The sequence below is a fragment of the Primulina eburnea genome, chromosome 11 (genome assembly GCF_022965805.1).
Source record: "Primulina eburnea isolate SZY01 chromosome 11, ASM2296580v1, whole genome shotgun sequence".
Taxonomy (NCBI): domain Eukaryota; kingdom Viridiplantae; phylum Streptophyta; class Magnoliopsida; order Lamiales; family Gesneriaceae; genus Primulina; species Primulina eburnea.
This window is the reverse complement of record NC_133111.1, coordinates 11,775,126-11,847,214: the sequence shown is the minus strand read 5'-3', so window position 1 is coordinate 11,847,214 and position 72,089 is coordinate 11,775,126. Positions and strand designations below refer to the sequence as shown.

General features: G+C 37.8%; 2 protein-coding genes and 1 non-coding gene across 9 annotated transcripts; 2 read left to right on the top strand and 1 right to left on the bottom strand.

The window, feature by feature from the left end:
* The first annotated feature begins 18,332 nt into the window (after nt 1-18,332).
* LOC140806401 (aspartic proteinase 39-like) lies at nt 18,333-37,807 on the top strand. Of its 7 annotated transcripts, none has more exons than XR_012112483.1 (11): nt 18,333-18,845; nt 20,366-20,495; nt 20,685-20,932; nt 22,575-22,799; nt 23,571-23,733; nt 23,892-23,965; nt 33,926-34,016; nt 35,774-35,849; nt 36,587-36,658; nt 36,742-36,949; nt 37,634-37,807. XR_012112483.1 is itself a non-coding variant. In XM_073163052.1 (10 exons), exons 1-10 carry the CDS (start codon nt 18,616-18,618, stop codon nt 36,888-36,890), a joined length of 1,458 nt encoding a protein of 485 aa, XP_073019153.1. In that variant the 5' UTR covers nt 18,333-18,615; the 3' UTR covers nt 36,891-37,370. The 7 variants fall into 7 exon arrangements, 4 of the variants coding, with proteins under 4 accessions (XP_073019153.1, XP_073019154.1, XP_073019156.1 ...); XR_012112482.1 differs by having other exon boundaries at nt 36,742-37,086; nt 37,634-37,772; XR_012112484.1 differs by lacking the exons at nt 36,742-36,949; nt 37,634-37,807 and adding an exon at nt 34,578-34,705 and having other exon boundaries at nt 36,587-36,624.
* A 2,835-nt stretch (nt 37,808-40,642) lies between these two features.
* LOC140806403 (uncharacterized) lies at nt 40,643-63,521 on the top strand. The gene is made up of 2 exons (XM_073163056.1): nt 40,643-42,088; nt 62,646-63,521. Exons 1-2 carry the CDS (start codon nt 41,725-41,727, stop codon nt 63,287-63,289), a joined length of 1,008 nt encoding a protein of 335 aa, XP_073019157.1. The 5' UTR covers nt 40,643-41,724; the 3' UTR covers nt 63,290-63,521.
* Nucleotides 63,522-67,789: 4,268 nt separating this feature from the next.
* On the bottom strand, nt 67,790-67,895 carry LOC140806423 (small nucleolar RNA R71). Its single transcript, XR_012112499.1, has one exon. It is a non-coding gene; the product is annotated as a small nucleolar RNA R71 (small nucleolar RNA).
* Nucleotides 67,896-72,089: the final 4,194 nt, after the last annotated feature.

Genomic DNA, 72,089 nt, shown 5'->3' with positions numbered 1-72,089 from the left:
ATACCATGCTCCTAGATGTCTAGATTGTGCCATGGTCAATCAAAGGGGCCAATGGAACGATCCGTGACAGCAAAACAAGAACCATACCCCGACGTGCAGAATTGCTCTCGGGTGAACTCCTTTCGATTGTTTCTGGAATATTTCGAATTGTGGCTGGCCTAGGGCCCTTAGCCATGGTTCAAATCATTCCTTGGGATGTTGGTAAGAGCCTATGGTCAGTGGTTCAAGCCCCAATGGCCGGTAGTCTCGAAACCAACACAAGACATGCGATTGCGCAGCTGCTGGAATTTGACAGCAACTTGCTGCGGCGGTTCAGTGGCTTGTTCGAGTTCTCGGTTGGCTTTTAGCCCATGGCCTTGGACTGGACAGTTCCTAATCAAGTTAGTAAGGTCATGTTTTTGGCCGTTTGTCATTCGGATCATTTTTGAAGTCGTACGAGAATTTACGGTGCGATGTGCCAAATTGACTCTCGAAAGAGCGTTTCTTGTTTTGGCCTCCATTTCACCTAGATTTCGACCCTCATCATTTTAGGAGCATTAGTTCATAATTTTAAGCGTATTTTAATCATGACAATACGTCGGTTCAGTGTTGGTTCGGGTTGGTTTGAAGTCATGATTAAATACGAAGTCGTTATACGTAATCGTCGCATTTTCAAACTTAATTGCATAGTTTGGTCAAGTAAAATCTATTGCATATTTTTCATGACGTATTTAGGTTGCCGCGAGCCTGGGAGCGATCCAATCCAGTTGGTAAAATAATACATGATTTTTCATTATGCCATTTAATTATATTACGTGCGTGAAAATAGAAAATACTTATTTTTGAGATTTATGTGATATTGCTTGTGGTCAATTCACTATCATGGGAGCATTATTTTAACCGGTCGCCAGTGACCGGTCAGCTCAGTTCAGTTTGATACTCCCCGGTAGCCAGTTACCGATCAGTTCAGTTCAGTGCAGGGGCCACATGCGTAGACCATAATCTCAACAGAAAATTATTACCAGTTATTTCAGTACAGGGCTCCGAGGAGCAAACTTTTTACTATGATTTTGAATTCAGTCATGCACGTATTATAATTGCTCAGTACAAGTTATTTTCAGTATGCCTCATGACATGATATTTTATCCCATGCAAATTTTACTATAGTATCAACTCGTTACCTACGATATATGCATGTTGAGTATTTAGACTCACTAGACTTGATTGTTGTAGGTACTGATGAGGCTGGGGCCGAGGGCGGGGACCAGTGAGCCAGCTTGGGTCGGCAGTAGTGGCACCCGAGGACCTCATTTTCAGCATGTGCCATTTTATGCAAACGTTTTCATCAGTTGTTGGATATTCTTAAATTCTTATTTTTCAAACAAATATTTATTTCCGCTGCCATTTTTAATATTAAACTTTGTTTATCAGTTTAAATTATGAATTAGACATTTTAATTATTTGAAAGGAAAATTTTAAATTTTTCCGCAAATTTTCAAGCAAGGATATCATAGGCCTTCACAGTTGGTATCAGAGCCTATGTTCTTGTAAAGGGTTACACTACTACTGACCCCAAGAAACTCACGAAGCCACGTCTTCGGTCTGTAAGTTTTACATTACAGCATTTTATTTAAAGCATGGATTATTTAACAGCATGTCTTCATGAAATATATATTACGTCCAGATTTTTATCGTTCAGTATTTAAATTTGAATAAATTATGGAATTATGCATGTTAGTTACGTATGGGTTATGTTTGGAACAGTATTCCCCCTAGACGCCAGGTTGGACGCCCGAGAAGTAGCGAGGAGCGCTGTCATGAGGACGGTGAGGATCGTAGACGGGAGGAAGACTTACCTCCACCCCCTCCGCCTGATATGAATGCCCAGATGCTAGCTGGGATGACGCAGTTCTTCGCACAGTTTGCGGGGAACAATGCCGTTGTCGCTGCCGCAGCCAGGCCGACAAGGCCCGAGGCTGTCTATGAGAGGTTTATGAAGATGCGTCCGAAGGAGTTTTCTGGGACGTCTGACCCCATGATTGCCGAGGGATGGGTCAAATCCCTCGAGGTTATCTTCGAGTTCATGGAGCTTGGAGATGCAGACAGAGTCCGATGTGCCACCTATCTGTTCAGTGGAGATGCCCGCTTATGGTGGGAAGGAGCGTCAGTAGCCCTGAACTTGGCTACGCTGACATGGACACGCTTCACGGAAGTTTTCTACTCCAAATACTTTGCCGAAGAAGTGCGCACCAGGTTGACCACTGAGTTTATGAGCTTGAGGCAAGGAGATATGACGGTTACAGAGTTCATCCGTAAGTTCGAGAGGGGCTGTCATTTTGTGCCCCTGATCGCAAATGATTCTAGAGCCAATATGATGCATTTCCTGGTGGGTCTACGGCCGATCTTGCGACGTGATGTTAGGGTGTCTGACCCTACTACTTATGAGATTGTTGTCTCCAAAGCTCTAGCTGCAGAGCAGGATCTGCGGGATATTGAGAGGGATCGCCAGGGCAAGCGCCCAGTCCAGGTACCACACCGCCCTCCTCCTCATCAGCATCAGCAACAGAACAAGAGGCCTTTTCATGGACCGCCTAGAAACAGAGGCCAGCAGCAGCAGCAGCAGCAGCGGGGACGCCCAGCCCCGAGGACTTTTGAGCACCCAGTCTGTCCCAGGTGCTCACGCCGCCATCCTGGAGCATGTATGTCTGGCTCAGGAAAGTGTTTTAAATGTGGCAGTCCAGACCACATGTTGCTGCAGTGCCCTCAGAGGAATCTGCCTACTCAAGGCAGAGTTTTTGCTCTCCATGCCACGGAAACAAACCCGGAGACTATGTTGTTGACAGGTACTTTTAAGCTTAAAGTTATTATTTGAATTTCCGTGTTTTAGGAATCGGGATTTAGATTTGAACTTAGAACTGCGATAGGATTGCATGCTCTACTAAGTATTAGTTTGGGGATTTAAGTTAGAAGAACTTTGACCTTTGCATGCCTATAAGTTTAACTCTTGTAGCTATTGGGTTCAACTTAGAGTTCCGAACTTTCAGGGAGAATTTTTATATCTGGTTCCGCTACCAAGGCCTTGATAGATTCAGGGGCCACTCACTCGTTTATTTCGGAGGTCTTTGCAAACTTTCTCAAGATCAAGACCATTGGGCTAGACACAGCCTTTTCAATAGTGTTGCCGTCAGGCGAGGAGATGGCAGCTACCAATGTTATCCGAGATATAGATCTTGAGCTGCACGGTAATCTTGTTTATGCGGATCTGATCGTGCTACCGATGCCAGAATTTGACATCATCCTAGGGATGGACTGGCTATTGAGGAACAGAGTGTTGATAGATTTCCAGCGGAGATCTGTTCTTGTCCGCCCGCTAGGAATGGAGCAGTTCTTATTTGAGACGGACAGGTACTTTCCCTTACCGCGCATTATTACTTATGTTCAGGCTAGGAAGCTCATGCATAGAGGGTGTCGGGCGTTTCTAGCAACTTTTTTATCTGTCCCGGAGGAACCCAGCCAGTCAGCCTCAGATGTTCCGATTGTCAGAGATTTCTTAGATGTTTTTCTCGAAGACGTCTCTGGTATGCCACACGAGAGAGAGGTGGAGTTTTCCATTGAGCTTATGCTAGGTACGACTCCGATATCCAAAGCGCTGTACCGTCTAGCACCAACAGAGATGGCAGAGCTTAAGAAGCAAATTCAGGAACTACTCGACAAGGAGTTCATTCACCCGAGTTTTTCACCTTGGGGCGCGCCAGTCTTGTTTGTTAAGAAGAAGGATGGCTCTATGAGACTTTGCATTGACTACCGGGAATTGAACAGGGTTACAGTGAAAAACAAATACCCACTTCCGAGGATCGAGGATTTGTTTGACCAGTTGCAGGGAGCTTCGATTTTCTCCAAGATTGATCTGCGTTCCGGTTATCACCAGTTGAGGGTGAAGGATGCTGATGTTTCCAAGACTGCTTTCAGGACTCGTTATGGTCACTATGAGTTCCTTGTGATGCCGTTCGGTCTGACGAATGCGCCAGCGATCTTCATGGATCTCATGAATCGCGTATTTCAGCCGTATCTTGACCAGTTTGTGATAGTGTTCATAGACGACATTCTCGTCTACTCCAAGAGTCAAGAGGATCACAGCAGACATTTGACCACAGTGTTGCAGACCTTGCAGAAGCACAAGTTATTCGCAAAGATCAGTAAGTGCGAATTCTGGTTAGAGAAGGTGGCGTTCTTAGGCCACATCATTTCTAGCAGTGGTATTGAGGTAGACCCAGCAAAGGTTGCAGCAGTCAGAGATTGGGTTGTGCCTCAGAATGCATCTGAAATCCGAAGTTTTCTCGGCCTATCAGGATATTACCGGAAATTCATTAAGGGATTTTCCTCTATTGCCGTTCCACTCACATCATTGACCAAGAAGAATGTGAAATTTGTATGGAGCGAGGAGTGTCAGAAGAGCTTTGATACTTTGAAGCAAGCTTTTATCTCAGCACCAGTTTTGGCCATGCCGTCAGGGCCCGGCGAGTTTGTTCTGTATACCGATGCTTTGAAGCTCGGTCTTGGCGCAGTATTGATGCAGCGTGGGAAAGTGATAGCATATGCTTCTCGACAGCTGAAAATCCACGAGAAGAACTACCCTACCCATGATTTAGAGTTGGCCGCAGTAGTTTTTGCCTTGAAGATTTGGAGGCACTATCTGTATGGAGAGAAGTGCCAGATCTTTACCGACCACAAGAGCCTCAAGTATTTCTTTACGCAGAAGGAGTTGAACATGCGTCAGAGGCGTTGGTTGGAGCTTGTGAAAGACTATGATTGTGACATTAGCTACCACCCGTGTAAAGCTAATGTAGTTGCGGATGCTTTGAGCAAAAAAGTCGCAGTGATGGCTCATTTGAAGATTCAGAGACCTCTTCAGCTTGAGATGCAGATGTTTGATCTAGAGTCATATCCTCAAGGTAGAGTTCCCCGTCTATCTACCTTGACGATTCAGTCTTCTCTTATTGACCGTATTCGCAGTGGTCAGGCAGCAGATGAGCAGTTGGCCAAGTGGAAGCAGAGAGATGAGGCCAAGGGCAGTGTCTTATATTCAGTCAGCGACGGTATAGTGCGATACCGAGACAGGATGTGGGTTCCTAACAGTGATACTATCCGAGCAGATATTCTTTCAGAGGCCCATATGTCGCCGTACTCCATTCACCCTGGGAGTACGAAGATGTACAAAGATCTGCAGTTGTTGTATTGGTGGCCTGGGATGAAGAAGGACATCAGACGTTTTGTATCTGAGTGTCTGACTTGTCAGTTAGTGAAGGCAGAGCATCAGAGACCAGCCGGTTTGCTCAAGCCTCTTCCCATTCCCGAGTGGAAGTGGAGAATGTTACCATGGACTTTGTGACCGGTTTGCCGAAGTCAGTCAGAGGATCAAATGCCATTTGGGTGATTGTAGATCGTCTTACTAAATCAGCGCACTTCTTGCCTATTAAGACGACTTTCACCATGGTTCAGTATGCAGAGTTGTATATCCGGGAGATAGTCTGACTTCATGGTATTCCAGTTTCTATCGTATCTGACAGAGACCCCAGATTTACTTCCTCTTTTTGGAAGAGCTTGCATTCGACTATGGGTACGAAGTTGCTGTTTAGCACCGCTTTCCATCCGCAGACAGATGGGCAGTCAGAGCGAGTTATTCAGGTCTTAGAGGATCTTCTCCGTGCTTGTGTGATTGACTTCTCAGGGAGTTGAGAGTCGAAATTTCCATTGGTAGAGTTCACCTATAACAACAGTTTCCAGTCGTCTATTGGTATGGCTCCGTATGAAGCACTGTATGGCCGTAAGTGTAGATCTCCTGTTCATTGGGATGAAGTAGGAGAGAGAGCAGAATTGGGTCCAGAGATTATTCAGCAGGCTGCCGATGTAGTAGTCAAGATCTGTGATAGGATGAGGACTGCTCAGAGTCGACAGAAGAGCTATGCAGATCAGAGAAGGAGAGACCTAGAGTTTGCCGTTGGCGACCATGTCTTTGTGAAAGTGGCACCTATGAAGGGTTTCATGAGATTTGGGAAGAAAGGGAAGCTCAGTCCGAGATTCATTGGACCATTTGAGATCCTTGACAGAGTAGGGACGCTAGCTTATCGTGTTGCTCTTCCGCCGAATTTGGCCGGAGTACACAATGTCTTCCACGTCTCTATGCTGAGGAAGTATATGGCAAATCCTTCGCATGTCTTGAACTTTGAGCCGTTGCAGCTTACTCCGAACCTGTCTTATGAGGAGAGACCAGTGCAGATCCTAGACCGGCAGGAGAAGGAACTTCGGAACAAGTTGGTTAAGCTAGTCAAAGTCAAATGGCTCAACCATTCAGAGGAGGAAGCTACGTGGGAATCTGAGCCGGAGATGAGGAGTCGGTACCCCGAGTTATTCGGTGAGTTTTAATTTCGAGGACGAAATTTCTTTTAAGGGGGGAGGATTGTAGAACCCGTAAATTAGACTACTTATAAGCCATGTATAATTCTAGTATTTTAAATTAAATTGACTTCAGTGCATGAGTATTTAAATGATTTCTTTGAAGTTAATTATTTTATTTCAGTAGTTTAAATTTTATTCATTTCAGTTAATTCGGGGTGGCCGGGCTGGAGTTGGAGTTTAGAGATAAAATTTAAGATTCATAAAATATTTCCAGAATTTATTTTAGCTAGCAAATAAGTTAATTTAAGTTAAAAGGAGGTTTAAGGAATTTATCTTAGCAACTTGAGATGAGTAGGAAATAAATTCATTTAAGTTCCATAATAAGAGGTTAGTTCACTAAATTATTTAAAAGATAGGTGAGGCTGTTAAGGGTTGTAAATTTACTTCATAATCAATATTTCCCCTCCATTTAAAAGATAAATTTCGGCCACCCCCTTATTATCTAGACAATTATTTTGCCAACTCACCTTTGACCATTTCCTTGCCATCCCTTAACTTGATAATCTTTTCATTTATTAAGCACCCTTAATTAATTAATATTAGACCATAATCAACCTACATCTACCATGTAAGAATCGGCCACATGCACCCCCAAGAAGACTTGTCAAACATATTCAAATAATAACTTTAATGAGAGGTGGACTTGATCTTGAGTTTGAATCCTTTATTTGTGGATCTTGCCCCTCACCTTTCCAACCATCATTCTCCTCCCCCATGACTGAAATTCAGATAGTTTTAGAGTAGAAATTTCGTGATCCTCATAGCTAGAGCAAGAGAGAAAAATCGTGCAAGGTAGCAAGAAAAGAAAGTGCTCCACCTCCTCCGCGCCGTATCGTTTCATTCTTTCGTTTTTCATTCAAACGAAATCAAGGCATGCATATGTTCTTCCTTGACTCTTCAATCAAGTCCTATTATCATTTATTTTCATTGTATGATCATTATTTCTATGGCAAAAAATCGAAACATGGAAATAATTTTCAGAAAAACCAACATGCAGATTTTCGGATTCTTCCCTTGACCTCTCACGTTTGCTGCTGTTTCAGTTGCTACAGGTTATGGTTCGACTCCAGGATCCCAAGGCGACTCCTAGACATGTAATAAGATGCATTAGGACCATGTTGGTCCATTAAAACAAGCCCCATGCTTGCTGGAAAACCGAAATGACAGCAACCTCCTCATAGGTGCAGAAATGTGTTTCGAAATTCTGTTTGTTGTCATGTGGGGAACGAATCTGATCTTGGCTGCCCCAAGGCCCATAGCCATGGTTAGATCACTTCCCTAGCATGTCTAAGACGTGACTAAGTTTCCCTTTTGGTGGCTTGGTCCATGGTGCATTGGTTTTTAAATCAAACCCAAGAACAGCCCCGGCACCCTTTCGCCCCTCTTCATTTTACAACATGTGTGTGTTCGATTTTTGGAATGGTGTGGATCTTGGCTGGCCTATGGCCCTTAGCCACGGTTCATACCATGCTCCTAGATGTCTAGATTGTGCCATGGTCAATCAAAGGGGCCAATGGAACGATCCGTGACAGCAAAACAAGAACCATACCCCGACGTGCAGAATTGCTCTCGGGTGAACTCCTTTCTATTGTTTCTGGAATATTTCGAATTGTGGCTGGCCTAGGGCCCTTAGCCATGGTTCAAATCATTCCTTGGGATGTTTGTAAGAGCCTATGGTCGGTGGTTCAAGCCCCAATGGCTGGTAGTCTCGAAACCAACACAAGACATGCGATTGCGCAGCTGCTGGAATTTGACAGCAACTTGCTGCGGCGGTTCAGTGGCTTGTTCGAGTTCTCGGTTGGCTTTTAGCCCATGGCCTTGGACTGGACAGTGCCTAATAAAGTTAGGAAGGTCATGTTTTTGGTCGTTTGTCATTCGGATCATTTTTGAAGTCGTACGAGAATTTACGGTGCGATGTGCCAAATTGACTCTCGAAAGAGCGTTTCTTGTTTTGGCCTCCATTTCACCTAGATTTCGACCCTCATCATTTTAGGAGCATTAGTTCATAATTTTAAGCGTATTTTAATCATGACTATACGTCGGTTCAGTGTTGGTTCGGGTTGGTTTGAAGTCATGATTAAATACGAAGTCGTTAGACGTAATCGTCGCATTTTCAAACTTAATTGCATAGTTTGGTCAAGTAAAATCTATTGCATGTTTTTCATGACGTATTTAGGTTGCAGCGAGCCTGGGAGCGATCCAATCCAGTTGGTAAAATAATACAGGATTTTTCATTATGCCATTTAATTATATTACGTGCATGAAAATATAAAATACTTATTTTTGAGATTTATGTGATATTGCTTGTGGTCAATTCACTATCATGGGAGCATTATTTTAACCGGTCGTCAGTGACCGGTCAGCTCAGTTCAGTTTGATACTCCCCGGTAGCCAGTTTCCGATCAGTTCAGTTCAGTGCAGGGGCCACATGCGTAGACCATAATCTCAACAGAAAATTATTACCAGTTATTTCAGTACAGGGCTCCGAGGAGCAAACTTTTTACTATGATTTTTAATTCAGTCATTCACGTATTATAATTGCTCAGTACAAGTTATTTTCAGTATGCCTCATGACATGATATTTTATCCCATGCAAATTTTACTATAGTATCCACTCGTTACCTACGATATATGCATGTTGAGTATTTAGACTCACTAGACTTGATTGTTGTAGGTACTGATGAGGCTGGGGCCGAGGGCGGGGACCAGTGAGCCAGCTTGGGTCGGCAGTAGTGGCACCCGAGGACCTCATTTTCAGCACGTGTCATTTTATGCAAACGTTTTCATTAGTTGTTGGATATTCTTAAATTGTTATTTTTCAAACAAATATTTATTTTCGCTGCCATTTTTAATATTAAACTTTGTTTATCAATTTAAATTATGAATTAGACATTTTAATTGTTTGAAAGGAAAATTTTAAATTTTTCCGCAAATTTTCAAGCAAGGGGCCGAGGGCGGGGACCAGTGAGCCAGCTTGGGTCGGCAGTAGTGGCACCCGAGGACCTCATTTTCAGCACGTGCCATTTTATGCAAACGGTTTCATCAGTTGTTGGATATTCTTAAATTGTTATTTTTCAAACAAATATTTATTTCCGCTGCCATTTTTAATATTAAACTTTTTTTATCAGTTTAAATTATAAATTAGACATTTTAATTATTTGAAAGGAAAATTTTAAATTTTTCCGCAAATTTTCAAGCAAGGATATCAGAGGCCTTCACATCATCAACACTATTTGCTGAGGGGTACCAGGTGCAGTGAGTTGTTATAAAATACCATGCTCTAGCAAATAATCTTTGAACTCAATATCAAGATACTCGTCGCCTCGATCTGATCGAAAACATTTTAAAGATTTACCTAGTTGCCTTTCGGTTTCTGCATGAAATTCTTTGAACTTTCCAAAAGTCTCGGATTTTCTATGCATGAGATAGTTATATCCATACCTTGTGTAATCATCAATAAAAGTGACGAAGTACTCATAACCACCTCTAGATTGTGTAGTCATAGGACCACTTACATCAATATGTATAAGCTCTAGTGGTTCCTCGGCCCTATTGCCTTTTGCGGATAAAGGTCTCTTAGTCATTTTTCCTTCTAAACAAGATTCACAAACAGGAAGAATGCCAAAAATTAGCTCTCTTAAAGGACCATCATTTACAGGTCTGTTTAATCTTTCTAAGGAAATATGCCCTAACCTTAGGTGCCATAGATATGTTTATCTTCATGAGAAACCTTTTGCTTTTTAGGTTTGAGATGTTCTACTTTAAACAATTCAGCATTAAGCAGTACTTGTTCATTTGGTCTTAGAATATATAGTCCATTTTCGATTAAAGCAGTACAAATCATACGCCCATTTCTCATACACCATTCTTTTTTCCATTGGAGCCATTCCAATTCTTTTGCTTTTTAGGAGCTCCCTTTCCTTTCCCCTTATTTTTCCTTTTCAAACTAGCTTTGGAGGAAGGTGACTTATCCTTGACAACATTTGCCTCACCTTCTTGGAATTTTCCAATGGAAATGGCCTCAAAGGTTTGCAACTCATTGAGCAGTTGTGTCACGTTATAATCAAGCTTGTTAATGACGTAGTTGCTTTTGAATTGCAGGAAAGTCGGTGGCAATGATTCCAAAATCATGATCACTTGTGTGCCATCATCTATGGTCGCGTCATGAGTCTCAGCCTCTGTGAAGTTGTTAATCATGATGGCATTATTAATGGCCTCGTGCTTAAATTGACTAGATTGATGACTAAATATAGCTTGTAGAGAATCCATTATCTCATAAGTATTCTCTACATGCTCGTGCTTAAGTCTAAGAAGATCGTTCATTTCATCTAACATGTAGCCCTTGGCTTTATTGTTTGCCACGATCCATCGATCATATATTTCTTGTACACTACGAGAAGCATTCAAAGGGGGCTTGGGAGGACACACCTTTGTCAAGACAAATTTGAGGTTCTCACATACGAGAGCAATGTTAATGTTACTTTTCCATTTCAAAAAGTTTTCACCGGTCAACTTTTCATTAAGTAAAGAAAGAATAGGACCAGTAAATATGATTGCTGAAATTAATGTATATGACATTTAAATAAATTGTACAAATATCATAGATAATTAATCAATTTAGGAATCATAAATATGATGCATGATACATTATTATTTATTCTACCAATGCCAATGAAATTTAATCTCACATTTAATAAATTGTCTTAGGGTCGGATGAATTAAATAATGATTAAATCGAGAGTATCTCTATTAATAAATAAAACACTAAGATATCTCATATCTTCACTTTTATTATTAATTACCTTTTAATTTAACTTAGATGCATTTAAGCTATTTAATTGCATCCTTATGAGTGTGATCCATCATTTTGGATTTTAAAATACGATCCATAATTGCCTCCTTAAGATAGGTAAATTATAAATCATACTAAAAAATCTTATCTTTTCGGGAACTAAGCCTTGAATTTTGATTTAAATTAAAACCTCCATAGAGGATTATTTCCTATGCGTCACTAGGCGCCATTTAAACCTCAAATTGCTTTTGTCAAAAATTGAGGTCGTAGGATTTATTGTCATATATCCTTCTCTCACTCATTATTATATATATTCTATTTTATTAAAGTTGAGAATGTGATAGTAACTATCTAAGAATAATACAAACTTTTTCTTCCAACTTTACCCTTATATGATATTAATATTACACTTTTGTTTTTTTTTTTTAAAATTTCAACACACTTTTATTTTTATTTCAACAATTCAAATATCAATTCAGTCCTTCCATAATTTGTCAAATTTCACTTTAGTCCATCGATGATGATAAAAAAGACTGTACACATACGCATCGCGTGTGCATAGTAACTAATAATAATTAAAGTTTCTCAAACTTTTAATTATTTAATTAAATCATCTTATGATTTAATTACCATTTCTAATTTTATAAATTAAATAATTGTAAAATTAATATTCTACACTCAATAAACTAAAAAATCAATTTTTTTTATGAACTAAAGTAAATTGGGTTGAGCATAACAAAATATAATTGGGATTATCAAAAGAAACCCATAAAAACAAATTTTTTATATGTTCGGCCCGACCCAAAAATTTGTTGGGCCAAGTAATAACATAGCCCAATTGAAGTAGAACGTCCTGTCATTCTTCTCTTTCTTCCATATTGAGCAAGACACGATCAACTTCTAAAATAAATTTTGGTTTTGATTTTTTTTAAATATATATAAATAATTACGATAATTCAAATTAAACAATCAAACCAAATGTACAAAATAAGTATAAGAATTTCAATAATCAATCTCACTCTCATTAAGTTTAAATTCATATGAAAAACAATGATTGGCTCTGATATCATTTATTGGATTTTTTATATAGCCTCTAGAAAAATTCTGGCTATAAAAATTTATTTTCGATCAAATCAAAATACAGAGAAAGCGATTACATAATTTTATAAATTATAATCAAGCAGATGAATATAAATTAATGATGAATTTAAACAAAATCATTTGATAGAAAACTAACCTCTTGTAGTTTTTATATCTTTCTTTTTCGTGAATCTGAAACGCGTAAAAACCACAGCCTTCCAATACGATTCTTTCTATCGACGACAGTGTGTGGGGCATTCAAAAATGAAAATACTAGAAATCAAAGTTTTTATTTTTATTCACTACTATATTTTCAACTCATGAAAAAGTAGATAAAAATTTATTTTTCAAAGACCATATAGGATTCTATTTATAATTATTCAAACCAATAGTCCAAATCATAATCTTTTATCTAGGATAACGCCAAAAGAATTGATTAGGTTAGAATTGTATTAACTTAAATCTTATAAAAATCTTTTTAAAAATCATAAGATTTTTTAGGATCTTATCAAAATAAATTGATAGAACCCGTAAATTAGACTACGTATAAGCCATGCATAATTCTAGTGTTAAATATGATTTTATTGCATGAGAATTTAAATTTTTTTTCTTTAAAGTTAATTATTTTATGCAGTAGTTTAACTGTTATCTTATTAGTTAATTAAGTGAGGCCGGACTGGAGTTGGAGTTTTGAGATAAAATTTAATATTAAGAAAAGATTTCCAGAATTTATTTTAGCTAACTAGTAAGTTAATTTAAGGTAAAAGAATGTTTAAGGAATTATTTAAGTAACTTGAGGTAAGTAGGAAATAAGTTCATTTAGGTTCCATAATTAATGTGTTAATTCACTAAATTATTTAAAGGATAGATGAGGCTCTAAAGATTTAAAATACACTAACTAAGCAATATTTCCCCTCCACTTAATAGCATGATGATTCGGCCACCCCATAGGTGATTAAGCATTCTTTGACAACTCACCACCTTTGACCCTTTCTTTGTTATTTCTTAGTATGATGACCCTTTCATTTTTAATCACCATTAATTAATAATAAATCATTATCCTTGCCTTGTTTTAGCATGGTAGAATCGGTCATGCCTCTGTTATCCCTCCAAATATCTTTTGAATATCAAACCACTTCCTCATCCAACAATTCAAAGGGAGCAAGACTTGGTCATGCCATTTGAATCCCTTTTATATTGCAACTCCCCTTCATCTCTTCTAACCATTATTCCCCCTCCTCACCACCGAAAATCAGAGGAAATTTTAGTGCAAAAATCGTGAGAAAACCATAGAGAAACTAGAGTGAAAAATCGAGTAGAAACAAGAAAAGAAGATTACTCCGTCTCCTCCGCGCCGCGTCGTCATATTCGTTTGTTTTCTTTTCAAAACGAAACCAAGGCATGTCTATATTTCTTTCACTCCTCAATCAAGCCATATTAATATTTTAAAACATCATACTCATGATTTTTTTGAAGCAAAAACCGAAATACATAAGAAGCATTTTTTGAAAATTCATGTGCAGATTTTCTGATTTCTTTCATACTTCACGGGTTCTGTGTTTGGGTGGTTTCAGCGGTTGGCTCATGTCCAGGCTCCCAAGGCTGCATCTAGAGATGTACTAGGACATGTTAGGATCATATTGGTCCAATAGTTCAAGCCCATGCATGCTGGAAATCGGATATGACAGCAACTCCCTCCTAGTGTCACTTGTGGTTCGATTTTTTTGTCACCTTGCTGTCAAGGGGAAAGTTTCTGATCTTGGCTGCCCTAAGGGCCTATAGCCATGGTTAGAACACCTCCCTATCATGTCTAAGACGTGACCAAGTCGCCCTTTCGAAGCTTGGTCCATGGTGGAATCGGTTTTCATATAAAAGAAACAAGAACAGCCCCCTCCCCTTCGGGCCCTTTTGAATTCTGCTTGTGTCCCTCGGTTTTTGGCGTTTGGAGTGGACCTTTGTTGGCCTCTGGCCCTTATCCCTGGTTCACACCATACCCCATGATGTCTTAATCAAGCCATGGTCAACCATATGGCCACTGGTACGATGCATGACAGCAACAAAATAAAATTTCAGAAACATCACAGTACAGATTTTGAGTTCTCGGTTGAAGCTTGGTGTTGTCCTAGGTGTTGGATTGGATTGTGATTGGCCTAGGGCCCTTAGCCATGGTTCAAGCCACACCTTAGGATGTTGGGAAGAGGCTCTGGTTGGTGGTTCAAGCCCCAATGACCAATAGTCTGGCAAACAAAGCGATGTAAGTACAGGTGCGGTTGCTGGAATTTCTGGACAGCAGCTTGTTGCTTCGGTTCAGAGGCTCGTTCGAGTTCTTGGTTGGCTTTTAGCCTATGGCCTTGGACTAGACAGTGCCTCATCAAGTTAGGAAGGTCATGTTTTTGGCCGTTTGTGATTCGGTTACGTTTAGAGGTCGTATGAGAAGTTACGGTGCGATGTGTCAAATTGACTCTCGAAAGAGCATTTCATGTTTTGGCCTCCATTCACCAAAATTTCGGCTCTTACCATTTTAGGAGCATTATTTCATCATTTTAATGTATTTTAATCATGACTAAATGATTGTTCGGTGTTGGTTCGGGTTGGCACGGGGTCATGATTAAATACGAAGTCGTTGTAATTGTCTCGTTTATGGATTTAATTACAAATTTTGGTCACGAAAATCATTTGCATATTGTTCATGTTAAATTTAGGTCGCAGCGAGCCTGGGAACGATCCAACACATGTGGTAAAATAATACATGATATTTAATTATGCCATTTAATTATATTACGTCCATAAAAATATAAAATATTAATTTTTTGAGATTTATGCGATATTGCTTGTGGCCATTTCACTATCATGGGATTATTGTATCACCTGGTAGTCCTTACCGGTTCAGTTCAGTTACACCCAGTATACAGTGGCATTAGTCTGATCAGACGATTATTACTTCACCCGGTGGTCACTTACCGGTCAGTTCAGTTCAGTTCAGTTCAGTGCAGGGGCCACTTGCGTAGAACATAATCTCAACAGAAAATTATTACATGCTACTCATTACAGGGCTCTATTGAGCAAACATTTCACTTATGATTCTCAGTTCAGTCATGGCCGTATTATAATTGCTCATGATAAGTTATTTTCACGTTATGCCTCATGACATGATATTTTCACTCCCATGCAATTTTATTATATTATTTACTCGTTATTTATGATATATGCATACTGAGTCTTTAGACTCACTAGACTTGATTGTTGTAGGTACTGATGAGGTCGGGACTGAGGGCGGGGACTAGTGAGCCAGCTCGGGTCGGCAGTAGTGGAACCCGAGGACCTCATTTTCAGCATTTACCATTTTTATGCTCAAACATTTTTATCAGTTGTTGGATTACTTTAACTTGTTATTTTACAAACAGTAATTTCTTCCGTTGCTATTTTGAACATTAAACTTGATTTATCAGTTTATTTTATGAATGAGGCATTTTGATTATTTTAAAAAGAAAAATTTTAAATTTTTCCGCAAATTTTCAAACACAAATTTTGCGGGTCATTACAAAATTAGAATCTCATTCTAACTTATTTTTATATATTAAATAATATTTAAATTTTATTCACAATAAATTAAAGAATTATCAACAACTTTTAAATATTACCATACTAATCCAAATATATAATTATCTCATAATTATAATGTAATATAATTAATGCCTCATATTTGATTATATTTATCTCCAAACATTTTTAGTTGCTTTGAATTGTATTATTTTAAGTCTTTTAAAACTCCTTTTAAAAGTCATAAGATTTATAAGATATTAATAATATAAATTAGAATATCATTCTAACTTATTTTTAGATATTAAATTTTCTGGAACATTTCATATTCGCAATCCTGATTTTAATGTTAACAAAACTTGTTATTTTGTTTATAACATATTTACTCAAGTGTGAAGTTATTAACTCAAGAAGAAAAGTGAAACTGAGTTTAGCCAAACTAAATTTCTGACGAGCTTTGGTGTGTTGATAATATCTCTCGATTGGATAATTTAAATGACAATCCGCCAACTTGAGCGATCAAAAAACGCAATTTGGAACAAGTCGTACTTTACATCAGTTGGGTAAAATCGAATAATATCTAGGTCAAACGGGTTGCTCAATTGAAAAACTGATTGCACGAAAACAACAATCATTTGGGTATGAGCAGTTGCGATATATTTGAAAGCACAAGCTCTTGTGTGGGGATATATTTGAGATGTACGCTTTAAATGATAAATTCCTCGCACACAATCACTCACACATATACAAAAGAGTTGAACTTCAAAGTTTAATTTAGTGAGTCTTTACACAAAGATATTAAAGATTGTATTTGTAGTCTTGGCATAAGAGACATTAAACATTATGCGGATTGTGAGGTTGCGGCCTACAATCTAGAGTGTTCTAGGAGTTTCAATTAAGCAAGAGATAAATCCTAAGTTGAAATGGGTTTGTACAAGGTGTTGTATAAATCAAATTCTTCTAGTGGTTCCTTCCAAGAGGAAGAAGGTGTGACGTATGAGTTGTTAATCTCCGAACATCTATAAACAAATTCGTATCTATTTATTGCATTTACTTATCATTTTCATTGCTTTTAAAAATGCAGCGTTGAAGCATTTTATGTGTTCTTCAAATATCAAGATATTGCATACCAAGTGTTTGATAAAATACTTCAACCAAAATGGTTTTACTCATTCAATTTGCATATATCTTAAATGCTTTACAAAAATGTTTAATCGGTTTCTACGAAAGATTATTTTGAGTGTCTTCCACTTGGATTTAAAATCAAACTCGATTTAATTTATCGGTGTTCAATATTTCAAGAACCGAGCTATCGTAGCTCAAAGATGATCCCCTAATCGATCCTAACAAAATAATATCTAAATTTTATTCACAATAAATTAAAAATATTATCAACAATTTTTGAGTATTACCATACTAATCCAAATATCTAATTATCTCATAATTATGATTTAATATAATTATATATTATAATTAATTATATTTATCTCCAAGATATTATATATGATTTCTAAATTGAATTTATAGCTCGTCATTAATTTGGAAAGAATTATTGGGAACTATGAACTCATAATTAGAAGCTCCAATAAATTGGATAAATGATTAAACTCTTTAATTAATTTATCTAATTTATTAATTCCATAATTATTCCACTAAAAATATAGAATTGCACTCTTCTTCATTATGAATTATCTTACTCTACAAAATTGAGTAGTCTATTGATATAATCATTACATATGGATTAATTTTTCATAGACAATTCGTAATTGAGCTAGGAATTTTCCATTTACCTCTTCGATTAATTTTTATCCTCATTTACCATTCAGTAGTGTGTGGTTCAATTTATAACTTAATTATAAATTAGTTGGTACCAATATTCAGTTCCAGAATTAATAAGTGAGGGAATCTTCTTTCTATTTCTCGCAAGAAGGAATGTATTTCTTGTCTGTGAATTCATATTCCCAGCCATTCATTTCAAATATAAATCTAAAATGCAAGTATTAAGAATGCACAGTTGCAAACTTTAAACAAGCAAATTAAGAAGTATATTGAAATGAACATGGTGTTTACAATCGCTTCAAGATTGAGATTTGTCCATATATGATCATCTTTATGATTTAATTTGAACTCATAGTAACAACAAAATTTATTATGAAATGACTAATTAAATCGATCTCACATATAATCACATTATATATAAATGCCTACATCTTGATGTTCTAACATCGATGATCCAGATAAGATAGTCACATTCATAATGTTCATGGGCCGCATTAGTGATACTTTAGTTAAATATCCCTACTTTAACCAATTCATCGCGGACTTAATTTAAGTGTGTTATTCATAATTTTAATCCTCTTGTTATATATACTAAAATCATAATTACATTCAATAAACAAAAATTTTTACTAAGATAATATTTTCATGCAAACATATCCAATAATAAATATATATTTTTATTAAAAAAAAAGTTTATTGCAATGTTTGAAGACCACTGTCCCCAACAACTGTTTCTTCCCTATTTCTGTTCTTCTCTCGTACCTTCCGTTTCCTTCTTTTGTCTCCCACCCTTTTGGTCGACTTGTGTCCTTTCCTCATTCACCTTCTCCTCGCCACCCCTCCAAAAATTCACGAAAAGCCGAAAAATTTCTCATTTATTCGTCCCGACGCATTTATCTTCTTTTAAGATTTTTTCCATTCTTTCAAGTAATTGGGTTGTTTCTTTTGCTTTGGTTACGATTTTATTTTTAAAATTCTTGGAGGTGGCGATGGATTCCGGAAGGAGGCGTATGAGGTGGGCTTTTCTTATGTTGTTCTTGGTTGATTTGGTGTGTGTGGTGAAGGGTAATGTGGTCTTTGAAGTTCATCACAAATACGGTGTCCGCCGGAAGAAGGCGGGTTTGAGCTCCCTGAGGGCACATGATTCGCGGCGCCATGGCAGAATGCTAGCTTCCATCGATTTTCAATTGGGGGGTGATGGATCACCCACTAATGCAGCGTACGCGTTCCCTACATATGTTTGTCTTCATGTGGATGATCGATTCTGGTTTATGATCATTGGTATTTTATACTCTTGAGAATTTCTCGGCATGTATTACGGAATCATGGTCGAATTCGGGATTTTTATTTTTTATTTTTTTTGCTCTGTTGATAGAATTGTTTCTAATTCGAAATCTGAGGCTTCGAATGCTGTGTATTTATGAGATTTTCTCAGCTGTTCCTATCTTGATTTAGTTTTAAGAGGTTAATTGCTCTTGTTGGTTAGACTGTCTTTTGTTATCCTGTGAAGTAAATTCCACACTTTCCTCATAAGTTTTTATCTGAAGAGGCAAGTACAGTTACATTGGACGAAACATTTATATAGGAATATAATATAATTAATGAAGTAAGTACTACTTTTATGAAGTAATGGTTGATTTGATTGAAGATATAGATGTGCTGGATTTAAGAGATTTATGTAAGATATAGTTTCCTTGCCAGGGAATCCAAAAATTTCCAGTCACTTGTGTTTTCTTGTTTTATACAAAATCTGAACACAGTATGTGTACCCTTGCCTTGTTCAGTTAGATTCTTGTCAAGAAGAAAACAGAATTTTCTCCCAAAAAAGAGAGAAATTTCCTTTGGATTGTCCAAAGGGCAGATGTATGAAAATGGCTTTTTTGTGATTATCGCCTATTATTTCTTAGCCTTGTCAACGTCTATTTATTACAGTTGCTGCAATTAGAAAATGTTTTATTCTTGTTCCTGGAATCAGAGTAAAATGTGGGGATGTATTTCATTCATTATCTCTACTTCCAAAATTTGCAAAAGTCTAGTTTGGTTAGTCATCAATCAGTTATTCGAGTCCAATTGGTTTCTTGAGTGGTGATTATGCACATTGTGATTAGTTGCTGAACAGTTAATCAAATAGAAAGAAGATATGAGAAACTGTCCATCCATAAAGTTACTGTACCTTGTTATTAGGGTGGAAGAATGTTCAAATATCATAACAAAAACATATGAATGGCACCTGATAAATTGGGCTCAAATATTGAGATCCAACAATTAGTTTCTTCACAGATGATGGTTTTGCATACCTTTTCTGATTAACATGACTAAACATGCAACCAAGGAGCTTTATATCTTAGACAAAAAAATGATTCTGAATTCTTGATGCTTTAAAACTAAACATGTATTGATAAATTTGGTGACTGAAAAGATATCATATACATAATTGCTGAACAATGATATTTGTTTCTTTCTTTTCTTTTTATTTCTTTTTTATTTTGCATTCAGATGATATTTGTTTCCAAATGGCTGCAATTATGCAATTCTTTTAGCACGGATTCATTTGATGGTCAAGAACCCTAATTTTACTTTTGCACTAGTTGTCCATTTATGTTAGAAGCCAGTCTTATGAATTTATGTGTATCTTCCCAATGGGTATCAGTTGTCCAACTGTTAGATTGCTAATGACTGTTTTTCCCCAGCTAGTTAGCTTGTTGTTTTTGAAAGTTTTCATTTGATAAATTTGTGCAGGCTCTATTACACAAAAATAACAATTGGGACTCCTCCAGTTGACTATCATGTTCAAGTTGATACAGGAAGTGATATTTTGTGGGTGAATTGTCGTAACTGTCTTAGGTGCCCCACTAAAAGTGAGCTTAATGTACGGCTACTTTCCTGTCCTGTCCTCTTTTCTATTTAATTTTTCTCAAAAATCAAAATTTTAGCAGTTAAATATGGAATTTTAACTCTTATGACTGTCCACTTGCACAATCTGATGTACACCTCATAATCAACTATGTTTCACCTTGGAGCTGGAATGTGTAGCTTATGATTTGTGGTCATCTGCCAGATACCCTTGCAGCAGTATGACTTGACGGCATCCTCCACAGGAAAGAAAATCTCTTGTGACTACGATTTTTGTGCTTCTGTATCCAGCGGTCCTAGTTCAGATTGCAAGGTTGGATTGAACTGTGAATATGCTATTACCTATGGAGATGGGAGCAGAACTGAGGGTTACTTTGTCAGAGATTATTTTAGATTTGATCAAGTGACTGGAAACCTTCAAACTTCAGCAATGAATGGTTCCATAGCATTTGGGTCGGTTTTATATTTCTTTCTCAGAGTTTGGTGTTAGGTTTTTGGGATTGTTTCCAGTTCTCATCATCTTACATCAGCTATTAACTAGGTATCCTATACTAAGCTATTTGCAATACGAACCTTTCACATTGAAACACTAAACCACCTTTAGCACATGTTTGGAACAGCTTCAACTTTGGTGGAAATTGTGGAATCAGTCTCAATTGTTTTTGAACATGTATGCATATATTTTTGGAGGCACATTTAGTAGCTATGACCAACTTTCTAATTAAGAAAATGATGTAACAATATACATTTTTACCTGCTTTTATTGAACACTAGAGCATGAGAAAGTAGATTCGGGAAATATGAAAAAGGGAGAGTACTTGATTTTTTGATTTAATGAAGTTTTTTTTCCATTCTTCTTCATCCATTTTATTGTCCGTACTATGATAGAGGAAAAAGTTTAGTGCCTAATTGATCTCAAGAGACCAGGTAGAAAGGTTGGATTTTTTTCAGGCAGTCTTATGTTAAAGCTGGTAATTTTATTGGTGTATATTATTAATTATCGATGTATGTGAATGAGTTATTATATAATGAAACTATAACAGTTTTACATTTATTATATGCAATGCATGAACATCAATTACTTATGTATAACTATAGCTTTATAAAGAAACCTAAGAACTGTGTGTGTGACTGACTGTATCTTCGACTTCCTATAGAATCGTATTTTTTGCCTGGAAATTGATTTTGTAGTTATGTTTTTTTATATGTACGCTATCAGTATTCAGGGTCCATTATATCACAAATAGGTGGTAATTATATATTATATACACATAAAATAAAGTTATTCTAAGAAATTAAATTTGTGATGTATGAAAGAGAACACGACAGAAAATTTAATCCTTCTCTGAACATATGGTATAAATCAAGTTATAGTGATATATCTTCGTGAGTATCCCCTCCCCTGATATGTCCTCTATACAAGTTGTCTATAATGTATCTTCATGATAATACTTATCATGTGCAGTGTGTCACTTTCCCACATTTGAAAGAAGGTTGCGGTATGCATATAGTTTCCTTCGACAAACGCCTGTAATAAAAATGACACATGCCTGTTGCTATGCATAAGCTCCAGTTCTTGTTAGATATCTAAACCCATATTTTCAATAGTGGCAGGATAAAAATCAGTTGTATTTCTCTTTTGGATAAGGATTTTATTTCTATATTTACCATAGGAAAGATGCAGTCATGCTCTGGGAATTAACTCAGTACATTTTTAAGGGACGGCAAAAGTTTCTCTGCTCTGAGTTTGAGGTATAGGATCAAGAGTAGATTGATGACCATCAGTGTTTTCAGCAATGCCAGTTATATTACATGAATTAACTCAACATATTCTGGATTTTGTGAAACTTTTTTATTTTCTGTTTTTGATTTTCCTTTATTTTTAACTTTTTTGCACCAAGGAGAAGGGAATTTCTTAATTTTCTTCTTTGGATATACCTGAAATAATTTCAGAGGTTGAAATCGTGTTTGTACTCTGTGCTTGCTTCTAAAGTGAGTCTTCCCGGATTCTTTCTTACAACATTTTCCTTGTCAGATTCTTGCAACTTAAATGACATGCCTTTTCTGTCTCTGACACGTGTATTATCTGAGATAGGTGCTCAGCTAAACAATCGGGAGAGCTTGGTTCATCTTCTGAGGCAGTTGATGGAATAATTGGTTTTGGACAAGCAAATACCTCTGTTCTTTCTCAACTTGCTTCTTCTGGAAAGGTGAAAAAGATGTTTTCACATTGCCTGGACAGCTACAAGGGAGGTGGCATATTTGCTATTGGAGATGTAGTTCAGCCAAAAGTAAATAGAACAAAACTCCTCCAAAATGAGTATGTGGCTTTATGACTTGTTTGTTTTTTTCTCTTTTCTGCATTGGAGTTGTATGGGAGATGTTTGTAGTTTATGTTTTATTATGTTGTTTTTATCTGTGTCTGGAGCTATTAGTGGAATCTATCTCCTATGCAGCTGGTCACCTTATGTCAAGAATTTATTTAAAAACCTCGATGCTAATCTGAATTTATACATATGATTGAGAATCTCATTATCACTATGCTTTGAAGCCTTTTATCTTATATCTGGCCCCAAAAATTATGCATTAGCTCTATTATATTACACAGTCCAGCTTCTCATACAGCTTATGAACTTATATGAAAGGGTGCCTGATGATATTATATTCTCTAAAAGTCAAAAAGGTTTTCTTTGGAAAGATGCTAACCTTCACCATTGGTATTATTACATGTGAATAAAGTTGAACCATTTGGTCCTGTCCTGTCTCATTATTCTCCCTGAGGTGGGAGAAGTCAGATTTTTCACCATCTACAGCAAGATCAAATCATCCTAGCAATCACCATGTTTTATACTTTTATTCTAAATTTTTGGCACACTGCACACCATTCATTGTGTTGGTTATTGTCCCATTTTTGCCACAGATCCACTGCAATCACCGTGGCTATTATTTAGCCTGTGAAAAATGATAAAGTTGTTCAGTATTGATTTTTTCAGTAACACTGTTTGTTCTATTCACGTTATAGCTTCTTAAGTAATTACTTCTATTTATTTTATTGATTAACTCTACAATTTTGATTAAACCTTTTTAACAGGCAACATTATAATGTTGCTCTGAAGGAAATTGACGTGGGTGGTCAGTTGCTTGATCTTCCTACTGATATATTTGACACGGGATCTAGTACGGGAACTATAATTGACAGTGGCACGACCTTGGCCTATCTTCCAAATAATGCTTATCAACAGGTTGTAGACAAGGTAAATCTAATATTTTCAGACTTCTCGGAGTTATCAATACATTCTTGGTACTAATGTATGTTCATATTATTTACTCATTGATCTATAACATATCCTCTCTCTCTCTCTCTCTCTCTCTCTCTCTCTCTCTCTTCCAATTTGTATATCTTTGTCATTAGATGATGGCTCAGCAACCAAATTTGAAAACTCATATAGTTGATCAGCAGTTCAAATGTTTTTACTACAGTGAGAAGTAAGTTTCATTTCTTAGCTGCAACACCCTCTTTCGTTTTCTTTATCTATTTTTGTGTGGGTGCTATAAATGCCAGTATAATACAACAAATACAAGCCAATGCCCTGTTCTAGTTAACATGTTCTCTTCACTAAAATCTGCACATTTGTAACTTTAAATTAAATTGTGATTCAAGCTCGAGTTCGATTTGAAACTCGAAAATTCAAATATTTTTTGCTTGAATTCGGTTCTAATCAAGGCTCAAGTTCGAGCACGGCTAGAAATATTGGACACAGTTTGCGAGCTACTACAAAATAAATATCCGAAAAGTTCGAAATATATTTATTTAATATATAATTATATTATATTACTAAACTATTAAAGCTCACGATTGACTTGCGAACCATCGAACAAACAAATTTTATCTCGAAAAAAGTTTAAACATATTTGAGTGGGGCTCGAATTGATAATTTCAAACACAAATCAAATATTTTTCGAATCGGCTCGATTCATTTGCACTTCCGGTAATATTCATTGAATTGGGTACGGGTATAGTGAAGAATTTTCAAATTGACCTTTCTCAAGCTTAAAGTGGTTGAGTTTGTTATGGACAAAGTTATTGGAGAATATTTGTAAGTTTGAAGGGATGATTGCCCAATAATGAAACTACATTCTTGATATTGAATGTCAGATCTAATTTTGAAAGGAAAGTAGTCAAAATGTTTTAAGAGATTCATTTATTGATGGTCTAGTTGTATCTTATTAAAGATTTTAATGGATCCAAAATTGTAAAATCTTTTAATATAGTAGTTTTTATTATAATTTCGTTCAGACCTTTGTGTCTTTTGTTCTATCTCAGTAAACAACTTCAACCTTTGTTGTCTGGGTGAGTGAAACAATATTGTAAGATGTCAGGACGTTATTGTGGTTAATAGAGAAATATGGCAAATAAAGGAGAATGAAACATAAATCTTATTCCTTATCAAATGAAGAGTATGCGATGCAAATATATAGAAACTTATCCTACCAAACTTCCCTAAATAAACTGGTCTAATGTAATCCAATAAAACTTTAAAAGACTAGAGATAAATATTTCTATCTACTAATAAGATAATACAATCAATATTAAATACTCCTCTCAAGTTGGGTTATAGATGTTGATCATGCCTAGCTTGGAACTCATATCTTCAAAGATTGCCAATGAAGAGCTTTTGTTAGGATGTCTGCAAGTTGCATGCGAATAGATATGTAGCTAAGCTCAATTATCTTCTTCGCAAGTTTCTCACTTATAAAATGTCGATCCACTTCAATATGTTTGGTTTGATCGTGGTAGACAGGATTTATTGTAAAGGCCCTAAAACTCTTTGCTTGAAAAATTGCGGAATTTCTTTTAAAAGAAACTTAAATGGCCTCATTCATAAAATCGACTGATGAATCAAATTCAGTGTTTAAAATAATAGCAGCGGAAAAATAAAGTTTGTCAACAACAACAATTTAAAATTTATCCAACGACTGATAAAATTGTTTGCGGAAAAATAACAACTGCTGCACTGAGGTCCTCGGGTGCCACTACTGCCGACCCAAGCTGGCTCACTGGTCCCCGCCCTCGGCCCTGGCCTCATCAGTACCTACAACAATCAAGTCTAGTGAGCCTAAAGACTCAGCATGCATATATCGCAGGTAACGAGTAAAATCTGAAGTAAAATATGCATGGGATAAAATATCATGTCATGAGGCATGCTGAAAATAATCTGTACTGAGCAATTATGAAACGTGCATAACTGAACTGAAAATCACAGTAAAAATATTTGCTCTTGGAGCCCTGCACTGAAATAACTGGTAAAATTTTCTGTTGAGATTATGGTCTACGCCTGTGGCCCCTGCACTAAGCTGAACTGATCGGTAACTGGCTACCGGGGAGTCTGAAACTGAACTGAGCTGGCCGGTCACTGGCGACCGGGTGGTACCAAACTGAACTGAGCGGTCACTGGCGACCGTATAAAATAATACTCCCACATAGTGAATGAACCACGAGCCATATCGCATAAATCTCAAAAAAATCATTTTCTATTTAATGCACGTAAAATAATTAACTGGCATAATGAAAATTCCTGTATATTTTACCAACTGGATTGGATTGGATCGTCCCCAGGCTCGCTGCAACCTAACGGTGTCATGAAAATATGCAATATATTCTTCTTGACCAAACTATGCAATTAAGTTTGAAAATGCGACGATCACGTCTAACGTCTTCGTATTTAATCATGACCCCGAACCAACCCGAACCAACGTGACGTCATGATTAAAATACGCCTAAAATTATGAATTTATGCTCCTAATATGATGAGGGTCGAAATCTAGGTAAATGGAGGCCAAAACATGAAACGCTCTTTCGAGAGTCAATTTGGCACATCGCACCGTAATTTCTCGTACGACCTCAAAAATGATCCAAATCACGAACGGTCAAAAACATGACCTTCCCAACTCGATGAGGCACTGTCCAGTCCAAGGCCATAGGCTAAAAGCCAACCAAGAACTCAAACGAGCCTTCGCACCGACACAGCAACTTGCTGTCCAAAAACAGCAGCTGTACATGTGCTTTTCTTGTGTCGTTTTCGAGTCCGCCGGCCATTGGGGCTTGCACCACCGACCAGAGACCCTTACCAACATCCCAAGGAAGGATTTGAACCATGGCTAAGGGCACAAGACCAGCCACAATTCGCACCACACCAGAAACAAGACTACACACCTAGCCGAGGAAGAAAATCTGCGCGCTTAGGGTGTTTGGTTTCGCTTCTTGTCTCGTGTCGTTCCAGTGACCATTTCATTGACCATGGCACGATCTAGACATCTAGGGGCAAGGTGTAAACCGTGGCTAAGGGCCCTAGGCCAACCAAGATTCACACCACGCCACAACAAAACGACTACACTTGCTGTCAAATGAAGGGGCCGAAAGGGGAGGGGGGCTGTTCTGATGTTTTGATTAAAAACCGGGGAACCATGGACCAAGCCACCAAAAAGGGCGACTTAGTCACGTCTTAGACATGCTAGGGAAGCGATCTAACCATGGCTATAGGCCCTTAGGGCAGCCAAGATCAGATCCCTTTCCCATGACAGCAGAACAGATTTTTCGAACACAACTCTGTACCTACGGGTTGCTTGCTGTCATATCGTTTTTCCAGCAAGCATGGGGGCTGAAAGAATGGACCATCATGGTCCTAATGCATCCTACTACATGTCTATAAGTCGCCTTGGGAGCCTGGAGTCGATCCAATACCTGAAACTCACAAACCAAAAGAAACCGTGAAATGCATCTTAAAATTCGAAAATTCTGCATATGTAAGTTTCTGAAATTTGCTGATATAATTCGGTTTTAGCATGATGAAATCTGATCATGTACTGAAAAATACTTGATAATATGACTTGATTGAGGTTTAGAAAAAGTATATACATGCCTTGGGTTTTTCGTTTGAAAGAAGCGAACGAAACAACGACGACGCGACGCGGAGGAGTGGAGCGCTTTCTTCCCTTTCCTTCTACTCGATTTCTCTCCCGTTCTTTCTAGCTAAGACTCACGATATTTCTCTCTGGTTTAGGCTCTGGAAATCTCGAAATTAAAGAGGGGAGAATGGTTGGGAGAGTGAGGGAGAGATCCACTAAAAATGGGATACAAATGCAAGATCAAGTCTCCACTATTTTGAAATTTGAATTTTTGTTGGGTATCAAATGATTTGTTGGGGAGATAATGCATGGGATGGCCGATTATTCTAGCTAGAATAGGGTAGGATAATGCTTGTTAGATAATTAAATGGTGCTCCCAAAAATCCAAGAATTAATCCACTAATTAAATTCAAAGAAAAGATAAAAAGGGGATAAGGCAAATGAATTGTCTACTAACCAAGGTGTGGCCGATAATTTAACAAATAAATGGAGGGGAATTATTTCCTAACTAGTAAATTTATAATCTTTAAAAGCTTTACTTATCCCTTAATTAATTTAGTGAACTAACCCCATAATTAAGGAACTTAATTAAATTTATTTTTCTACTTACCTCAAGTAATTTAAATAATTCCTTAAACTTCTTTTTAACTTAAATTAACTTACTTGCTAGCTAAATAAAATCCTGGATATATTTTCTGAAATCTTAAATTTATCTCTAAACTCCAACTCCGGTCCGGCCTCACTGAAATAACTGAAAGAATAAAATTAAACTGCTGGCTAAAAATAATTAACTTCAAATAAAAGCATTTAAGAAAAATCATGCAATGAAGTCAATTAAATTTAAAATACTAGAATTATGCGTGGCTTATACGTAGACTGATTTACGAGTTCTACATTTATGGCTATACTTATCTCTTCTTGATTGTCACACATTAGATCCACAAGATGATCATCCTCCAATTTTAATTTACTGAGGAGTCGTTTGAGCCTCATTCCCTCGCAAATTCCATTAACTGGTGGATGATATTTTACTTCAGCACTATTGCAAGCCACCACTGGTTGTTTCTTACTCCTCCAGGCGAATAGATTTCCCCAAACAAAAGCACAGTAACCAGAGGGTAGAGCGTAATCGCTTTGGGAGCCTGCCCAACCAGTATCACTGCATACATTGACATTTCTGCTAAAGTTTTTTTTTTGAACAACAATCCCTTCCTAGGAGTCCGTTTAGGTATCTTAATACCCAATACACTGCTTCCGTGTGTTCGTCGGTTGGATTATTCATAAATGACTCATAACACTAACAACAAATCCAATATTTGGTCGTGTGTCACAAATAGATTAGTTTGCCAACTAATCGATGATATCTTCCCTTGCCAACTTGAGAAGAATCTTTCTCATCCCTATTTTGACGTTTGGATCCATTGGAGTTTCTATCGGTCAGCACCCTAGCATACCTGTTTCGTTCAAGCTATGTAGCTCAAACACCTTAAAAAAAATTATGACGTATCGGATACGACACGCGGATACGCTTGTCGGGTATGGAAAAATCAGTGTCGTTGACTTTTTTAGGGTTGACCAGTCACGGGAAAAAAATTTGAATTTGTTTTTGTTTTTTCTTTTTAGATCATTGCTCTGAAGATGTACATTATACATAGTTACATACCTATGTATTATATTTATATCTCTAAAATTTTTAATTTTTAACACTAAATTTATATATATATATATAATATTTATATATTTTTTAAAAATTGTCGTATCCTAGCCGTATCGTGTCTTATATTTTCAAAATTTGTCGTATCGCCGTCCATATCGTATTCGATACGATACCCGTACCAGTTCCTGTATCCATGCAACATAGCCTTCAAGAGCTCTACTGCATATTTTCTTTGAGAGCTTGATATTTCACGGGCTGATCTGGGCAGAGGTGAATTTGTAGAACCAAGCTCGAGGAGATTGTTTGAGGCCCTATAGTAACTTTCGTAGCTTACACACTTTTTTGATTGTTGTTTTGGATTCAAATCCTGGTGGGATATCCATTAGACTTCTTCCTCAAGATCTCCATTAAGAAATGTGTTCTTCACATCAAGTTGATACAACGGCCCATCTAAGTTCGCTGCTACTAAAAAAAGTACGCGGATGGTGCTGAGTTTAGCAATAGAGGCAAAAGTCTCTTGGTAGTCAATCCCATAAGACTGTGTGTATCCTTTTGCTACTAACCGTCATTTGAAACGTTCAATACTTCCATCGGCTTTGTGTTTATCCATGAAAATCCATTTGTATCCAACCGTCCTCTTTCCTTGTGAAAGCTCAGTGATCTCCAAGTATTATTTTTTTCAAGTGCCTTTATTTCATCATGAGTGCCTGCTTTCCAATTTGGGTTTGGAGGGCTTCTTCGATGGAAGATGGAATCTGAACTTGATCTATCCTGGATACAAAAACTTGATATGCAGGTGATATATGTTCAAAAGAGGCAAAGTTGCATATCGGATGTTTTGTACAGTTCTAGTTCCTTTTTTCATTGCAATAGATCTATCATCTGGATCATTGTGTTCAAATACATGAGAGTCATTGTCAAGTTCAATAATACCTTTATTGATCTCGCAGAGAACTGGTGGTGGAGAAGTGTCATTGGCTGGCTGTTTTTGTACTAGATCTTGTTGACTCCTCGGTTCAAGTGGCTTCCTACGAGGATAGACCTGAAGTTGTAATTTGGTAGGGGTGTGATTGAGATTATCATTTGTGGTTGGATCAAGTGTGTTGTTGTGCTCGGGTTCTCCAGGAAGGTCATGATGGCCTGTGGTTTCAGTTGGTTCCCAAATTTGAGGTTCACCAACTCTGTTGTTGTCCCTTTGAACTGCGGAATTGGGGTAAAAAGGCTCATTCTCGAAGAAGGTAACATCCATGGATGTGTAAAATCTCTTAGTTGCCGGAGAACAACACTTATGCCCCTTACGATTTGGAGCATAACCAAGGAAAATGCATTTAACCGCCCTAGGGTCATTGTTGGTAAACAGTAAGGATCTTACAACTTCAAGCAAGAACACAACTCCTATCAGTCCGCAAAACTCGAATTTGTGCAAAAAATTGAGTTTGGAGCATGATGTGAATTTTTTTGAAAAGTTGCGTTGTTTCATATTTGTCCTTATTAAATAGACCTAAGAAACACGAGTATGGTCGTCCACAAACAGGAGAAACCAACGGGTACCAGTGATATTTTTGACATTGGAAGGTCCCCAGATGTCACTATGAATTAGGGAAAAAGGTGTGGATGATTTATATGGTTCTGTGGTGAAGGTATTCCGTGTTTGCTTTGAGATTTAACAAATATCACGAGGGACATGTAAATTTTTATTACTGAAAAAATATGGAAACAATTTTTCGATGTAGTACAAAAAGTTTGGATGTCCTAACCTATAGTTCTATAATAGTTTTCGACTGAGAAATAGAAATAAAATTCGACGACAACTGATGGTTACTCGAGAAGTCCTTCATCCTAAGGAGGTACAGGCCCAACACAAAAATCAGAATTGGCAATTGTCCCTTCCTGATGCCAGTTCCTGAAAAATACAAGAGTCAATCGGAAACATTGCACTGCACTGTTGATTGTACTTAAAGGTCTGCACAAGTAAGACATTTTTTAAACTCAGATTTGGAGAAAGTTGAACAGAACCCGAACTAACCACTTTCGAGCAAGACCCATTAGCTATTTGGATAGATTGAGTGCCCTGAAACATACAGTATGGTGCAAAAAGTGTCACCAAAAGCGCCCGTTGCAGAGTCTTCCCATAATTTTGAGAACGTTGTGGACCTTGCACTCCAGTGGGCTTCATAGATTCTTCTGATTGTTTAAATGGAGGACGGTGAGTGGCCAGGGCCGATCCATGTGCTCGGGTTCTCTAGGAAGGTCATGATGGCCTGTGGTTTCAGTTGGTTCCCAAATTTGAGGTTCACCAACTCTGTTGCTGTCCCCTTGAACCATGGAATTGGGGTAAAAAAGCTCATTCTCGAAGAAGGTAACATCCATGGATGTGTAAAATCTCTTAGTCGCCGGAGAACAACACTTATGCCCCTTACGATTTGGAGCATAACCAAGGAAAATGCATTTAACCGCCCTAGGTTCAAGTTTGTCACCGTGTTGGGAGTGAATGAGGACAAAGGTGGAGCACCCAAAACTTCGAGAGAGATGCTAGGAAGCAGATGTGTGATTGGATACGAGTTGTGTACCTCAACACTCGAGATGGCGTTCTACTAATGAGGTATGTTGCAGTAAGAATTGATCACCCCAGAAACAACGAGGGTCATTGTTGGTAAACAGTAAGGATCTTACAACTTCAAGCAGGAACACAATTCCTATCAGTCCTAAGAACTCGAATTTGTGCACAAAATTGAGTTTGGAGCATGATGTGAATTTTTTTGAAAAGTTGTGTTGTTTCATATTTGTCCTTCATTAAATGGACCTAAGAAACGCGAGTATGGTCGTCCACAAACAGGAGAAACCAACGGGTACCAGTGTTATTTTTGACATTGGAAGGTCCCCAGATGGCACTATGAATTAGGTAAAAAGGTTTGGATGATTTATATGGTTGTGTGGTGAAGGTATTCCGTATGTGCTTTGAGATTTGATAATTATCACAACGAGGGACATGTAAATTTTTATTACTGAAAAAATTATGGAAACAGTTTTTCGATGTACAACAAAAAGTTTAGATGCCCTAACCTATAGTTCTATAACAGAATGTCACTGTCTTTTTTCGACTGAGAAATAGAAATAAAATTCGACGACAACTGATGGTTACTCGAGAAGTCCTTCATCCTAAGGAGGTACAGTCCAACACAAAAATCAGTATTGGCAATTGTCCCTTCCTGATGCCAGTTCCTGAAAAATACAGGAGTCAATCGGAAACATAGCACTGCACTAATGATTGTACTTAAGGTCTGCACAAGTAAGACATTTTTTAAACTCAGATTTGGAGAAAGTTGAACAGAACCTGAACTAACAACTTTCGAGCAAGACCCATTAGCTATTTGGATAGATTGAGTGCCCTGAAACATACTTTTTGCACCAAAAGCGCCCTTGCGGAGTCTTCCCATAATTTTGAGAACGTTGTGGACCTTGCACTCCAGTGGGCTTCATAGATTCTTCTGATTGTTGAGATGGAGGACGGTGAGTGGCCAGGGCCGATAAATCAAGGGTATTTGAGGTACTGAGGGAAGTGCCTAACATCACTTTCCTACGACTTTCTTCTTGCCGAACATCAGAGAATGCTGTCTGAAGGCTGGGCAATGGCTTAGTTGCAAGAATCTGCCCCCTTCATCGAGATTACTGTCGAGGCCCAAATGGAATTTTAATACACGCTACTGTTCAATATTGGATTGGTATAGTTGCTCCATATAATCCCTCTGTCATAGATCATGAAGAAGGCTTTGTTGCCAAGAGCTTCGCTGTATTGTCACTGGATGAGTAAGCATCTCGCTCTGCCTCCTAGATTTTTTTTGCAGAATGGTAATAAGGAAATTTACTCCTATCTCCGAGGTCATGGAATTAATTAGCCATGACATAACCAAGTTGTTCTCTAGCTTCCATGCTTTGAATTTTGGGTCATCGAATTCCGGTCATGAAGATGTCTCCGATAAGAGTTAATCTTTTCCTCGTCCACTTATGAATATAATCATACATATTGTGACCATTGGAGAAAGTTTTGTCCATTTAATTTATGGCATGTGATTGACAGAGGAGAGGCATCGCCCAGTCCATGGGTCACCGGCACTGTTGCGGTACTGGTGGTGGAGGTAGCTGAAGAATAGGAAGAGGAGGAATTAGAAGACGCCATACTGTATTTAGTCATCGGCAATTTCTGGCTCTCGATACGATGTGGTTATAGAGAAATAGGGCAAATAAAAGAGAAGAAAATGTAAATCTTATCCCTCATCTAATCAAATGAAGAGTATACAATGCAACTATTTAGAAACTTATAGTACCAAACATCCCTAAATAAACTGATCTAATCTAATCAAACAATAAAAGACTAGAAATAAAGATAAATTCCTATCTTATTATATTTATGATTGATTTTAAAATCAAGATGCTGCATAAATAAATGTCATAGTTTGATTCTGCTGATCTTTAGCTGTCAAGTGTTCCTTGAAACTATGATAGCTTGTGAAGATTAACAACCGTTGTCCAATCACTGAAATAGACACAATGTTTTTTTTTTGATAAAAAACTAGAATTTTATTATAATAATGAAATAGAGACATTGTAAATCACTACTAATGCTCAACTGGTAATGAATGTACACAATAATCCTGCAGTACTCTTCATTGTTCGTGGGATATATTCTTTAAGAGCTAAAACTAAGAACTAGTTGCTGGTTTTGCTTTATCATGTGTGCACCAAATTTGGAGTCTCTTTTCTGATTAACCATTTTCAGTATGTTTCTTTTGTTTGCTTGAACTTGCCTATATTAATGCAACCGTTTCTCCTCGATGAACTTTGCCTTCATAAAATCTAATATAATTATCTGAACGCTTTTGCAGTGTTGACGACAGATTTCCAGTTGTAACATTTCATTTTGAGGGCGGACTCTCTTTGCCAGTTTATCCTCATGATTATCTGTTTGCTGTTCGTGTAAGTAAGCCGATTAATTTGGTTGGATATCATTGTTGATTGTGTGGGGATGATTGATTCGTCTTTTAGCTACTAGTGTGTCATACTGACTGATTAAACTTGATAATGCAAACCCGTAGAGAAAAAATAACTAAGATTCAGATAAATAGACATTTCTTTTTCATTTATTTTATTGTTTATTAATAGTTGTTCCAGTTCCTCTTGTTTTGATGTCATATATTTATGTGACGAGCATCTGGTAAATTAGTATTGATTGATTATTAGAATTGGGTGAGGATGGGTAAGTGGGGAAAACGATCTGTTGTGTGTTCATGGGAAGCTATCAAAGGCGAAAGATATACAGATGGACTGATACTGATACTGTTTAGTTGTAAAATATGAAGACGTGAGTGTAATGAATAATCTGGACAGACTTTATATTTTTTATTATTTCCTGTGAAATAAGTAGTTTCTCATCGTGATGCTTATTGTTAAGCTAGCTTATGCAGGAGAATGATGAGAAAGGGCTTCTTAAAGGATTTGAGGTGGATGTGTGACTGAGCCTCACATCAATTATAGAAGGAAATTGATGAGAAAGGGCTTCTTAAAGGATTTGAGGTGGATGTGTGACTGAGCCTCACATCAGCTATAGAATTTTCATATCACTGGCGACCTAGTATTATATGCGGCTAAGAAAGGCATATTCTCAGGTACTTTATAAGCGGGTCTGAGATTGTTCTGCACTTGAAGATGATTCTGATGACAGCTGAACCATCACTTGGTGATGAACACACCTTTTTTGTATGTCCTCGGGAGCTTTGACAGCAAGTTTCAAAAGTTAGAAATCTATCATTGAATTTTGTAGGAATAACGAATTTCTAAGGCTGGCACTTGTGATTACAAAAAAAGCTGTTGTATGCTTGACATGAACATAGTAATCTTGGGGTCTTCAAAAAATTGAATGACAATGCAAGGAAAGCAAGTTACGACAGCAAATGTTATTGACTTGATGTACAAAAAGGGACTCAAATATTTTCAATATTCCTGCTGGATCTCCAGATTTGTCAAATGAATTGTGCAATGCTGTATAGCTAAGAGTGTAAGCAATGAATGAGATGGTCTGGAAGAAAGTTATGGCAAGGAATTTATGCTAAACGCAAGGACTATATTGAAAACTGCTTCCATTAATTGATCTTCCAGAGATGAGGGCATGGGTAGCATCTCTTATTTCCTGGCTTATAGTCCACAAAAGCTGATGTCAGTTATTTCAGACATGATGAATCATCATAGAGAGGCAAAGCCGGTATTTTTCCTTGTGTAATGTAATTGCCTGGTTCTCAGTATGTTTGGGACGTTGCTATTTTCAGGGTTTATAGAAAGAGAACTGATACAGAGGATGGAGTTGAAGCATAAATATACCGATGAAAAATAAATAATTATCTAAAAATTTCTTTACTTTAAGACATTTAAAAGCTGTTATCCATGGAGACAAAATTCCACAACGTTTTTGCTGTAAAAGTTCAACATTAACTGTTGCTTGTTTGTCCTACAGCTGCTGGAGTCTTACCATTACATTTATGCCTGTATCTAAGGTGTTAATATTTTAGAATGGAGCACGTGCCATTCTGTAATGTTGGAAAGATTTATCATGAGTATTTAATAGTGTTTGAGTTTCTGTTCGCTAGAAAAACATTGTCATTTTGTCTTTTCAGTTGCTTTTCAGGATGTCATCACCAAAATATTAAAGGTTTCATGTGCTGAAAACCTTGCTTTTGCAGGATACTGAATATTGTATAGGTTGGCAAAACAGTGAAATGCAGACAAAGGACGGAAAAGAAATCACTATTTTGGGAGGTATATTTCAATTTCAGTTTCAGTTTTATATAATTGTTGCATATTGTATCGATAATGCAGATATATTTGTTTCTTTTAATTTGGAACAATATACAATTGATGTGACTTAGTTCTAAGCACAGTTGTTTGAAGATTCCCTGTTTAATTGTTAGACTAGCAAAGAAAATTTCAAATATAGTACATTCAGCACCAATGGCATTTGTAGATTTTACTCTAACTTCATGTGTGAAAATCGTGTCAACATGGTGTATAGAGGTTGCCTGCTTTGAACCCTTTTTATCTATATCTCAATGGTCTATGTATCTGATTTGATAATCTTTTCTTGTCAAGGGAAACAAACATAATGGGCCCTTTCTGGATTTATTGATACGTGGCCTGTTTCTTAGTTGGCTAATTTCAGTAGCTGTTTGAATTCCTCGCATGGTTTGCATGCATAATCGCTAGTGAGAACTATTAGGGGTCCTTAGTGTGGAATATGATTAAATATAATGTCATATAAGTATTTTACCCGTTGTTCTAATAAACTGTGCTGGTGAGCATGTGCAGAAGCTACTTTATTTTTAGTCTGTTCTCTAATGGGTGTATCATTAGTTCTAACGATCAACCTGACAAAGTCTCGCAACTTGTCTCAAAACCAGAATAAATGAGCTACTTGATGACCATTTTTTTTTTTGGAATAAACTACTTGATGACTTGAAAGAGTTTATGTGGTTCATTTTTTATTCATTTGTTTGCAGATCTAGCATTATCAGACAAGCTTATTTTGTATGACCTCGAAAATCAAACCATTGGATGGACACAATATAACTGTGAGTTTAAGTATAGTTTGTGATTGAGTTCCATGGTTGAAGTTTGGTCATATAATCTCATTTTTATACCTTGTCAATATCAGGCTCATCTAGCATCAAATTAAATGATGACGTTACTGGAAATACTTATGCTGTTGCCGCCCATAATATATCTGCTGCGTTCAATATGTCTGGCATGAATTTTCTATCATTCTTTTTACTAATTGCGGCCCTCCTCAACCTCATAGAATGAACTTCTGTCACAAAGAGAAGTATCGAGAAGTGCTGTTTATGTTGTACCATAGCAAAAAGGTTTGAGCTACACAGCATTGTGATGAATCTTTGTATTAACCTCAGGGAAATATAGCTTGAGAACTTTTTTTTTTCCTACCATTTTTCATCTTTTCATCAAAGTTGGTTCTAGCTTCCGCACCCATCAAGTATCACAGGTCAGACTTTTCAAGTACTCTTGGTTTGACATTTTTTCCCCAACAGGAGATGTCACAGAAGTTACACATCGAAAATGTCGACTTTTTATTCTTCCCAAATCCTTGTTGTATCGTTATACTGGCCCACTTATTGTATTATTGTATATCTTTTTTGCCTTTAAATTTATTATTTTACATTTAAAGGCATAAAGATATATAATAATACAATAGGTGGGCAACTGAAAATGTCCACTTTTGTTCTTCCCAAATTCTTATTATCTTCTTTATAATAATAATGTTTCATACTGGAACTGGAATTATAACCAAGCGGTTCGGTTTGGGATTTCACCTTTCATGGGATCTAGAACCATTGGTTCAGAAACCGGGATCAGGCCTATTTATGCTGGCGTAATTGATATTTTCGATAAACGTTATGGATAAAGAGTATATGGTAAAACAGAATATATTCAGAGAATAGTGACAAACATTAGTTACACAAAATCTAAGCTTCATTTTTTCTGGTGTGTCTGTGTAGAATAAAATTAACATGCCCAATGTGCCTTTACAGAGTTGTCCTCAAGATAGGCAACCGCAAGAAATAATGCAACCTGATATAGATCTCTCTGAAGACCATCCATCGTTCCTTTGCGAAACTGGATCAAGAAATAACAGTACACATCAGTCAAATAATCAGTTTTGGTGGAGAGAATTCTGTGTCAGTGTAATGGGCTTTCACCTTTGTTGGATCACCAGGAGGATCTAGGTAGATTTCCGTATTCTTATTCTCTGTTTGGAAGCGATTCGTCAAGTCCATGAATTTAGAAACATCCTTTCCTGTTTGAACCATGGCAAATAGTCATCTTGAAGTCCAGAACCATGATTGAACTATAGGCGACGAATCAGATAAATCCCAAGTCTCCTCGTGCTCGATAACTTGCCCACTGATCTGACTTAGAACGAATTTCGAATTCACTTTGACAACCAAGTCTCCTGCAGCACTAAAAATTGGAGACTTGGGCTCCCCTCTAACAGTCCACTTGATATTTAACACACTTGTTGACAGCATCACCACCCCTCTAACAGTCCACTTGATATTTAACACACTTGTTGACAGCATCACCATCTCCTGCACAGTCTGTGCAAGCATATGTACATTGTTTATAAGAATGATTTCACACTTCATCTTCTGAGGTATGTGATTAAAGTTTCAACTGAAATTCACCACTTTAGGTTACTATGGGCAACCGATGCGTTAGAGAGTAGAGACTAGAGACAGTCAATCACTCCCTCTTAAATTTTCCAAAAAACTTGTATAATCTTATGCTGCGTTTGGTACTTTGGATTAGTGTAGGATAACACTTTTAGTCCAACGTTTGGTTCAGTTTTTACACCACTGGGGATAACCATGGGCCCGTGAATCACGCACTGTAGAAACGTGAAAATGGAAGAATTCAATCCCAAAGTCAAGAAGGTATTCGTAGTCCTTATTTCTACAGTAGATGAGGAAGCTTGTCTCATTTCCTAAATTACCCTCCGCCCTACTTCACATCATGGTTGCACATTTCTCACTTATTTGTCAGCATGGATTGAAAATGGCCGTCGTCGTTCTTCCAGGAGGGTTACTACATATCATCCATTGAAGTCCAGTTCGGCGTCTCAAATTGCTTATAAACTCCGTACTATCTGCAGGTAAATTATCTATTTCAAGGATTTGTTGTTATATTTCTGACCGACTTATTTCTCTCACAAATTTATCACCTTGGCTTCATTTTCGGATGTAAATATTTAATTCCGTCACCGAGTTTTAACTTCAATCCAACATTTGAGACTTCAATGGTGCATTCACCGTATTCTACATTACTTTTGCATAATTCATATGTTCGTTTTATTTAATTGTAATAAAATTCTTACGAGTTCTCATATCGCCGAAAGAGAGTAGTTACAAAACACAATTCCCTTTACTAACTGTGTTTTTGTTAACATTGAATTACTACTGTTGTTTTGTGCGACTGAGTAATAATGTCTGCTCGTTTGTTGAGTGTTGTGGGAAGACGGACATGAAACGTAGAAACCTTCTACTGGTTCTAATGGTACAACAACTGTTTACAAACTTATTGATGTTGTGTATTCTAATTCGACGACGTACGAGAATCGTTGCCCATCGACGTCGTCTCACTCGTACCAGACCAGTTTCCTATAGCATGACACAGAGAATCAATGTTCAATTTAGCCATTTGAATATGATTATTGATGCGGGTGATTTACAATGCGTGTTGAACTTGAGAATGAATTGAAACGCATTTGGAAGGTTGTGCTATCTTTTAATACATTTAGGAGGACTAATAGATTCTCGATATGTCCGCGTCCAAGAAAAGGTTGCAATGTTTTTGTCTATATTGGCACACCACAAGAAAAATCGGGTAACCAGTCATGATTACATGCGTAGTGGACAGACAGTCAGCGCACATTTTCATGAAGTTATGCGTGCGTTGTTTAAGTTGTATACGTTACTTCTTGTGAAGTCTACGCCTGTGGATGCCAATTGTGACATCGAACGTTGGAAATGATTTGAGGTAGTACGTTGTAAAGAAACTGATTTAGTTTTAAGTTTCTCCATCAATTTTTTTTAGTGAAACTAAGTATTGTTTGACAATTATTTACGTCGTTTCATTGTTTTGAAAGGGTTGTCTAGGTGCGTTGGATGGCACTCATATCGGAGTACACGTTCGGGCTAGAGACAAAGCCAAATACAGAACCAGAAAATGAAATATTGCGGTTAATGTGTTGGGGGTTTGTGATAGAAATATGAATTTCATTTACGCTCTTACTGGATGGGAGGGGTCTGCCGCAGACGCCAGGGTTTTAAGAGATGCATTAACTCGGGATGATTGCATTCAAGGTTCCAAGAGGTTATATGTGAATGAGTTTGTTGTGTATTTCTGTCTACTTTTTAATTTCTGCCGACATTTACATTTAAAGCTTGGCCCTTTAAGAATAATTATGTCGTACGTAACCGTTGTGCAAGGTGTTGTTATCTTTGTGACAATGGATACGCTAATGCCGAGGGTTTTTTGACTCCGTACAGACGAGTAAGATATCATAGAGATGCTTGGGGCAATTGTGCGTCCGCACCACAAGATCACAATGAGTTATTCAATTGGAGGCATTCACAAGCAAGAAATATTATTGAAAGAGCATTTGGTTTGTTGAAAAAGAGATGGGCTATCCTTCGAAGTAGGGATGGCAATTTCCTCCGAACCCGTTGGAGGATCCGATACCCGACCCGAATAGAAGAGGGTATGGAGGGATTTTTAGACCCGATTAAATAATTAGGTAATCGGGTATGGTGATTTCGGGTTCGGGTATGGAGGCGAGTTTGATATAATCCGACCCACACCCGACCCGAAAACCCTGTTTAAATTAATATATATATATATAAATATATATGTATACGGATTTATATATATATAAATATATATATATATGTATATATATAGTAATTATATTTATTTATATTAAAGATTCATCTTCTCAAAACCAAGTAAATTGATATTTTTTCTTTTCTCTTTCCTTTCTCTTTCACTTTGACGTTTCAAGGTTTTACCACTCTTTTATTTTTCATTCAATTTCTCATCGTCTCCATTTGTAAGTTTATTCCATGTTTGACTTCAAAAATTGAAAAATACTTTATTTCTTGATTATGGTTCATTGTATTCCTTTTTTGTTTGCATATTTCCCAATTCATTTTAGGGTTTTTTTAACCAATTAATTTGGGAGTTTGAAATGTACGTGATTTTGTTTTTTTATTGGTTTTGGTTTTTTTTTTTTTTTAACTTGGGCTATTTTTAATTTTGTTATTTTTTCTATAAAGTGTATTTTGCAAATTTTTATCATTAATAATTTTTTTTATTGTTCATTTAAATAATTTTTTAAATATTCATAACTTCATTGAAACAATTTAAATTTGAAAAAATTCAATTGTATATGATAATAGGGTATTTGGATAGGGTATGAGTATCCGATAATCCGATGGGTATGGGGATGTGGATGAAATTCAATACCCGATGGGTATGGGGATGGGTATGAGGATGAATTTAATAAATGGGTATGGGGATGGATGTATGAAATCTGACCCATACCCTACCCATTGCCATCCCTACTTCGAAGTCCTTCGTTCTACCCCTTGCATGTTCAAAACCAAATAATTCGTGCTTGCATTCTATTACATAATTTCATTCGTAATCAAATGCCCGATGATCCTTTAGAGGAATACGAAGATGAAGTTGGCAGTCCCATTCACGAGACACAAAATGAGTACATAAGCAGTTTTGAGGCGTCGAACGAGTGGGTTAATTGGCGAGATCAGTGCGCAATGTCCATGTGGAACACCTACATTTAACTATTCCTTCTTGTAATATGTGATTGCCTGGGGCTGCACATCTTTACATTGTTTATCTAAATCTGATGTTGTAGTTGTTTTGAGATCAACAAGTGTAATTGACGGAACTTTCTGTGAAGCACGTTGTATATGTCACTGAAATATTTTAATGTACCATTTTCTCCTTTGATGTTACATTTTAAGATTGTCAGTGAATACTACTACATGTACTTATGATGTTGATTTAATGACAGAATTCTCCACTCATCTTTCGTGTACTCATGGACAGTGTAGCTACTTCTGGTAGCCGCATTGCAAGGTGCAAGCAACCGGAGAAGACACGACGAAGTTGGAGGGGCCGTGAAGAAGATGTCTTAATACAGTCGCTGAATGATGTAATGACAAAGGGTTGGAAAAGCGAGAATGGTTTCAAAGCGGGTTACTTGACTTTGTTGGAGAATGCAATGCAGAAAGCAATACCAGGAACAAATATACGTGGGAATCCTCACATAAATTCAAAAATACACGTATGGAAGAAAACATATAGTACTTTGGTGACGTTGTTATCCAAGAGTGGTGTCGGTTGGAATGATACTGATAACACGATCGATGTTACAGACGAGACTTGGGAATCAATTCTGAAAGGTATGTGAAACACCCCACTCCCATGACATTTAAATTTAAAGAAATAATATACGCGGAAGCCTTTGCATTTTAAAGGGGAAACATAACAATATAATGCTCATATTAACAAAACTTGACTAACTTTTAATTTGAAACATTAACAAATCTTTAACATAACCATTTTACATATTTAAAATAATAATATAATCCAACTTTCTCACCAAAATACACAATTCATTTGCTACAAAATACAAGATACCCATGGCTATTAAGGTTCATCACCCCAAAATCAGTGATACAAGTCAAAAGTTTTCCCCTTATCATGCTATATGACTTCTTCTACACCAGGACAATCCTTCTCATTCTTTCTTGTCACCTGCATCACATGACATTAACTGGAATGAGATAAAACTCAGTAAGCAGAAAGCTGTACATAACAAATACATATACATGGCTTGGCTTGAAACATGGCTATGGCAATGACAATGAACAACGAATCAATGACAATGAACAATGAATCAATGTCAATGAACAATGAATAATACATCTTTAATGAACAATAGATTACAAAGCAATATAGATGGTATTTCATGACATGAATTAAAGGAAAGGAAATGATAGTCTGTGACCTGTGACCTGTGGATAGTATCTCTTTGATATATAAATATATCAAAACTGTGAGAGATACTCATAATCATGTGATTGGCCAATGACATGCATGAATTACTATCATTCCTTGGATTGAAGCATATGAAATTCATTGGGACAATTGAACAAACACTTGATAAGCACAATAGCTTGCTAGCCTTCTTTATCAATGAAATCAATAAAATTCTTGGATCAATGAATATATAACAACAAATATGGCAATAACATAACCATGAAAGAAGCTAGACATCAATAAACATAGCTTGGATACATATATATCATGTGAGCACAAGGAATAGCCTCTACTTACAACCCAACAACCAAAAGATGGCTAAGGTGATCTTGAATGATTCCTACAACAAAAATAACAATAAGAATCATAAATCATTACCATCAATCCAAAGAATCAATCAATTCAACTTAACCCTTTAATATAAACCTCAACATTCTCTAACCCTTCCAACTCCAATAATAGAAATCTTACCTTGTAGCTTGAAATCTTAGTGGAAGAAGCTAAGAAATCAACTATGAGCTTGGCACTAGAAGTAGGAAATTGAAGGAGAGAAAACTAGAAGGAAAAGAGATAAGAAACGATGGAGGAGAAAGGAGAAAAGAAGAAATGAGTAGAATAGTCTAGAACCATGTTTATAAGCCTCCAATACCTCCAAAAACGTGTTTTCTATTCCATAGACACGGACCCCGTGCCCCCCTCCGTGTATAGGTCCGTGTACACTCGGGAAATAACACATTTTGCATGGCCGGACCCGGACCCCGTGTAGGGGTCCGTGTACCCACTGTCAGGGGCCAAAATTGCAATTTATATTCCGAATTAGCCAAAGTGGTAAACATGAAAGTTGTAGCCCTATGTGTTTTCTTGCACCTCTCCAAATTTCAGGTCATTTGGAGGTCTGAGTAAAAGGTTATGCCCATTCTCCCAACATGTGTCAGTGCAGGAACAACGAAACACACGACACACTTCGGGCCACTTTTGGCTCGTCTTCCCTAATGATTTAAACAAAACTCAAAATAAGAAAGTTATAGCCTTATATCTTATCTTTCTAATGCAATTGGTCTCATGCCATTTGGATCAATATCCCATTCATTATGCTAAAAACCGTAATAAATACCAAAATTTTCATACCGTTTCTGCACCCCAATTACCTATTTGGCTCAAACCATCCAAACCATCAATCCAACTCCTAAAATTATACCTTCACAACAATAACAACTCCTCATATACACAACCATCAACTTAACCATACCAAAACCATACAATCAATAACCATGAATACAATACAATAACCATATTGATGCTATAACATGAAATATCAACCTTTCCATCAACTATACTCATAAACCATAACAATAACCATGATCAATAATAACTTAACCATATATCCATAATACCAAACCATAAAATAAAATTGTTGACATTAGAAAGATAAAAGGTTGGAATATTACAATCTCCCTCCTTATAAAAATTTCGTCCCCGAAATTTTCTTACCGTCGAATAAATTCGGATAACGATGTTTCATTTCTTCTTTTGGTTCCCATGTGGCCTCTTCAATAACATGATTCCTCCAAAGAACTTTGACAAGGCCAATTTCTTTAGTCTTTAACACTTTCACTTTGCGATCAAGAATTTGAACCGGCACTTCCTCGTAACTCAAGTTAGGTAAAAGATCCAATGATTCGTACCGAAGAACATGAGATGGATTAGAAAGATACTTACGGAGCATAGAAACATGAAATACGTTGTGAACTCTATCCAAGTCCGGTGGTAATGCAAGACGATAGGCTCGATCTCCAATCTTATCAAGAATTTCAAAAGGTCCAATGTATCGAGGACTTAACTTACCTTTCTTACCAAATCGCATAACTCCCTTGAGAGGAGCTATTTTAATAAAAACATGATCGCCAACCTCGAAAATCAAAGGCCGTCGTCGAACATCGGCATAACTCTTCTGTCTAGACTGAGCGGTCTTCATTCGCTCTTGGATCAATGCTACAACATCTGCTGTTTGTTGAACCAACTCCGGGCCCAACATCTTCCTTTCACCTACCTCTTCCCAATAAAGAGGAGATCGGCACTTCCTTCCATATAAAGCTTCATAAGGTGCCATGCCAATAGAAGACTGGAAACTGTTATTATACGTGAACTCTACCAAAGGCAACTTAGAATCCCAACTTCCCGGGAAATCAATCGTACAAGCCCTTAGCATATCCTCCAAAATTTGGATTACCCTTTCTGATTGACCGTCGCTTTGAGGATGGTATGCGGTACTCTAAGCCAATTTCGTTCCCAAGGCTCGATGCAAACTCTTCCAAAACTCTGATGTAAACCTTGGATCACGATCAGAAACTATCGACACCGGTATTCCATGAAGTCTCACAATCTCCTGAATATACGACTCAACATATTGATTCATAGAATACGTCGTCTTGACAGGAAGAAAATGCGATGATTTGGTCAATCGATCCACAATCACCCAAATCGAATTGAAGCCTTTCTGAGTCCTTGGCAATCCAACAACGAAATCCATGGTTATGTGTTCCCACTTCCATTGCGGTATAGGCAAGGATTGCAATAACCCCGCCGGTCTTTGGTGCTCAATCTTAACCTGCTGACAGGTTAGACATTCAGAAACAAATAACATTATATCTTTCTTCATACCGGGCCACCAGTAAAGACATCGAAGATCTTGGTACATCTTGGTACAACCGGGATGTACAGAATATGGTGCAGTATGAGCTTCAAGAAGTACCTCTTTTCGAATGTCATCACCCATAGGAACACATATCCTGCTTCTAAAGGTCAACAAACCATCACGATTAAACCCAAACTCAGAAACACCTGACAGATCACTTTTCCTCTTCAACTCTAATAACTGAGCATCCAGTTGTTGTTCCTTCAAAATTCGATCAAATAAAGTGAGTGAAGAACTAGAGAAGACAATCGAGCAACTGTACCTGAAGATACCAAATTAATCTCATTTCTTTGTAAATCAAGCAACAAGGGTTTAGAAATCATGGAACCCAATAATGAACTTGATTTGCGACTCAAAGCATCCACAACCACATTAGCTTTTCCAGGATGATAGCTAATGGTGCAATCGTAATCTTTTACCAATTCCAACCATCTCCACTGCCGCATATTCAATTCTTTCTGCGAAAACAAATAACTCAAACTTTTGTGATCTGTAAATATTTCACATTTCTCACCATAAAGATAGTGGCGCCAAATTTTTAAAGCAAAAACCACAGCCGCCAACTCCAAATCATGAGTGGGATAATTCTTCTCGTAGTCCTTCAACTGACGAGAAGCATAAACTATCACTTTCCCGCTCTGCATCAATACGGCACCTAAGCCCTGCTTAGAAGCATCAGTATATACAACAAAATCTTCAGTTTCACAAGGAAGTACTAAAACAGGGGCAGAAGTCAACTTATCTTTCAATGTTTGGAAGGCTTGTTGGCACTCAATGGTCCATTCGAACTTGATAGCCTTCCTTGTCAAACTCGTCAATGGCAAAGCTATCTTTGAAAAGTCTGCTATGAACCTACGGTAATACCCTGCCAAACCAAGAAAACTTCTTACTTCTGAGACTGTCTTGGGAATAGACCATTGCTTAATGGACTCAATCTTGGATGGATCAACAGATATTCCTTCTTTTGAAACAATATGGCCCAAAAATGCCACCTGCTCTAACGAGAACTCACATTTCTTTAACTTGGCATACAATTGTGCATCCCTCAACAGCTGCAACACAATCCTCAAATGCTCACGATGAAGTTCTCGTGTCTTTGAGTAGATCAAGATGTCATCAATAAAAACCATGACAAAAGTATCCAAATACGGCTTAAAGACACGATTCATCAAATCCATAAAAACTGAAGGAGCATTGGTTAGCCCGAACGACATCACCAAAAATTCATAATGGCCATACCTCGTTCTAAATGCAGTCTTTGGTATGTACTCCCTTTTCACCTTCAGTTGATGGTAACCGGACCGAAGGTCGATCTTTGAAAATATTGCTGCTCCTTGCAATTGATCAAACAAATCATCAATACGTGGCAAAGGATATTTATTCTTAACGGTTACCTTGTTAAGTTCTCGATAGTCGATACATAACCTCAATGATCCGTCCTTCTTTTTCACAAATAACACCGGAGCTCCCCAAGACGAAGAACTCGGACGGATAAAACCTTTATCTAATAGCTCCTGCAACTGATTCTTTAATTCCTTCATCTCAGTTGGAGCCATTCTGTACGGAGCCTTAGAGATTGGATTTGTACCTGGAATTAAATCAATAGCAAACTCCACCTCTCGATCAGGTGGTAATCCAGGCACATCATCAGCAAACACGTCAGGGTAATCTTGAACCACATCAATATCATGTAATTGCAAATTTCTTTCCTTTCGCACATCAACCACTGAAGCTAGAAAACCCATACAACCTTTGTGCAACAACTTATTAGCTTGAAGGCAAGAAATAATAGGAATACTCATCGAAGAGCCTATACCAACAAACACATCACTATCATGGTCATCGGCTAAAAATTTCACTGTCTTGCCCACACAATCAATTACCGCACGATAAGCAGATAACCAGTCCATTCCAAAAATAACATCAAATGCAACCATCGGAATAACAATAAGATCAGCAAACAGTAATCTATTACCCACTTGTACAGGACATGCCTTGATAATATTAGTGGGACAAATTTCATCCCCAGAGGGCAACACAATATTGAAGTGTAATGGCATAACAGTAGGTTCAACATAGAATGCATAAACACAACCTTCTTCAAATTTGAGAGTATATTCATTAACAGTCATGGTAGCTTGTCGCAACTCGAGAAATTCTTTGACCTTCTTAGCTTTAACCTCTCGCGAAAAATATTTGGTGTAGAATAGCTCTTTGAATGCATCCCACTTCAATTCACGAACATTCACTGTAACTTTGGTGGCTTCCCACCAAATACGTGCTGCTTTGACCAACATAAAAACTGCACAACTAACCTTGTCTTGATCATTGAACTTCAGATAGTCGAAGATGGCCTCCAAAGACTTTATCCATTCTAGAGCAACTAATGGATCAGAACCACCAACAAAATCAGGAGGGTTCATTCTTCTAAAACGATCATAAGAACCATCCTCAGTACTTTCTGTTGTGCCTTGAACTCTTCCACGACCACGACCTTGAGTCGAGGTGTGCATGCTCATTAGTTGTTGAATTTGCTCACCGTGAACCTTTGCTTGTTCTTTCAATATTTTACTAAACTCATCAACAACCTTCACATTCTTATCGGTAGAAGAGGTCCTATCATCCCCTTCTATGTTCTTTCTCTTGGGAGGCATATCCTACACATATGCTCACTTTAACAATTGATAGAAAGAAAGAATACATCAATGGTAATGAAATGGAATCAATTCTCAATGTTAAAATCAATAGATGCAAGATCGAAAACATACCGGATTGCCCTAGGTAAAAGAAGTCATATATGGTCCGAAGAACCTCGCTCTGATACCAATTGAAACACCCCACTCCCATGACATTTAAATTTAAAGAAATAATATACGCGGAAGCCTTTGCATTTCAAAGGGGAAACATAACAATATAATGCTCATATTAACAAAACTTGACTAACTTTTAATTTGAAACATTAACAAATCTTTAACATAACCATTTTACATATTTAACATAATAATATAATCCAACTTTCTCACCAAAATACACAATTCATTTGCTACAAAATACAAGATACCCATGGCTATTAAGGTTCATCACCCCAAAATCAGTGATACAAGTCAAAAGTTTTCCCCTTATCATGCTATATGACTTCTTCTACACCGGACAATCCTTCTCATTCTTTCTTGTCACCTGCATCACATGACATTAACTGGAATGAGATAAAACTCAGTAAGCAGAAAGCTGTACATAAAAATACATATACATGGCTTGGCTTGAAACATGGCTATGGGAATGGCAATGAACAACGAATCAATGACAATGAACAATGAATCAATGGCAATGAACAATGAATAATACCATCTTTAATGAACAATAGATTACAAAGCAATATAGATGGTATTTCATGACATGAATTAAAGGAAAGGAAATGATAGTCTGTGACCTGTGACCTGTGGATAGTATCTCTTTGATATATAAATATATCAAAACTGTGAGAGATACTCATAATCATGTGATTGGCCAATGACATGCATGAATTACTATCATTCCTTGGATTGAAGCATATGAAATTCATTGGGACAATTGAACAAACACTTGATAAGCACAATAGCTTGCTAGCTTCTTTATCAATGAAATCAATAAAATTCTTGGATCAATGAATATATAACAACAAATATGGCAATAACATAACCATGAAAGAAGCTAGACATCAATAAACATAGCTTGGATACATATATATCATGTGAGCACAAGGAATAGCCTCTACTTACAACCCAACAACCAAAAGATGGCTAAGGTGATCTTGAATGATTCCTACAACAAAAATAACAATAAGAATCATAAATCATTACCATCAATCCAAAGAATCAATCAATTCAACTTAACCCTTTAATATAAACCTCAACATCTCTAACCCTTCCAACTCCAATAATAGAAATCTTACCTTGTAGCTTGAAATCTTAGTGGAAGAAGCTAAGAAATCAACTATGAGCTTGGCACTAGAAGTAGGAAATTGAAGGAGAGAAAACTAGAAGGAAAAGAGATAAGAAACGGGAGAAAGGAGAAAAGAAGAAATGAGTAGAATAGTCTAGAACCATGTTTATAAGCCTCCAATACCTCCAAAAACGTGTTTTCTATTCCATAGACACGGACCCCGTGCCCCCCTCCGTGTATAGGTCCGTGTACACTCGGGAAATAACACATTTTGCATGGCCGGACCCGGACCCCGTGTAGGGGTCCGTGTACCCACTGCCAGGGGCCAAAACTGCAATTTATATTCCGAATTAGCCAAAGTGGTAAACATGAAAGTTGTAGCCCTATGTGTTTTCTTGCACCTCTCCAAATTTCAGGTCATTTGGAGGTCTGAGTAAAAGGTTATGCCCATTCTCCCAACATGTGTCAGTGCAGGAACAACGAAACACACGACACACTTCGGGCCACTTTTGGCTCGTCTTCCCTAATGATTTAAACAAAACTCAAAATAAGAAAGTTATAGCCTTATATCTTATCTTTCTAATGCAATTGGTCTCATGCCATTTGGATCAATATCACATTCATTATGCTAAAAACCGTAACAAATACCAAAATTTTCATACCGTTTCTGCACCCCAATTACCTATTTGGCTCAAACCATCCAAACCATCAATCCAACTCCAAAAATTATACCTTCACAACAATAACCACTCCTCATATACACAACCATCAACTTAACCATACCAAAACCATACAATCAATAACCATGAATACAATACAATAACCATATTGATGCTATAACATGAAATATCAACCTTTCCATCAACTATACTCATAAACCATAACAATAACCATGATCAATAATAACTTAACCATATATCCATAATACCAAACCATAGAATAACATTGTTGACATTAGAAAGATAAAAGGTTGGAATATTACAATCTCCCTCCTTATAAAAATTTCGTCCCCGAAATTTTCTTACCGTCGAATAAATTCGGATAACGATGTTTCATTTCTTCTTTTGGTTCCCATGTGGCCTCTTCAATAACATGATTCCTCCAAAGAACTTTGACAAGGCCAATTTCTTTAGTCTTTAGCACTTTCACTTTGCGATCAAGAATTTGAACCGGCACTTCCTCGTAACTCAAGTTAGGTAAAAGATCCAATGATTCGTACCGAAGAACATGAGATGGATTAGAAAGATACTTACGGAGCATAGAAACATGAAATACGTTGTGAACTCTATCCAAGTCCGGTGGTAATGCAAGACGATAGGCTCGATCTCCAATCTTATCAAGAATTTCAAAAGGTCCAATGTATCGAGGACTTAACTTACCTTTCTTACCAAATCGCATAACTCCCTTGAGAGGAGCTATTTTAATAAAAACATGATCGCCAACCTCGAAAATCAAAGGCCGTCGTCGAACATCGGCATAACTCTTCTGTCTAGACTGAGCGGTCTTCATTCGCTCTTGGATCAATGCTACAACATCTGCTGTTTGTTGAACCAACTCCGGGCCCAACATCTTCCTTTCACCTACCTCTTCCCAATAAAGAGGAGATCGGCACTTCCTTCCATATAAAGCTTCATAAGGTGCCATGCCAATAGAAGACTGGAAACTGTTATTATACGTGAACTCTACCAAAGGCAACTTAGAATCCCAACTTCCCGGGAAATCAATCGTACAAGCCCTTAGCATATCCTCCAAAATTTGGATTACCCTTTCTGATTGACCGTCGCTTTGAGGATGGTATGCGGTACTCTAAGCCAATTTCGTTCCCAAGGCTCGATGCAAACTCTTCCAAAACTCTGATGTAAACCTTGGATCACGATCAGAAACTATCGACACCGGTATTCCATGAAGTCTCACAATCTCCTGAATATACGACTCAACATATTGATTCATAGAATACGTCGTCTTGACAGGAAGAAAATGCGATGATTTGGTCAATCGATCCACAATCACCCAAATCGAATTGAAGCCTTTCTGAGTCCTTGGCAATCCAACAACGAAATCCATGGTTATGTGTTCCCACTTCCATTGCGGTATAGGCAAGGATTGCAATAACCCCGCCGGTCTTTGGTGCTCAATCTTAACCTGCTGACAGGTTAGACATTCAGAAACAAATAACATTATATCTTTCTTCATACCGGGCCACCAGTAAAGACATCGAAGATCTTGGTACATCTTGGTACAACCGGGATGTACAGAATATGGTGCAGTATGAGCTTCAAGAAGTACCTCTTTTCGAATGTCATCACCCATAGGAACACATATCCTGCTTCTAAAGGTCAACAAACCATCACGATTAAACCCAAACTCAGAAACACCTGACAGATCACTTTTCCTCTTCAACTCTAATAACTGAGCATCCAGTTGTTGTTCCTTCAAAATTCGATCAAATAAAGTGAGTGAAGAACTAGAGAAGACAATCGAGCAACTGTACCTGAAGATACCAAATTAATCTCATTTCTTTGTAAATCAAGCAACAAGGGTTTAGAAATCATGGAACCCAATAATGAACTTGATTTGCGACTCAAAGCATCCACAACCACATTAGCTTTTCCAGGATGATAGCTAATGGTGCAATCGTAATCTTTTACCAATTCCAACCATCTCCACTGCCGCATATTCAATTCTTTCTGCGAAAACAAATAACTCAAACTTTTGTGATCTGTAAATATTTCACATTTCTCACCATAAAGATAGTGGCGCCAAATTTTTAAAGCAAAAACCACAGCCGCCAACTCCAAATCATGAGTGGGATAATTCTTCTCGTAGTCCTTCAACTGACGAGAAGCATAAACTATCACTTTCCCGCTCTGCATCAATACGGCACCTAAGCCCTGCTTAGAAGCATCAGTATATACAACAAAATCTTCAGTTTCACAAGGAAGTACTAAAACAGGGGCAGAAGTCAACTTATCTTTCAATGTTTGGAAGGCTTGTTGGCACTCAATGGTCCATTCGAACTTGATAGCCTTCCTTGTCAAACTCGTCAATGGCAAAGCTATCTTTGAAAAGTCTGCTATGAACCTACGGTAATACCCTGCCAAACCAAGAAAACTTCTTACTTCTGAGACTGTCTTGGGAATAGACCATTGCTTAATGGACTCAATCTTGGATGGATCAACAGATATTCCTTCTTTTGAAACAATATGGCCCAAAAATGCCACCTGCTCTAACGAGAACTCACATTTCTTTAACTTGGCATACAATTGTGCATCCCTCAACAGCTGCAACACAATCCTCAAATGCTCACGATGAAGTTCTCGTGTCTTTGAGTAGATCAAGATGTCATCAATAAAAACCATGACAAAAGTATCCAAATACGGCTTAAAGACACGATTCATCAAATCCATAAAAACTGAAGGAGCATTGGTTAGCCCGAACGACATCACCAAAAATTCATAATGGCCATACCTCGTTCTAAATGCAGTCTTTGGTATGTACTCCCTTTTCACCTTCAGTTGATGGTAACCGGACCGAAGGTCGATCTTTGAAAATATTGCTGCTCCTTGCAATTGATCAAACAAATCATCAATACGTGGCAAAGGATATTTATTCTTAACGGTTACCTTGTTAAGTTCTCGATAGTCGATACATAACCTCAATGATCCGTCCTTCTTTTTCACAAATAACACCGGAGCTCCCCAAGACGAAGAACTCGGACGGATAAAACCTTTATCTAATAGCTCCTGCAACTGATTCTTTAATTCCTTCATCTCAGTTGGAGCCATTCTGTACGGAGCCTTGGAGATTGGATTTGTACCTGGAATTAAATCAATAGCAAACTCCACCTCTCGATCAGGTGGTAATCCAGGCACATCATCAGCAAACACGTCAGGGTAATCTTGAACCACATCAATATCATGTAATTGCAAATTTCTTTCCTTTCGCACATCAACCACTGAAGCTAGAAAACCCATACAACCTTTGTGCAACAACTTATTAGCTTGAAGGCAAGAAATAATAGGAATACTCATCGAAGAGCCTATACCAACAAACACATCACTATCATGGTCATCGGCTAAAAATTTCACTGTCTTGCCCACACAATCAATTACCGCACGATAAGCAGATAACCAGTCCATTCCAAAAATAACATCAAATGCAACCATCGGAATAACAATAAGATCAGCAAACAGTAATCTATTACCCACTTGTACAGGACATGCCTTGATAATATTAGTGGGACAAATTTCATCCCCAGAGGGCAACACAATATTGAAGTGTAATGGCATAACAGTAGGTTCAACATAGAATGCATAAACACAACCTTCTTCAAATTTGAGAGTATATTCATTAACAGTCATGGTAGCTTGTCGCAACTCGAGAAATTCTTTGACCTTCTTAGCTTTAACCTCTCGCGAAAAATATTTGGTGTAGAATAGCTCTTTGAATGCATCCCACTTCAATTCACGAACATTCACTGTAACTTTGGTGGCTTCCCACCAAATACGTGCTGCTTTGACCAACATAAAAACTGCACAACTAACCTTGTCTTGATCATTGAACTTCAGATAGTCGAAGATGGCCTCCAAAGACTTTATCCATTCTAGAGCAACTAATGGATCAGAACCACCAACAAAATCAGGAGGGTTCATTCTTCTAAAACGATCATAAGAACCATCCTCAGTACTTTCTGTTGTGCCTTGAACTCTTCCACGACCACGACCTTGAGTCGAGGTGTGCATGCTCATTAGTTGTTGAATTTGCTCACCGTGAACCTTTGCTTGTTCTTTCAATATTTTACTAAACTCATCAACAACCTTCACATTCTTATCGGTAGAAGAGGTCCTATCATCCCCTTCTATGTTCTTTCTCTTGGGAGGCATATCCTACACATATGCTCACTTTAACAATTGATAGAAAGAAAGAATACATCAATGGTAATGAAATGGAATCAATTCTCAATGTTAAAATCAATAGATGCAAGATCGAAAACATACCGGATTGCCCTAGGTAAAAGAAGTCATATATGGTCCGAAGAACCTCGCTCTGATACCAATTGAAACACCCCACTCCCATGACATTTAAATTTAAAGAAATAATATACGCGGAAGCCTTTGCATTTCAAAGGGGAAACATAACAATATAATGCTCATATTAACAAAACTTGACTAACTTTTAATTTGAAACATTAACAAATCTTTAACATAACCATTTTACATATTTAACATAATAATATAATCCAACTTTCTCACCAAAATACACAATTCATTTGCTACAAAATACAAGATACCCATGGCTATTAAGGTTCATCACCCCAAAATCAGTGATACAAGTCAAAAGTTTTCCCCTTATCATGCTATATGACTTCTTCTACACCGGACAATCCTTCTCATTCTTTCTTGTCACCTGCATCACATGACATTAACTGGAATGAGATAAAACTCAGTAAGCAGAAAGCTGTACATAAAAATACATATACATGGCTTGGCTTGAAACATGGCTATGGGAATGGCAATGAACAACGAATCAATGACAATGAACAATGAATCAATGGCAATGAACAATGAATAATACCATCTTTAATGAACAATAGATTACAAAGCAATATAGATGGTATTTCATGACATGAATTAAAGGAAAGGAAATGATAGTCTGTGACCTGTGACCTGTGGATAGTATCTCTTTGATATATAAATATATCAAAACTGTGAGAGATACTCATAATCATGTGATTGGCCAATGACATGCATGAATTACTATCATTCCTTGGATTGAAGCATATGAAATTCATTGGGACAATTGAACAAACACTTGATAAGCACAATAGCTTGCTAGCTTCTTTATCAATGAAATCAATAAAATTCTTGGATCAATGAATATATAACAACAAATATGGCAATAACATAACCATGAAAGAAGCTAGACATCAATAAACATAGCTTGGATACATATATATCATGTGAGCACAAGGAATAGCCTCTACTTACAACCCAACAACCAAAAGATGGCTAAGGTGATCTTGAATGATTCCTACAACAAAAATAACAATAAGAATCATAAATCATTACCATCAATCCAAAGAATCAATCAATTCAACTTAACCCTTTAATATAAACCTCAACATCTCTAACCCTTCCAACTCCAATAATAGAAATCTTACCTTGTAGCTTGAAATCTTAGTGGAAGAAGCTAAGAAATCAACTATGAGCTTGGCACTAGAAGTAGGAAATTGAAGGAGAGAAAACTAGAAGGAAAAGAGATAAGAAACGGGAGAAAGGAGAAAAGAAGAAATGAGTAGAATAGTCTAGAACCATGTTTATAAGCCTCCAATACCTCCAAAAATGTGTTTTCTATTCCATAGACACGGACCCCGTGCCCCCCTCCGTGTATAGGTCCGTGTACACTCGGGAAATAACACATTTTGCATGGCCGGACCCGGACCCCGTGTAGGGGTCCGTGTACCCACTGCCAGGGGCCAAAACTGCAATTTATATTCCGAATTAGCCAAAGTGGTAAACATGAAAGTTGTAGCCCTATGTGTTTTCTTGCACCTCTCCAAATTTCAGGTCATTTGGAGGTCTGAGTAAAAGGTTATGCCCATTCTCCCAACATGTGTCAGTGCAGGAACAACGAAACACACGACACACTTCGGGCCACTTTTGGCTCGTCTTCCCTAATGATTTAAACAAAACTCAAAATAAGAAAGTTATAGCCTTATATCTTATCTTTCTAATGCAATTGGTCTCATGTCATTTGGATCAATATCCCATTCATTATGCTAAAAACCGAAACAAATACCAAAATTTTCATACCGTTTCTGCACCCCAATTACCTATTTGGCTCAAACCATTCAAACCATCAATCCAACTCCTAAAATTATACCTTCACAACAATAACAACTCCTCATATACACAACCATCAACTTAACCATACCAAAACCATACAATCAATAACCATGAATACAATACAATAACCATATTGATGCTATAACATGAAATATCAACCTTTCCATCAACTATAATCATAAAACATAACAATAACCATGATCAATAATAACTTAACCATATATCCATAATACCAAACCATAGAATAACAGTGTTGACATTAGAAAGATAAAAGGTTGGAATATTACAATCTCCCCTCCTTATAAAAATTTCGTCCCCGAAATTTTCTTACCGTCGAATAAATTCGGATAACGATGTTTCATTTCTTCTTTTGGTTCCCATGTGGCCTCTTCAATAACATGATTCCTCCAAAGAACTTTGACAAGGCCAATTTCTTTAGTCTTTAGCACTTTCACTTTGCGATCAAGAATTTGAACCGGCACTTCCTCGTAACTCAAGTTAGGTAAAAGATCCAATGATTCGTACCGAAGAACATGAGATGGATTAGAAAGATACTTACGGAGCATAGAAACATGAAATACGTTGTGAACTCTATCCAAGTCCGGTGGTAATGCAAGACGATAGGCTCGATCTCCAATCTTATCAAGAATTTCAAAAGGTCCAATGTATCGAGGACTTAACTTACCTTTCTTACCAAATCGCATAACTCCCTTGAGAGGAGCTATTTTAATAAAAACATGATCGCCAACCTCGAAAATCAAAGGCCGTCGTCGAACATCGGCATAACTCTTCTGTCTAGACTGAGCGGTCTTCATTCGCTCTTGGATCAATGCTACAACATCTGCTGTTTGTTGAACCAACTCCGGGCCCAACATCTTCCTTTCACCTACCTCTTCCCAATAAAGAGGAGATCGACACTTCCTTCCATATAAAGCTTCATAAGGTGCCATGCCAATAGAAGACTGGAAACTGTTATTATACGTGAACTCTACCAAAGGCAACTTAGAATCCCAACTTCCCGGGAAATCAATCGTACAAGCCCTTAGCATATCCTCCAAAATTTGGATTACCCTTTCTGATTGACCGTCGCTTTGAGGATGGTATGCGGTACTCTAAGCCAATTTCGTTCCCAAGGCTCGATGCAAACTCTTCCAAAACTCTGATGTAAACCTTGGATCACGATCAGAAACTATCGACACCGGTATTCCATGAAGTCTCACAATCTCCTGAATATACGACTCAGCATATTGATTCATAGAATACGTCGTCTTGACAAGAAGAAAATGCGATGATTTGGTCAATCGATCCACAATCACCCAAATCGAATTGAAGCCTTTCTGAGTCCTTGGCAATCCAACAACGAAATCCATGGTTATGTGTTCCCACTTCCATTGCGGTATAGGCAAGGATTGCAATAACCCCGCCGGTCTTTGGTGCTCAATCTTAACCTGCTGACAGATTAGACATTCAGAAACAAATAACATTATATCTTTCTTCATACCGGGCCACCAGTAAAGACATCGAAGATCTTGGTACATCTTGGTACAACCGGGATGTACAGAATATGGTGCAGTATGAGCTTCAAGAAGTACCTCTTTTCGAATGTCATCACCCATAGGAACACATATCCTGCTTCTAAAGGTCAACAAACCATCACGATTAAACCCAAACTCAGAAACACCTGACAGATCACTTTTCCTCTTCAACTCTAATAACTGAGCATCCAGTTGTTGTTCCTTCAAAATTCGATCAAATAAAGTTGAGTGAAGAACTAGAGAAGACAATCGAGCAACTGTACCTGAAGATACCAAATTAATCTCATTTCTTTGTAAATCAAGCAACAAGGGTTTAGAAATCATGGAACCCAATAATGAACTTCATTTGCGACTCAAAGCATCCGCAACCACATTAGCTTTTCCAGGATGATAGCTAATGGTGCAATCGTAATCTTTTACCAATTCCAACCATCTCCACTGCCGCATATTCAATTCTTTCTGCGAAAACAAATAACTCAAACTTTTGTGATCTGTAAATATTTCACATTTCTCACCATAAAGATAGTGGCATCAAATTTTTAAAGCAAAAACCACAGCCGCCAACTCCAAATCATGAGTGGGATAATTCTTCTCGTAGTCCTTCAACTGACGAGAAGCATAAACTATCACTTTCCCGCTCTGCATCAATACGGCACCTAAGCCCTGCTTAGAAACATCAGTATATACAACAAAATCTTCAGTTTCACAAGGAAGTACTAAAACAGGGGCAGAAGTCAACTTATCTTTCATTGTTTGGAAGGCTTGTTGGCACTCAATGGTCCATTCGAACTTGATAGCCTTCCTTGTCAAACTCGTCAATGGCAAAGCTATCTTTGAAAAGTCTGCTATGAACCTACGGTAATACCTGCCAAACCAAGAAAACTTCTTACTTCTGAGACTGTCTTGGGAATAGACCATTGCTTAATGGACTCAATCTTGGATGGATCAACAGATATTCCTTCTTTTGAAACAATATGGCCCAAAAATGCCACCTGCTCTAACGAGAACTCACATTTCTTTAACTTGGCATACAATTGTGCATCCCTCAACAGCTGCAACACAATCCTCAAATGCTCACGATGAAGTTCTCGTGTCTTTGAGTAGATCAAGATGTCATCAATAAAAACAATGACAAAAGTATCCAAATACGGCTTAAAGACACGATTCATCAAATCCATAAAAACTGAAGGAGCATTGGTTAGCCCGAACGACATCACCAAAAATTCATAATGGCCATACCTCGTTCTAAATGCAGTCTTTGGTATGTACTCCCTTTTCACCTTCAGTTGATGGTAACCGGACCGAAGGTCGATCTTTGAAAATATTGCTGCTCCTTGCAATTGATCAAACAAATCATCAATACGTGGCAAATGATATTTATTCTTAACGGTTACCTTGTTAAGTTCTCGGTAGTCGATACATAACCTCAATGATCCGTCCTTCTTTTTCACAAATAACACCGGAGATCCCCAAGGCGAAGAACTCGGACGGATAAAACCTTTATCTAATAGCTCCTGCAACTGATTCTTTAATTCCTTCATCTCAGTTGGAGCCATTCTGTACGGAGCCTTAGAGATTGGAGTTGTACTTGGAATTAAATCAATAACAAACTCCACCTCTCGATCAGGTGGTAATCCAGGCACATCATCAGCAAACACGTCAGGGTAATCTTGAACCACATCAATATCATGTAATTGCAAATTTCTTTCCTTTCGCACATCAACCACTGAAGCTAGAAAACCCATACAACCTTTGTGCAACAACTTATTAGCTTGAAGGCAAGAAATAATAGGAATACTCATCGAAGAGCCTATACCAACAAACACATCACTATCATGGTCATCGGCTAAAAATTTCACTGTCTTGCCCACACAATCAATTACCGCACGATAAGCAGATAACCAGTCCATTCCAAAAATAACATCAAATGCAACCATCGGAATAACAATAAGATCAGCAAACAGTAATCTATTACCCACTTGTACAGGACATGCCTTGATAATATTAGTGGGACAAATTTCATCCCCAGAGGGCAACACAATATTGAAGTGTAATGGCATAACAGTAGGTTCAACAGATATAGAATGCATAAACACAACCTTCTTCAAATTTGAGAGTATATTCATTAACAGTCATGGTAGCTTGTCGCAACTCGAGAAATTCTTTGACCTTCTTAGCTTTAACCTCTCGCAAAAAATATTTGGTGTAGAATAGCTCTTTGAATGCATCCCACTTCAATTCACGAACATTCACTGTAACTTTGGTGGCTTCCCACCAAATACGTGCTGCTTTGACCAACATAAAAACTGCACAACTAACCTTGTCTTGATCATTGAACTTCAGATAGTCGAAGATGGCCTCCAAAGACTTGATCCATTCTAGAGCAACTAATGGATCAGAACCACCAACAAAATCAGGAGGGTTCATTCTTCTAAAACGATCATAAGAACCATCCTCAGTACTTTCTGTTGTGCCTTGAACTCTTCCACGACCACGACCTTGAGTCGAGGTGTGCATGCTCAGTAGTTGTTGAATTTGCTCACCGTGAACATTTGCTTGTTCTTTCAATATTTTACTAAACTCATCAACAACCTTCACATTCTTATCGGTAGAAGAGGTCCTATCATCCCCTTCTATGTTCTTTCTCTTGGGAGGCATATCCTACACATATGCTCACTTTAACAATTGATAGAAAGAAAGAATACATCAATGGTAATGAAATGGAATCAATTCTCAATGTTAAAATCAATAGATGCAAGATCGAAAACATACCGGATTGCCCTAGGTAAAAGAAGTCATATATGGTCCGAAGAACCTCGCTCTGATACCAATTGAAACACCCCACTCCCATGACATTTAAATTTAAAGAAATAATATACGCGGAAGCCTTTGCATTTTAAAGGGGAAACATAACAATATAATGCTCATATTAACAAAACTTGACTAACTTTTAATTTGAAACATTAAAAAATCTTTAACATAACCATTTTACATATTTAACATAATAATATAATCCAACTTTCTCACCAAAATACACAATTCATTTGCTACAAAATACAAGATACCCATGGCTATTAAGGTTCATCACCCCAAAATCAGTGATACAAGTCAAAAGTTTTCCCCTTATCATGCTATATGACTTCTTCTACACCGGACAATCCTTCTCATTCTTTCTTGTCACCTGCATCACATGACATTAACTGGAATGAGATAAAACTCAGTAAGCAGAAAGCTGTACATAACAAATACATATACATGGCTTGGCTTGAAACATGTCTATGGCAATGGCAATGAACAACGAATCAATGACAATGAACAATGAATCAATGTCAATGAACTATGAATAATACCATCTTTAATGAACAATAGATTACAAAGCAATATAGATGGTATTTCATGACATGAATTAAAGGAAAGGAAATGATAGTCTGTGACCTGTGACCTGTGACCTGTGGATAGTATCTCTTTGATATATAAATATATTAAAACTGTGAGAGATACTCATAATCATGTGATTGGCCAATGACATGCATGAATTACTATCATTCCTTGGATTGAAGCATATGAAATTCATTGGGACAATTGAACAAACACTTGATAAGCACAATAGTTTGCTAGCTTCTTTATCAATGAAATCAATAAAATTCTTGGATCAATGAATATATAACAACAAATATGGCAATAACATAACCATGAAAGAAGCTAGACATCAATAAACATAGCTTGGATACATATATATCATGTGAGCACAAGGAATAGCCTCTACTTACAACCCAACAACCAAAAGATGGCTAAGGTGATCTTGAATGATTCCTACAACAAAAATAACAATAAGAATCATAAATCATTACCATCAATCCAAAGAATCAATCAATTCAACTTAACCCTTTAATATAAACCTCAACATCTCTAACCCTTCCAACTCCAATAATAGAAATCTTACCTTGTAGCTTGAAATCTTAGTGGAAGAAGCTAAGAAATCAACTATGAGCTTGGCACTAGAAGTAGGAAATTGAAGGAGAGAAAACTAGAAGGAAAAGAGATAAGAAACAATGGAGGAGAAAGGAGAAAAGAAGAAATGAGTAGAATAGTCTAGAACCATGTTTATAAGCCTCCAATACCTCCAAAAACGTGTTTTCTTTGCCATAGACACGGACCCCGTGCCCCCTCCGTGTATAGGTCCGTGTACACTCGGGAAATAACACATTTTGCATGGCCGGACCCGGACCCCGTGTAGGGGTCCGTGTACCCACTGCCAGGGGCCAAACCTGCAATTTATATTCCAAATTAGCCAAAGTGATAAACATGAAAGTTGTAGCCCTATGTGTTTTCTTGCACCTTTCCAAATTTCAGGTCATTTGGAGGTCTGAGTAAAAGGTTATGCCCATTCTCCCAACATGTGTCAGTGCAGGAACAACGAAACACACGACACACTTCGGGCCACTTTTGGCTCGTCTTCCCTAATGATTTAAACAAAACTCAAAATAAGAAAGTTATAGCCTTATATCTTATCTTTCTAATGCAATTGGTCTCATGCCATTTGGATCAATATCCCATTCATTATGCTAAAAACCGTAACAAATACCAAAATTTTCATACCGTTTCTGCACCCCAATTACCTATTTGGCTCAAACCATCCAAACCATCAATCCAACTCCTAAAATTATACCTTCACAACAATAACAACTCCTCATATACACAACCATCAACTTAACCATACCAAAACCATACAATCAATAACCATGAATACAATACAATAACCATATTGATGCTATAACATGAAATATCAACATTTCCATCAACTATACTTATAAACCATAACAATAACCATGATCAATAATAACTTAACCATATATCCATAATACCAAACCATAAAATAAAATTGTTGACATTAGAAAGATAAAAGGTTGGAATATTACAGTATGTACTCTAAAATACTTTGAACTTAAGTTAAAAATGTGTACACAATACTCGTTCGCTTCATGTTTGATGCAGCATGACCCAAGTTTTAGAGCAATGCGGCATAAGCAATGGATGCATTTCAATGATTGGGGTGAAATTTTTGGAAACGATCGAGCTATTGGGGAGCACTCAAAGAATTTTGAGAATGCGTTACAACAAGTTCTTAAACTTGGCGAAGACAATCCAAACAAAGAGTTCATTGGCGAGACTCGTACATTTATCCCTTTCGATGGTGCTGATGATTCCATATCCGAGACGCATACGCCAACGTCTAAAACAAATGCAGGTACATCTTCGAAAAGTAAGAAAAAGAAGCACACGAGCGACCATGATGTATCAATAGTCGAAGCAATCAACAACCTCGCGCACATAACGAAAGACACGATGTCACAATTGATCAAGGAAATTTCCGCGGAGGACAAAATTTCTGATGTTCAAGATACGGTTTTGGATGCATTGCAGGGTCTTACAGAGCTTTCAGAAGACGAACAAGTTGCTGCAGCGAAGTTGTTGTTCAACAACCATAACGACTTGGCATTGTTCAAAAGACTTGGCGAGCGTGGAAGAATTTGCTTGGTTAAGAGGTTATTGCGTGGTGAGTAGGGGTCAAAGATTTATGTTTGTTTTGGAACAATGGGTTTTGATTTTGTGATGAAGATGAACTTAGTTTTCGTAATGGTCGGTGATGGAGCTGTTGTAATCTCATATTTTGTTCCTCATTGTCGAAGATGGAGATGTTGTTAGCTCTTTTTTTGTGAACTGCTTCCTGTGTGCTCTATTTTGTCAAGTACAACGCTGTAATTTGTAATGAATTATATTGTATACCCTTGTGCAATTCCATATAGTTTTTATGATATTCCTACTACGTTTGTCATGCTTCAAATATAAATTTTCCATTTGACATTCCCACACTGATTAATAGCTAACAACCAATTCGTAATCTTTTATTTTCTTGTGCAAAATATTATAACATACAATTCATTATCGTACGAAGACATCCTCGTTCAGTACTGTAATTCCAATAACTTAAATTCAAAGTTCAACACTTCTGAGATGTGGAATTTAGAGATGTGTTGTCCAACAAAAACACAAGTGAACTAGCATTGGAATTAGTCATTTACAGCCAACTACATTTGCCACAAAAAACACCTTGACATTGTTGGACAGTACCTAGTCTTTACACATACATGGACATGTAACACACACTACATATAATGTGTGCAGAAATGACAACCAAGTACACACTTCTATATGCATTTAGCCAAAATCCACAGTTCATCATCATACTGTAACTTAGTCGGTGAGAACAAAATAAGGGTGGTGCCATATCTGCACAGAATTCCGTAGTAAACATTTTTCAAGCACTTGAATCATTTGATGACAGCTCGATAACTGCAACATTCTTCGATGTTTGGGCGTTTGTTTTCGACTGTTTTTCCTTTGACTTGCTGTTGTTTCCAAGCTTCAATTTTGACATCTTGATTCGTTTCTGGAGCATGACACTCACGGACTGAAGCATGCACGGAAGCTATGTGACACAATTTCTGCTTCTTCTCACCCTTCTCGTAAACATCTCCAAGTTGATCAGCAGTTAACAACTTTGGCTGACTATCAGCTCCTTCCTTGTCACTGCACGTAAATGTTTCATCATCAGAAACCAGATCAATTACAGGTACCTGGTACTTGCTGCTCACAGTTTCTTCGGAGCAATTTGGATAACGTGCAGACATTGTGCACCACATGAAGAACCCCTATACTATGTTGAGTCTCCCGTAGTATCATACTAAGCATGCTTCCTATTTATAACAACAAGGATTTATTTACTAAATTCCTCCAACTACTTGTATTCAATAAGCTGACTGGCGTAGATATTGCAATGATGCATATCTTCAGTAGGTCAACACCTACCGAATAATAAGCAACTACTGGACCAGAAATTATTACACTGCAACACGGTAACAATGAAATAAGTTTTTTTAATTATTTTCGCTTCTTAATGCAGACACCCACTTCACTGTTTTTGACAACTGTACGTAAGTAAAGGATGCATGTTACCAACATAAATTGGTGAGTGTAGAAATTACGTACCAAGTAAATTAATAAGCGGAGAACAAAATTTACTGTTTACTCCATATGAAGTTAAGAAACAACCGACACAATATAATTTACAGAAAAAATTGTAACTACAGATATATATGATACATTTAGAATTTGAATGGTTAAGGAAAGTATACGCCAATTCTCATACCTGCATCAGAGAACTTTGTGTCATACAATGACTTGTGTTTCTTCGACATGTAGAGAAGAATGTGCAGTAGGCAACACTTGGACATATATGTTAGTTTGTTGTGTTGTTTCAAACAGGGCAATTGAAGACTACAAGTACCGTTCAAACAATAATTTTTAAAATACGAACGAAGCTTGGTGTACAGAATTTTCTATGGAACATAATTAATTTCCAAATCCTTCAACAACTTTTCAATATTCTCGGACAACTTCTCCATTTTCACACCTACGTTGCGATTCTCACGACGTAAATCAGATAATTCCTTCACGAGATCAACTAATTTCTTACTTTCATTTGTTCTCGGAGCACTATGTTCAGCTGTAGTATATGCGGAGCTACTGGATTCGTTTAAATCTGAGACGTCAAACGGTTCTTTCACGGACAAATTGAAGGCTTCCTCGGCAGCTTTTCTACTTCCGTAACTTTTGTAACAAGCACCAGAAAAACGATAAACTTGGGCATTGGCATCAGGCCATCTATCGTACACTCCAGTCTTCCTTCCGACGAACATGACGTATGTTTTGGGCTGCGTTGAACAAAACATATATTATAATTTTAAAGCCAAATATGTACATACAAAAAATTTTATTCAAGCTTACACAGTACATGGAGTTAATTAATACAACAAATATCACATTTTAAGGCAAATATGTTGTTCTCAGATCATAAATTCGGACACATAAATGATAAGTGGTGTTTTTACGTGTTTATTGCATTAGTTTTAGTTGTGTTTACATTGTGCATGCATGCATTTCATTTACATTTTGTTCATTTTATAGTAATTATTTGCATTTTATCATGTCTCACTTGTGTGTGATGAATCTGCAGGAAAAATGGTCGGAAAACGGAAAATATAGCAAAGTGAATAAACTGAAGAAGTTGGACAGAAACTTGGCGCCCGAGCGGTACATTTCTACCGCCCGGGCGCGAGAAGTGAAAAAACTGAAAGACATTACAGAAGGTTGGCGCCCGAGCGGTACATTTCTACCGCCCGGGCGCGAGAAGACGAAGTGCCGAGACAGAGATTTGGCGCTCGGGCGGTGATTTTCTACCGCCCGAGCGCGAATGCCGCACCAGCCGAGCAACATTACAGAAACTTGGCGCTCGAGCGGTACTTCTCTACCGCCCGAGCGCCGCTTATTTTTGGAAAGTTTCATTCGCGATTTCTTACCTTAATTTGGATGGTGGTTGCTATGGAAAGGGGATGGCACGAATTTTGGGCATTCATTCAGACAGATTTTGAGAGCCACAAAGGATTTTGGAGAGCTTTTGCACTTGGATTGAAGATTCGACGGTTTCCGGGCATCGTTCTTCGCAGATTTCGTCACGCCTAGTATTTCTAGTTTATTTTCCTTTGTTTAAACATTGTTTTGCTTATTTTAATTATGAATTCTAGTAGCTAACTTTCATATTTGTTGGGAGTAAAGGGGATCCTACCCCAAACTTTGATCTAGTTCATTTATATTTCGATTTGTGATTTATTCTTGATTATTCTACGATTTTCATTGTGTCGTTGAGCGTAGCTAACTTTAACGACAATTTTGTATCCGGAGTGAGTTCGAGAGAATAACTAGTGATAGGATCGAGTGGTATAATTCGCGGATCTACAATTTACATAGATATATGAAATTGGATACGTGCCGATAGTCATAGTCCTTAGGGTCGAAAACTAGGGGGTTTCATAAATCGAAATGCGATTCATTCTTGATAAATAATTAAAGACATTTAATTACTTCATTGAGTGAATTAGTTTGGCATAGCTCGAGAGAGTGTGTTCAATTGAATAGGAAATCCTGTCGGAAGCGTAGAACACAATCGAACGAATTAATTAATTAATAAGGGGTAGGTGAACCAGAATTCCCAACAAATTCTTTTATCATTTGAAATTTAATCCATTGATTTAGAATTCATATTTCATCATTTAATCTTTGAGCTTTTTTATTTAAATTTTCTTGAATTTTATTAGTCATAAAACAAACAATCAAATTTCGTCGCTAAAGTTTTAATAACTAAAATAATAATTGTTAAACACAGTCTTCAGTGGAACGATACTCGTACTCACGTACACTATATTATAACTTGACATCGTGCACTTGCGATTTATTTTGAGCATACAAAATCATATTTTATTGGGGATTTTACTGTGCAAGTTTTGCTCGATCAAGTTTTTGGCGCCGTTGCTGGGGACTGTTAATCTACAATTAAATTTTTAGTTATTTTCTTTAGTGTATTTTATTTTTATTGAGCTAACACTCCATATTTTATTCCAGGTATCTTGTCTAGTGCATGCCAAAGTCACTTGACGTGGAGCTTGAGTTCGACCCTGAAATTGAAAGAACTTTTCGCAGGAGAAGCCAGCAGCAAAGACTGAAGGAACTGATGGAGAGACACGAGCAAGAGCATGAGGAGGAGCGCCGTGAAGAGAGACATATTGAGATGCCACGCCACATACCAATGTTAGAGTATGCCCAGCCTTCTTTGGATGGTGCACGCCCTAGCATTGTGAGACCTATTGTGCGGGCAAATCACTTTGAAATCAAGCCAGCTATAATCCAGATGATTCAGAACACAGTCCAATTCGGAGGAACTGCTGTGGACGATCCAAACACACACATTCGCGGATTTTCTTGAGATTTGCGATACTTTTAAATTTAATGGAGTTTCTGATGATGTTGTTAGACTGCGTTTATTTCCTTTCTCTTTGCGTGATAAGGCTAAAGCTTGGTTGAATTGTTTACCTGTAGGTTCGATCACTACATGGGAGGACATGGCGAAAGCGTTTCTTATCAAATACTTTCCTCCATCGAAGACCATGAAGCTGCGGGCAGACATCACAACATTTGCTCAGTTCGATCAAGAGTCACCATATGAGGCATGTGAGCGTTTCAAAGATCTATTACGAAGATGCCCACATCACGAGTTGCCACTTGGGTTAGTCGTTCAAACCTTCTATTATGGCTTGCTTACTCCTAATCGTACTATGATAGATGCTGCTGCTTGTGAAAATCTATTGAGAAAAACTGCTGAGGAAGGGTATGAGCTACTGGAGGAGATGGCTGCTAGCAGTTATCACCCTCAATCTGACAGGAACAATCAGCGGAAAAGTGCAGGGATTCACCAGGTAACTGATTTATCTGCTATTACTGCACAACTTGATGTTTTAAACAGGAAACTGGATGGCTTGAACATGGGTGGCACGGCTATGCGTTTGCAAGAGGTATTCTGTGAGAAATGTGGGGGTGAGCACTATGTGAAAGACTGTCAAGATGACAATCCATTTTATGTGCCCGAAGGAGCACCTGTGCATCAAGTGGGAGTCCAAAACCGCCCAAGGCATGACCCTTATTCGAACACATACAATCCTGGGTGGAGGCAACATCCTAACTTCTCATGGGGCGGTCAAAACAGTCTAACTAGACCGCAAGGAGGACAACAATATGGCAAACAACCAATGTACAGATCCGATCCTCCTAGAGAAGAAAAGTCCAACTTGGAGCAAATGATGTCTAAGTTTATTTCATCCACTGAAACTAGACTTCAAAATCAAGATGCGTCGATTAAGGGGCTCGAAACTCAGATTGGGCAATTGGCCAAGATGATAGCAAATCGAGAGTCGGGCACCTTGCCAAGCAACACCGAAACTAATCCAAAAGAGCAAGTGAAGGCCATTGAGTTGAAGAGTGGAAAGATTTTGGAGCTTAGAGAGAAAGAGAAAAGCCAAGTATCGGATGAGCATGCTGAGGCGTCAAAAGATAAGTCATCTAACTCTACACCAGCACCCATGGCACATCCTAAGATTGTTATCCCCTCGCCTTTCCCTGCAGCATTGAAAAAGGCAAAACTAGATGCACAATTCGGTAAATTTCTTGAGGTTTTAAAAAATTGCATATCAATATTCCCTTTGCCGATGCCTTAATGCAAATGCCTAGTTATGCCAAATTCTTGAAGGACATCTTAGCTAACAAGCGAAAATTGGAGGATCACATGACAGTGAACTTGACTGAGAGTTGCTCTGCTTTGGTGCAAAACAAAATCCCACCGAAACTAAAAGACCCAGTGAGTTTTTCTATCCCTTGCATGATTGGTGATGTTGTTTTTCGTAAAGCGTTGTGTGATCTTGGTGCAAGTATTAATCTGATGCCCTTATCTGTTTTCAGGAAACTCGGATTAGGAGAGCCTAAGCCGACGAGGATGTCTTTACAACTGGCTGACAGGTCTGTCAAGTACCCCCGCGGAGTGATTGAGGATGTGCTAGTGAAAGTGGACAAATTCATTTTCCCTGCGGACTTCGTGGTGCTTGATATGGAGGAGGATGCGGAGATGCCTCTGATTTTGGGTAGACCGTTCCTTGCAACTGGCAAGGCACTGATTGATGTGCAAGATGGGAAGTTGAAACTGAGAGTGGGCGAGGATGAGATTACTTTCGATGTTTTTTATGCACTTAAGCACACACTGCATTCTGATAGTTGTTTTAGAATTGATGCTTTGGACTCTCTTGTGTCTCATTATGTGCAGGATACTTTTAGGGACCCGGTGGAGGCCACTATCACCACTGAATTGGGAGAAGAGGAATTGGATGAAGAGAAAGCTGAAATCGTGGCACACTTGAATGCCAACCTTCCATGGAGAAAGCCGATGAGGATGCGACTGGAGGATCTAGGAGAACGAAGAGATTTGACCCCTCAAAGGTCAAGCATCGAGGAGCCACCCACACTTGAGCTAAAGCCGTTGCCTCCACACCTCAAGTACGTTTACTTAGGTGAGAATACCACATTACCTGTCATTATTTCTGCCGCTTTGACAGATGTGATGGAAGCCAAACTAGTGGAGGTTCTAAAAGCGCACAAGGGCGCATTTGCATGGAAGGTGGCGGATATCAAAGGGATCAATCCCTCAGTCTGCATGCACAAGATATTGATGGAAGACAAGTACTCACCTCTTATGCAACCTCAGCGAAGATTGAATCCTAAGATGCAAGAGGTAGTGAAAGCTGAGACGATTAAGCTTCTCGATGCAGGTATTATCTATCCTATATCTGTTAGTGCATGGGTAAGTCCTGTTCAATGTGTGCCAAAGAAGGGTGGTATTACTGTGATTACAAATGATAAGAATGAACTAATACCCACCAGGACTGTCACGGGATGGCATGTATGCATTGAATATAGGAAATTGAATGATGCCACCCGAAAAGACCACTTTTCCCTCCCTTTTATTGATCAAATGCTTGAGAGGTTAGCGGGTCATGAGTTTTATTGTTTTCTAGATGGGTATTCTGGGTATAACCAAATCATGATTGCGCCCGAGGACCAAGAGAAAACCACTTTCACTTGTCCTTATGGCACTTTTGCTTTTAGAAGAATGCCCTTTGGTTTGTGTAATGCACCCGCCACCTTTCAACGTCGCATGACCGCTATATTCCATGATATGATAGAAACTTTTCTTGAAATATTTATGGATGACTTCTCTATTTTCGGACCGTCTTTTGATGACTGTTTGCTGAACTTGCAGGTGGTGTTGATGAGATGCGAGGAAACCAACTTGGTGCTCAATTGGGAAAAGTGCCATTTCATGGTACAAGAGGGCATTGTCCTAGGGCACAAGATTTCGGAGCACGGGATAGAGGTGGACAAGGCGAAAGTGGAAGTCATCAAGAAGTTACCACCTCCGGCGTCCATAAAGGGAGTTAGAAGTTTTCTAGGTCACGCCGGTTTTTATCGGCGTTTCATAAAAGATTTTTCAAAAATTGCAAAACCTCTCTCTTCTTTACTTATGAAAGATGTGCCATTTGATTTCACTTCTGACTGTTTACAGGCATATGAGAATCTGAAGGAGCGCTTGGTGACGGCTCCTGTCTTGGTGGCACCGGATTGGGATCTACCTTTCGAGATTATGTGCGACGCCAGCGACACTGCAGTGGGGGCCGTGCTTGGCCAGCAACAAAACAAGGTATTTCATACAATCTACTATGCAAGTAAGACCTTAGATGAGGCTCAATTAAATTATGCAACAACTGAGAAGGAATTACTAGCCGTAGTGTTTGCACTTGACAAATTTCATTCATACCTTGTTTTGTCCAAAATAATTGTTTTCACTGATCATTCGGCCCTCAAATATTTACTTGCTAAAAAAGATGCAAAGCCACGCTTACTTCGGTGGATATTATTGTTGCAAGAGTTTGATTTAGAGATCAAGGACAAGAAGGGTGTTGAGAATGTGGTAGCAGATCATTTGTCTAGATTAGAATGTATTTGTAATGATTCTGTTGAGCATGCTATCAATGATTGGTTCCCGGATGAGCAACTATTTGAGGTGAGAAATTGTCCATGGTATGCAAATTTCGCTAACTATCTTGTCACAGGCACACCTCCACCAAACCTATCTTTTCACCAACGAAAGAAATTCTTTTCTGACGTGAAATACTATTTTTGGGAGGAACCGTTCTTGTTTAAGATTTGTGCAGATTCCATGATAAGACGGTGTGTTGCGGAGGAAGAGTTTTATAAGATTCTCAACCATTGCCATGATCGTGAGGTAGGTGGTCACTTTGGACCAACGAGGACGGCATCTAAGGTACTCGAATGTGGTTTTTATTGGCCAACCCTCTTTAAAGATGCTCGTTCTTATGTGCTACATTGTGATAAATGTCAACGGTCAGGTAACATCTCTAACCGTCACGAAATGCCTTTAAATAATATCATTGAGTGTGAGGTTTTTTATGTATGGGGGATAGATTTCATGGGACCTTTTCCCAGTTCTTTCACGAAAAAATACATTTTGGTGGCGGTGGATTATGTGTCTAAGTGGGTAGAGGCGGAAGCATACGCCACTAATGATGCTCAAGTGGTTCTAAAATTTTTGAAGAAAAAGATTTTTAACCGTTTTGGAACACCACGAGCAATCATTAGTGATGGTGGCACTCATTTTTGCAACAAACTCTTTGAAAAACTTTTGAGCAAATATGGTGTCACACATAAAATCTCTACCCCTTATCACCCCCAGACGAGCGGTCAAGTGGAAGTGTCGAACCGAGAGATAAAGAGAATTCTGGAGAAAGTGGTAGGTGTCAGTAGGAAAGATTGGTCGGTAAGATTAGATGATGCTCTTTGGGCGTATAGG

Excerpts from the sequence above, each read along its gene's own strand:
- LOC140806401 (XM_073163052.1), top strand. The coding sequence starts at position 18,616 with ATGGATTCCGGAAGGAGGCGTATGAGGTGGGCTTTTCTTATGTTGTTC. Across the intron at positions 20,933-22,574 it reads AATGGTTCCATAGCATTTGG|GTGCTCAGCTAAACAATCGG; the intron begins GTCGGTTTTATA and ends TATCTGAGATAG. Across the intron at positions 23,966-33,925 it reads TGTTTTTACTACAGTGAGAA|TGTTGACGACAGATTTCCAG; the intron begins GTAAGTTTCATT and ends ACGCTTTTGCAG.
- LOC140806403 (XM_073163056.1), top strand. The coding sequence starts at position 41,725 with ATGGACAGTGTAGCTACTTCTGGTAGCCGCATTGCAAGGTGCAAGCAA. Across the intron at positions 42,089-62,645 it reads TTGGGAATCAATTCTGAAAG|TATGTACTCTAAAATACTTT; the intron begins GTATGTGAAACA and ends GGAATATTACAG.